At 38.6% G+C, this 64,880-nt stretch overlaps 2 protein-coding genes across 3 annotated transcripts; both read right to left on the bottom strand.

The window, feature by feature from the left end:
* Positions 1-10,089: 10,089 nt before the first annotated feature.
* Positions 10,090-22,886, bottom strand: LOC131933257 (cytochrome c oxidase subunit 6A1, mitochondrial-like). 2 transcript variants are annotated; one of them, XM_059290039.1, is made up of 3 exons: positions 22,555-22,886; positions 10,979-11,118; positions 10,090-10,324 (listed from the first exon to the last, which is right to left on the bottom strand). In XM_059290039.1, the coding sequence occupies exons 1-3, from the start codon at positions 22,697-22,699 to the stop codon at positions 10,238-10,240; spliced, it is 372 nt and encodes a 123-aa protein (XP_059146022.1). In that variant the 5' UTR covers positions 22,700-22,886; the 3' UTR covers positions 10,090-10,237. The 2 variants fall into 2 exon arrangements, with proteins under 2 accessions (XP_059146022.1, XP_059146023.1); XM_059290040.1 differs by lacking the exon at positions 22,555-22,886 and adding an exon at positions 16,255-16,456.
* A 917-nt stretch (positions 22,887-23,803) lies between these two features.
* LOC131933259 (uncharacterized) lies at positions 23,804-34,287 on the bottom strand. Its single transcript, XM_059290042.1, has 6 exons — positions 34,101-34,287; positions 31,920-32,035; positions 30,866-30,965; positions 28,015-28,104; positions 26,683-26,833; positions 23,804-24,446 (listed from the first exon to the last, which is right to left on the bottom strand). Exons 1-6 carry the CDS (start codon positions 34,179-34,181, stop codon positions 24,073-24,075), a joined length of 912 nt encoding a protein of 303 aa, XP_059146025.1. The 5' UTR covers positions 34,182-34,287; the 3' UTR covers positions 23,804-24,072.
* Positions 34,288-64,880: the final 30,593 nt, after the last annotated feature.

Genomic DNA, 64,880 nt, shown 5'->3' with positions numbered 1-64,880 from the left:
ATCAAAGAACTATTTACTATATTTATTTTACATTTTTTATTCATATACATCTCCCTAATTTTTATCAATATATAATTCCGGTCTTCTAATTTTAGTTAACATTTTTTTCTAATCGCCAGTTTCAACATTTTAAATTTTTTTCCCTTCGTTATTACCGTAAGACTTTTTAACTCAAGAACTCCTTTAAGCTCCCTGAACAAAGGGCCACGCAACGTTAATGGAGCTAATAATGGGTAAACTGCCTTCCAGCGAAAAGTCGTAATCAACTGAAATTAGATTTGTCTGCAAGCCGAGGATCTATTTTAGGATCAAAGGGGGCCGTCCTTGAATGTTGAGTGACGTTAAGCTTTTTTTTTTTTGTTGTCGTCGATTTCGACCTGTCGTCACACGTCGTCACAAAAAAGTCAGAACTCACCCTCCTAAAAATGACGTCATATATCAGCCAAAAAGCCCCCCCTCCCCTTCGTCCCATTAACAAATTGACAATGTAGCCTTTGAAACAGTCGTGTATTTTCTACAAGGTTTGTTGAAGCTTAGGTACATTAATATGGCTTTACTTCTCTAAAGTTTACAAACTGTCTTTGAAAAAATGGGCTAACTAGTAAAAAACAAAAAAACACTGCGCAATAGTTTCTTTACTGTCCTTATACAAACTTTGTCACATATTACAAAAGACCCCCCCCCCACACACACACACATACCCATTTTTCTTTTTGTCACAAATAGTCACAACCTGCCGACCCCTCCCGCCCCCCCCCCCCCACACACTTTCTCTTGTTTCTTTACTATCCACCAATCCACTTGGTAACATATCACTTACAAAAGACCCCCCACCCCCACCCATGTTACATATTGTCACAAAAAACCGACCCCCCCCCCCCATTTTATCTTGTCACATATTGTCACAAAAAACCGACCCCCCCCCCCCCCCCATTTTATCTTGTCACATATCGTCACAAAAGGCTGACCAAAACGTCCCCTTCTCCTCATGGAGTGTGAAGACATAGATGAAGGTTCCCCATCCTAAGTTTAGACTTACCTTTCACACTGCCTATAACTATTCTCTCATTAGATAATCGCGTTGTGTATTGGAACTTACATTCAAATTTTACGGTTCGACCATTACCCCACCCCATTTTATATATAGTTACAACAGACAGCCCCCCTCCCCCCATTTTATTTTTGTCACATATAATCACAACATGCCTACCCCCTCTCCCCCCCGCCCCCCCCCCCACACACAGCACACCCCACCCATTTTCTCTTTGTCACATATCGTCACAAAAGGCTGACCACACTTCCCCTCCCTCCTCATGGAGTGTGAAGACATAGATGAAGGTTCCCCATCCTAAGTTTAGACTTACCTTTCACACTGCCTATAACTATTCTCTCATTAGATAAGTCATAATAATTGCGTTGTGTATTAAAACTTTCATTCAAATTTTACAGTTCGTTAACATCTTTCCGGGGGTCGGAAGATGAGGGGGGGCGGGGGGGGGGGGGGAGGGGACACTACGGACGAAAAAGATAAAACATTTTTTTATTAAAAAAAAATGGCATACCAGTGTTCGCCATCTCACCCCCTCCCCCCCTCCATCCACCCACCCCCATATCTAAAGTGCGTGTCCGGAAGAAAGATATCGGAATTATTTCCTGTTCGTTAGTTCGTAGGTAGGCTTAAAAAATCAATTCAGCCAAACTAACGTTTTCATTTTTTTTCCCCTTTCTTATCAATCCATTACCTGAAGAGTAGAGCAGTATCGTAATGAGATGGATTTTTTCTTTTCTCCGGGCAGGTATTATTGTTACGATGTGGGTTATCATAAAGGAACCGGTCAGGGTCAGGTGTGTAGCTCGGAATTAAGGTCAAGGTCGTTTGCTACTGTTGGATTAAGTTTCAGGGGACATGGATAATTTTTGGGGGTAACTATATTATCAAGAAAAGACCCTCAAATACACCGTGTCTAATATAGTTATGAATTGATTTTTATTTTTTTTTTTTGCAGACGCGTGAAAAAAAATTGTTGCCCTAATTCTGAAAACAACAATCCAATTAACCGCTTGGGTGGTTGTTTTTGTTATGGCTGGGCAGTAGAGCGGGTGATTGCTAACGCGACCGCCCTGTGTCGGATTTCCGACATGAGGGAGTCTGGAAGGCGCAACATGGAGTTGAACTCGCTGGTGACACAATCACGTGATACTGGTACTGGTGACACAGTCACGTGATGTAGTACTGGTGACACAGTCAAGTAATGTAGTACTGGTGACACAGTCACTTGATGTAGTACTGGTGACACAATCACGTGACAACGGTACTGGTGACACAGTCACGTGCCGAAGTAATGGTGACACAATCAAGTGATGTAGTACTGGTGACACAATCATGTGATGTAGTACTGGTGACACAGTCACGTGATGTAGTACTGGTGACACATTCACGTGATGTAGTACTGGTGACACAGTCACGTGATGTAGTACTGGTGACACAGTCACGTGATGTAGTACTGGTGACACAGTCACGTGATGTAGTACTGGTGACACAGTCACGTGATGTAGTACTGGTGACACATTCACGTGATGTAGTACTGGTGACACAGTCACGTGATGTAGTAGTGGTGACACAATCTCGTAATGTAGTACTGGTGATGTAAGTAGTGATGTAGTAGTGGTGACACAATCAACTGATAAAATCTATCAGGACAAATTATCTCATAGACAAGTTATCATGGATAAATGATCTCAGGGATTATCCATAAATGACGTCACGCTTTTTTAGACGAGTTTTACCTCCCCCTACCCTCCGTCACACAGCGTCACAAGAATCAGCCCCCCCCCCCTAAAATGACGTCACACGTCAGCCTACAACCCCGCCCTCCCCCCCCCCCCCCCCGCCCCCCCTCAAAATTGCATTTAAATTTTTCTTAAAACATCGATATTTTTCCAAAATCTTGTAAACATAGAGTATTTTAATCAAATCCTATTATAATTTATTAAAACAGTTTTCTAAAACGCGAAATAACGGCTAAAAACTCGTTTTTAACATTGCTTGCTTATTTAAAAAAGTGTGACGTCACACCATCTGAATATCCCCCCCTCCCCCCCATCACACACCTTCACAAAATTACGGACCCCCATCCCCCACGACGAGTGTGACGTCATTTATGGGACGACCCCTCAGACGAAATATCTCACGGCTAAATATTTTAAATATTTAGGATTACTTTAGTCGATTTGAACTTTGCAAAATATGCCCCGTTTGCCCGTAAGTAAAACACACTACTTGATCTAGTACTAAGCCTGAAACTCTGTTCACTCTTTTTACTTTCTCGTATATACGAAGTATAGAAAAAGTATTGTGATCGTGCAAAAAAAAAAAATCGAGATTTTTACAAATCTCGACGTTTTACACCTCACTGATACGGAAAAACATAATTTTGCAATCTTGTCCGTATGTCTGTGTGTCTGTGTGTGTGTCTGTCTGTCTGTGTGTGTGGTGTGTATGTCCGTGTGTAAACACGATTACTTGAGACCCGTTACAGTTAGGTTGATGAAATTTCATAGTATAAGTATTTTATCAAAATCGTAGATTCATATCAACTTTTGAGCGATTTCCGATAACCGGAAGTGGTACTTTTCCTACTTTGAATTTTTCAAAAGCCTATAACTTGAGTTCTATTTCAGATAGATAAATGAAATTTCACATGTAAGTAAAAGATCTAATTCTCTACCTTCTGTTAAATTTTGAGTAATTTCCGTTGACCGGAAGTAGTAATTTACGCTACTTCCGATTTCTCAAAAAACTAATGTAAATTTTTAAAGTACTAATAATATTGCGCACTATTATGCACTTTTTCATTTGGCGTTCACTTGTTGTGCAATTCTTTTGTCTACGAGATTTAATTCTATTTGTAAAAACTTTAAGTATTTAAAATGGATTAAAAATCATGTCTATAGCCCGAGTTCCATCCCCTGTTATTTTATATAAGAATATTCGAGAAAATTTTGGGGAGATCACTCCCGGTTTATCTTTAATATATTTTATTTATTTTATTTTTTTCATTTCTTTAACTTTCAAGTGACTTTTACTTTTTTTAACAGGGTAGATTTATACACAATATTACGATCATTAGCTAAATTTAGCCCCGATGTCATGACGTCAATATCCGACTTAATACTGTCATGCGGAAATTGTTTCGTTTATTTAGTGTCGTTAAATACGAAGACTGTAAAATCCCATAAAAAAACAAAAGTCGATGAGGAGGGAGGGGGGGGGGGTTGAAGGGGGGAAATCAATTTTGTTTAAACTATGTTTAAATGTCGGGGGTAGAAAAATGACGGGCAACGCAACTTTGGCAGATTATGGCTTTTGAAGAAGATTTGGACTCGTTTTACCAGTACTTTTTTAATAAGAAGGACCGTTCAGACAGAAAAAGTTGGTTAAAAACCTGGACGTTAAAAAAAAATGTAGTTTAAACATTTAAATTAGTTCAGTTCTCTGATGTTAGTTTACAAAAAAAATTCATACTTTTTACTGAAAAAGTTAAAATTAGTTAGATTTTTTTTTCGTTATGAGTATTTACAAGCTACAAAGTTCTAGATCAACAGTACTAGATCTATGTACTAGTAAATGGTCAAACGTTTTTCTTTTTGTGATAGTCAATAATTTTTTAAGGTGGGTGGCTACTATGTTAGTGGCTAACATATAAAAGGCTACCATGTTAGTGCCTGCTATATGTTTGTGGCTACCATGTTAGTGGCTACTATGTTAGTGGCTATCATGTTAGAGGCTACTATGTTAGCAGCTACCATGTTAGTGGCTACCATATAAAAGGCTACCATGTTCGTGCCTATCATGTTACTATGTTAGTGGCTACCATGTTAGTGGCTACTATGTTAGTGGCTACCATGTTAGTGCCTACACTATAAGGAGCTATCATGTTAGTGGCTACCATGTTATATATATATATATATATATATATATATATATATATATATATATATATCTATATATATATATATAGATATATATATATTATATATATGTAATAAATATAGTATATATATACATATATATATACACGTATATATATATATATAATATATTATATATATACACATATATATATACACGTATATATATATACTATATTATATATATATATATATATATATATATAATATATATATATATATATATATATATATATATATATATATATATCTTTATCAGCTCCAGCCTGACTATAAATGTTTACAATGAGGTTGAGAATGACGTATGCAGCCAGGGACGAAAACAAAAACAGTCCCATCCCGCTGCAATCATCCAATTTTCTGTCGAGACTTGGTAGCCAATTATATTTTTATTAGGGTCACAACCCGGCGCTTGCAGTTTCTGAGCTGGAAATCCCCAGTGTACATATTATATATGTATATATATATATATATATATATATATATATATATATATATATATATATATATATATATATATATATATATATATATATATGTGTAAATATATATATATATATATATATATATATATATATATATATATATATATTTGTATATATATATAAATATAAATTGACGGGGGGGGGTAATATCCTGTAGCCATATTATGTATATGTGCGTGTGTGTATTTATGAATATATATATATATATATATATATATATATATATATATATATATATATATATATATATATATATATTTATATGTATATATGAATATATATGTGTGTATATATGCATACGAATACATATTATATACACATATACAAATAATACATATATATACACACAAACATACATATACATAGAGATGCATTCATTTACTTTATGTATTTTATTTATTTTTATTTAATATTATTTTTTTTTTTTTTTTACTCATTTTATTTGTATATATTAATTAACATTTATATATTCGGTTTTGTATCATTTAAAATATGTAAAACATGAGCTTCCAATTGCCATTAACGAAACGAACTTAACAAAGATGTCATTTGAGTTCAACCTTTGACGCAATTATTCAAAATATTTCTGACTTTAAAGAATTTGTACCGACACAAAAAAATCATCAAAGCTTTTACAAGCTGGTACCTGCATATTATTTGTGCTGATTACAACTAAAAAGAAATTATCGTGTCTGTTATGTTTTTTATTTTTTATTTTTTTATTTTTTTTAAATTCTTTTTTTTTTAATGGAACATTTGTGTTTTACAACTTTGAACTCAGAAAACGCTCACGGCAAAATAGATAGAGGAGATTTTCTTTTATTGTCAATGTTTCTCGTTAACGTTGAGTTGTTGTTTCGTCAACTGCGTGGGATAGTGTTTGAAAGATAGGACAAATTAACATTAAAGTTGTCTGGTCAAGATGGTATAGACATTAGTGGGTTTTTTAGTGGGTAGGTGAAATGTGGGAGTTTAGGTTGTAAGTGGTAGATGACGAAGTGGGGTTGTATTTGGGTGGTTGGTAATGTGGGTGGTGGGGTGGTATGTGGGTGGTTGGTAATGTGGGTAGTGGGGTGGTATGTGGGTGGTTTGAAGGTAGAGATGTGGGTAGTGGGTAGTTGGTAATGTGGGTAGTGGGCAGTGGGGTGGTATGTGGGTGGTAAGTGTGTGTAATGTGGGTAGTGGGGTGGTATGTGGGTGGTTGGGTAATGTGGGTAGTGGGGTGGTATGTGGGTGGTTTGAAGGTAGAGATGTGGGTGGTGGGTAGTTGGTAATGTGGGTAGTGGGCAGTGGGGTGGTATGTGGGTGGTGAGTGTATGTAATGTGGGTAGTGGTGTGAGTGAGGTGAGTGGGTAGTAAATTATTGGTGATGGTACTGTGTGTAGTGGGGATGGTATCTGCGAGCTTGGTGTAGGTTTTATATATCGGGTAGGGGGGGGGGGCTTGTATAACATGGGTGCGGGCAGGGTTGTCATGTAGTTTGTGAGTGGGGTTAATGTAAATATATTGGGTGGGTGTGGTAATGTGGATTGTGAGTGGGTGCTAATGTGAATTGTGAGTGGGTGCTAATGTGAATTGTGAGTGGGTGCTAATGTGGATTGTGAGTGGGTGCTAATGTGGATTGTTAGTGGGTGCTAATGTGGATTGTAAGTGGGTGCTAATGTGGAGGATTTAGAGTGGGTGGGTGCTAATGTGGATTGTGAGTGGGTGCTAATGTGGATTGTGATTGGGTGCTAATGTAGATTGTAAGTGGGTGCTAATGTGGATTGTTAGTGGGTGCTAATGTGGATTGTGAGTGGGTGCTAATGTGGATTGTGAGTTGGTGCTGAAGTGGATTTTGAATGGATGGTAGTGTGGATAGTGAAAGGGTGGTAGTATGGATTGTGAGTGTGGGTGTTTTGATTGTGGCAAATCAGACGGCATGTTGTTGGAAATATGTTTAATGGGTAGATGATAACATTGTTAATTATGAATATATTATTAGGTGGTTTAATGTTAGGTCTTTAACGGTTGGTTGTTGGTGGATAATCCCAGGCTATCGAACAAAAAAAGGTGGCTTGAAATTTTTTTTTGAGGCACATTGGAATAAATACCTGCTATCCAGAAGCATGATCCGAATGGATACATAAATAATGAGGAAAAAGTATCCTTCATCGTGTATTTACTTACCGTGTTAATGCTGGCATCATATCCATGGTATTTACATCCAACAGTGAAACCACACAGCACAGCACCGGCCTCTACCCCTCCATAACATGACAACAAGTTACCGTAAACAACGAATCATCGTTAATGAACGAGAGAGGAAAAATAGTAACACTAGATGACGTCCCCTTGAACTGCGCTGACTGATTAGTCGCCCCTCATACAGGGGAGGCAAACTCACTGGGAGAGCTGACTTTGTGACGAGTTCTGTCCCTTGGTGACGATCCACTGTTCCAGCGTTTATTCCCCTTGTTGTTTCAGTGGCGCGCAGGTGAGAAAAGGGGTGGGGCGCGGCTTGTGGGGGGGGGGGGGGGGGGGGGCGGCGGAATGACCAGAATCGATCCTCTTAGCTGAGTCCATTATTTTTTTCTTTTTTTTAAACACAAAAAAAATTCCTTTTTTTTCCCCAGAAAATATGAAAGTTGATGCATAAGAAGACAAATCCGATCAAATTTTTATAAACCCCGTTGTAAATGTAAAAAAATGTGTATGTGTTGACGGTCGCCAATCGTGAAATCAGGTCATCGTTGCATGCAGTAGGAAAAGGATTAGAAGTTGTGAAGATTTTTCAGCGCTAACGGGATGCAAATATTTGTCTGGAATCATTAAACAGACGTGTTCATTCAGTCATAATCATCGAGAAGTGTCGAGTCGGGTATAATCATTGAAATGTGTTCCTTTTTTACAAGCTTTTATTTAGTTCGTAACGTCTGTTTGTTTGTTTGTATGTTGGTGGATTTGTGGCACATCTTGTAACTCAATTTTGACCGATTTTATGCAAGCTTTACTGATACATTCATCTTAGATGGCAATTATTGAATGTATTTTTTAATGTCACATGTCTTGACTATCAATTAGCCAACACAAACCCTTATACCATCACCAACACCAGTTCTACCACTTATACCATCACCATTCTGGACTATAAACCAACCAACACTACCAATTATAACATCACCAGTCTAGACTATAAACCAACCAACACTACCAATTATACCATCACCATTCTGCACCTTAAACTAACCAACACAAACCCTTATACCATCACCAGTTCTTACAATCAATTAACCAACACTAACTATTCTACCATCATCAACACTAGTCTTGACTACCAACCAGCAACCAACACTACCAATTATACCATCACCAGTAGACTATCAACCAACCAACACTACCACTTATACCATCACCAGTAGACTATCAACCAACCAACACTACCACTTATACCATCACCAGTAGACTATCAACCAACCAACACTACCAATTATACCTTCAGCATTCTAGACCATAAACCAACCAACAGTACCAATTAAACCATCACCATTCTGGACTATAAACCAACCATCACTACCATTTATACCATCACCAGTAGACTATCAATCAACCATCACTACCATTTATACCATCACCAGTAGACTATCAACCAACCAACACTAACCATTATACCATCAGCATTGTAGACCATAAACCAACCAACAGTACCAATTATACCATCACCATTCTGGACTATAAACCAACCAACACTACCATTTATACCATCACCAGTAGACTATCAACCAACACTACCAATTATACCATCAACAGTAGACTATCAACCAACACTACCAATTATACCATCACCAGTAGACTATCAACCAACACTACCAATTATACCATCACCAGTAGACTATCAACCAACACTACCAATTATACCATCTTCAACACCAGTAAACACAACAAAACGTAAAACAATATCACAGCCCTCTGACTCAGCCAACTATCACTCAAAAAACTAAGTCAACTTTAAACTCTATGCCATTTCCCCAAACCATTTCAGACAAAACTCTCGATTGTGACAACCTTTATTTGAAAGGATATTGAGACCAGTTAGTGAAACCCTACTTAACCTGCCCCCTCCCCACCCAATGTCGCCATTATAATAAAAACTAAAGCAATCGTCATCTCTATTTATAGGTTCTAGAATACGAGGATTAAAATAATAGTTTCGGATTAAACCTTGGAATACGATACAGTTCAGTTAAAAATGAGATAATCTTTTCAGGGGCTATAATTTCTGTCTAGCAATAAAGTTCATATTTCGGGAATAGATTTTTTTCTTAGAAATAAAAAGTATGTAATAAATTAGTTATATTAAAATAGATATTTGAAGTTATGAATACGTCAAGTCATAGTTTAACTACAATTTTAGTTAGTATAAAAGTAGAAGTAAAGTTCCCAATTTCGAACCTGACGGTCCATGAGGTATAGAATCCATGGAAAAAAAATAACTTGGGGAAAGTTTCCTTCAAATTCTGGGCGTGTTGCTGCCCTTTACCAAGTTAGGTAACCGAACACAACTAAAACAAAATTTATTTTTTTAAATAAATTTTAAAATATTTTTTTTATTAATTAATAAAAAAAAATTCTTTTTTTTTAAATAAATTATAAAAACGTCACACGAATATTAATGAAGCGTTCTTAAAAAAAAATTAAAAAATTCAATTTTCAAAAATCAACCGCATCAGCATCTCTGGAGGGAAACAAGACCACGTGACTTAAAGGTAAACACGGTCACATGACAAGGTCACATGACTCGCTCACTCGTCCTCCTCATACCCATCGGGCAGGGCGTTGTAGTATTTGTTGTGGAACAGGGTGTGGTTGCCGTCGCCCCACGGGAATGGCTGTAGAACAGACAAGATTTACAGTTGTCGTGGTAAATCTAAGACTAAGTCCCGTAAGTTACTTTATAGGATTTAGCGGTACAATGGGCAGAAGATGTAGAGTTCTCTAGTGTATGTTACCTCGATGTGGAAAGGGATTGTGTGGTCAGTTTTAATCTATACCCAGCCGGTTTTACTTTCTTTTACATGTCAGGTACCCTTTAGAGCTGGGTGGACTCGGAGATTTTCTTCGAACTCGAGCCGGGGAGGAAGTTATGTTTTAAACAGTTTATAAAATATAGAAAATCTTTATGGTGATACTGTGGTGTATTATAGACGTGTAAGTGTAAGTGCGTAGGCTCGTAAGTTAGTGCATAGGCATGTAAGTTGGTGCGTAGGCATAGATGTAAGCGTAAGGGTAGTGAACTACAGTATCGTGTATTGCAATGCAGTGCGGCGTAGCGTGTGTAGTGTAGTGTGGTGTAGTGTAGTATAGTGGGGTGTAGTGTGGTGTGGTGTAGTGTGGTGTGGTGGAGTGGGGTGTAGTGTGGTGTGGTGAAGTGTAGTGTAGTATAGTTGTGTAGCATAACGTAGCTTAGAGTAACGTAGCCTTAGTATGAGGGTAGAACAGTTTAGTCTAGCATAACGAAGCTCAGCACAGTGCCGTTTCCCTACCTTATTCCTGATACGAAGGTGAGGATAAGGTATGAACTCGGGTCTCTCCTCGTGTTTTTTAGTGAACTGTAGATAGACAGCCAAGGTCCCTACCATAGCAATTGCCCAAAAGGTCGCGGCCTTCCATTTCTGAGATTCAGCTGTAAGGGAAAAAAATTTCCTACCATTAAGCCTTACTCTTACACAGTGGCGTAGCGAGGTCGTGTGGTGTCACCCCCCAGAGGCGTAGCGACCCTTCCTGGGGACAAACTTTCAATTTTCGATTTGCACCCACACCCCCCCCCTCAAGCTTTCGATTTGCATTTCTTAAAATACTATTTAACACTCGAATTAATCACTTAATTAAGTGGGATTATCATTTTTCTCTAAATATTTTGCTATTTTTAGCCTTGGTGTCACCCCCCCCAAATGGTGTCACCCGGTGCGATCCGCACCCCCCCCCCCCCCTCGCTCCGCCACTACTCTTACATGTTAATTTAGCACCTTGATATTTGAGAGCTTTCTGGCTAGCAGACGATAAGGATTAAGATAAGAGTTGTATTTAAGTTAAGGGTCAAGTGGACTGGGCTTCTAAATAGGTGATAACTTTTACTGGTGATAACTAATTAGGCATCATAATTAATCCGTGACATGGATGTCAAATCATAAATGCCATTCAAGAAATCAGCATGACTGTAAAATGACTGGTCTATATTTTGTATGTCAAACTAATTCGATTTTTAAAATGTGCTTAATAGAGTTTAAAAGTTGTTTGTAGTGTAGTGTTATTACAATATACCAGATACAAATGATTTAGGGAATTAGATGCGTATGATTTAAAACACTGAGAACAATTCGAAAACTAATCAACTTTAACGTCACCACCCTAATTAGTATTATAAAATTCTGCTAATTAAGTTTAAGAATCATTTGCAGTCTTTTAAAAAATCTGTAACATTACAATTAGATTACATTATACGATATTGATACTGCTGAAAAGGTAAATTATAAATTATTCATGATTTATTAATTATTTATGATATCAACAGTAACGAAAGCATTAATATAAGACATGTTGACATGTGTATGAGCTTGAGGGAAAACCTAATCGATTACTAAAGTTTGTACTTTTATCAATGTGCCAAACAAAACAAAAACAACCAATGCGTGTATTACCAATTCTTGCCAATGTCATGACTAAAATAACACTTTGTGTCTACAGTCTAGAACAGTCTGCTTCTTCTTTCGTTCTTAATTTAAGTGTCGGAAGGGATTCCCTCCAACACAATTAAGTATACGCGTCAACTGGTTATGCGCCATTGACTCCCGATTTCAGTCTGTTTTTCTTTTTGGATTTGCTTCCATAGCCTTTGTCCAACCAAGAACAAACTACAAGGCAGCAGTTGTTTGATTTTTGGAGTTGTCTCTCCTAGAAGAGTGGCATTGACTCCCGATTTCAGTCTGTTTTTCTTTTTGGATTTGCTTCCATAGCCTTTGTCCAACCAAGAACAAACTACAAGGCAGCAGTTGTTTGATTTTTGGAGTTGTCTCTCCTAGAAGAGTGGCTTTACCGACTTGACCAGCCGACCCCTAGAGCAGTGGTTCTAAACCTTTTTGGAGGTACCGAACTCCACAGGTTTTATAAGCGCATTCATCGAACCATTCTTAAATAGTTGTATCGTCAGATGATTAATCAAATTAGTCGGGTGTGTGTGTGTCTTCTGAGACTGACTCAACAAAACCCTGGGGTTCGATCGAACCCAAGTTAGGAAACAATTATCTTGAGGAAGAGCATAACGCCATACTTAATGGTGGTACATAATAAATAGCCCATAATCATCAAATATGTAACTGATATTTCAGAACACTCTCCTCAAAACATCAGCTCAGTGCTGGACCAACATCAAGTTTGTTAATCAATTTCTATTTACAGGTTACAAAAAAACATCCTTTTAAAAAAAATTCTGTTTTCTAACAATTTTTTTTTAAATAGCAAACGTTTATCATTGCGCTTTCAAGAATCCCCCCTCAGAGTTTCTTCCAGGCATCTCTCCGGTGGGGGGCTTTTACCAGTGTCCGCCCCCCCCCCCCCCCGGAAATTTCAAGATCCCCCTCCCCCACCCCCGGAGAAAAAAGACTGGAAGAAACACTCCCCACCCCTCCACCATCCCCTTCGTCACATATCGTAACGAAATTCCACGAGCCCTTCTCCCCCACCGTAGGAGTAGGAGTGTGAAGCCGATAAGACGACCCCTGTGTAGATCTACTGGATACATCTTACAATGCATTCTTTCTTAAAATATAAGATGGCTCATTTTTGGAGCTTTAATTTTACACTTCTTGTGTAAATTGTCGGTACTAGTAGGTATCAGTAGGAAAATATTGAAGAAACCTGTCCAGAATCGTTGCTACGTAGGCTATTAAGGGTAGCCTTTTTGGGCAATTATGGGTAGCCTGGTGGGCATTTATGGGTAGCCTGGTGGGCACTTATGGGTGGCCTGGTGGGTACTTATGGGTAGCCTGGTGGGCATTTATGGGTAGCCTGGTGGGAAACTATGGGTAGCCTGGTGGGAAACTATGGGTAGCCTGGTGGGCACTTATGGGTAGCCTGGTGGGCATTCATGGGTAGCCTGGTGGGCACTTATGGGTAGCCTGGTGGGCATTTATGGGTAGCCTGGTGGGAAACTATGAGTAGCCTGGTGGGAAACTATGGGCAGCCTGGTGGGAAACTATGGGTAGCCTGGTGGGAAACTATGGGTAGCCTGGTGGGAAACTATGGGTAGCCTGGTGGGCAACTATGGGTAGCCTGGTGGGAAACTATGGGTAGCCTGGTGGGCAACTATGGGTAGCCTGGTGGGAAACTATGGGTAGCCTGGTGGGAAATTATGGGTAGCCTGGTGGGAAATTATGGGTAGCCTGGTGGGCATTTATGGGTAGCCTGGTGGGCAACTATGGGTAGCCTGGTGGGAAACTATGGGTAGCCTGTTCGGCAATTATGGGTAGCCTGGTGGGCATTTATGGGTAGCCTGGTGGGCAACTATGGGTAGCCTGGTGGGCAACTATGGGTAGCCTGGTGGGAAACTATGGGTAGCTTGGTGGGAAATTATGGGTAGCCTGGTGGGCATTTATGGGTAGCCTGGTGGGCAACTATGGGTAGCCTGGTGGGCAACTATGGGTAGCCTGGTGGGAAACTATGGGTAGCCTGGTGGGAAACTATGGGTAGCCTGGTGGGCAACTATGGGTAGCCTGGTGGGAAACTATGGGTAGCCTGGTGGGCAACTATGGGTAGCCTGGTGGGAAACTATGGGTAGCCTGGTGGGAAATTATGGGTAGCCTGGTGGGAAACTATGGGCAGCCTGGTGGTCAACTATGGGTAGCCTGGTGGGAAACTATGGGTAGCCTGGTGGGCAACTATGGGTAGCCTGGTGGGAAACTATGGGTAGCCTGTTCTGCAATTATGGGTAGCCTGGTGGGCATTTATGGGTAGCCTGGTGGGAAACTATGGGTAGCCTGGTGGGAAACTATGGGTAGCCTGTTCGGCAATTATGGGTAGCCTGGTGGGCAATTATGGGTAGCCTGGTGGGAAACTATGGGTAGCCTGGTGGGCAACTATGGGTAGCCTGGTGGGCAACTATGGGTAGCCTGGTGGGCAACTATGGGTAGCCTGGTGGGAAACTATGGGTAGCCTGGTGGGAAATTATGGGTAGCCTGGTGGGAAATTATGGGTAGCCTGGTGGGCATTTATGGGTAGCCTGGTGGGCAACTATGGGTAGCCTGGTGGGCAACTATGGGTAGCCTGGTGGGAAACTATGGGTAGCCTGGTGGGAAATTATGGGTAGCCTGGTGGGAAATTATGGGTAGCCTGGTGGGCAACTATGGGTAGCCTGGTGGGCAACTATGGGTAGCCTGGTGGGAAACTATGGGTAGCCTGGTGGGAAACTATGGGTAGCCTGGTGGGAAACTATGGGTAGCCTGGTGTGAAACTATGGGTAGCCTGGTGGGAAACTATGGGTAGCCTGGTGGTCAATTATGGGTAGCCTGTTGGGAAACTATGGGTAGCCTGGTGGTCAATTATGGGTAGCCTGGTGGGAAACTATGGGCAGCCTGGTGGTCAACTATGGGTAGCCTGGTGGGAAACTATGGGTAGCCTGTTCGGCAATTATGGGTAGCCTGGTGGGCATTTATGGGTAGCCTGGTGGGCAACTATGGGTAGCCTGGTGGGCAACTATGGGTAGCCTGGTGGGAAACTATGGGTAGCCTGGTGGGAAATTATGGGTAGCCTGGTGGGAAATTATGGGTAGCCTGGTGGGCATTTATGGGTAGCCTGGTGGGAAATTATGGGTAGCCTGTTAGGAAACTATGGGTAGCCTGGTGGGAAACTATGGGTAGCCTGGTGGGAAACTATGGGTAGCCTTGTGGGCACTTACAGGCAGCATATTGGGCAATTATGGGTAGCCTGTGATCACATTTGAACAAATTCTATTACCTGGATTAGTCCAAGAGTACCATGAGACAGGTGAAAATGGACAAAACACACACATTTGTCTCCATGCCATTGTCAACATTAGACAAACCTAACACATAAAACTGTCCTCTGTGTCTGCAATTTTTACGGGAAGGAACACTTGAACCCACTGTTTCTTTCAGGCATCTCTTTGCACGTCTACCCGCGAACGAAATAAAATGTATATAGTAATATGTAATTTTGCCAGTGTACGCCCCCCCCCCCAACACCCCCAGAAATATTTAGTTCGCCATCCCGAAAGTTTTAAGTGCTCCCCCCGACCCCCCCTCCAAGGAAAGAAATGTCTGAAAGAAACTGCATGAAATTCTTTCCCCGTCCCTCGCCCATGTCCGAAGATATGCCTGAAAGAAACTGTTTCTGACCATAACTCATAACAATAAATCACCACTATACTTTAACGTAGGATCGACCTATTTTCAAAAGATTCTAGACTACACTCTACTTCCACGCCAACTAGCCTAGAACTATCTAGATTCTAGATCTAGATCATAGATGCAGAGTTTCTTCCAGACATCTCTTCCCACTCCCCCCTCACACCAAATAAAGTCTACTCCCCCCCCCCCCTCAAGGAATGGAATTTATATAGAAAATATATATTTTAACAGTGTCCACCCCTACCCCCACCCCCGGAGAAAAAAGTCTGGAAGAAACACAGCATACTGAGCATAGGTGTATCGAGCTAAGCTAAACAAAACTAGATCTAAGTCTAGATCTAATGACTGAGAAGTGGAACCACTTGCTAGACCAAAGCTCCCACAAACCACGGACTCACAAAATTTGCCTTCATCCTCCGGCCCGTAGGGGGACGGAGGAAAGACGAAGTTGCCACAGTCTCGACCCCTGGTCAGCTGACTGACGTGGTACCGTCTCACGTGCAGGCCAAGAGCGACAAGTCTGGAACTAAACATCGTGCTGGTCTTGTGACTGTAGTTGTAATGTAAACACACCCCAGCCCACCTCGACGTCACTTCCGTTCAAAATGTGCGCCGGTCGCTTTCAGAAACAGTGTGTAGTTGTGGGCATAGCGGGAAGGGTGTATTGGAGTATTGGTATAACCTATGTTCGATAATAGACTCTTCCGAAATAGATGTGTTTGGTTGTTAGAAGTAGTCTTATAGGGGGGGGGGGGGGTCAATGACGTCAAACTCGTAGGGGGGATAGGGGAGGGGGGGGGTCCGTAATTTTGAGACGGTGAGTGAGGGGGTGGGTTCAGATGGTGTGATGTCACACTTTTGCATTATAAAAAAGCAATGTTAGAAAACGAACTTTAGCCGTTATTTCGCGTTTTAGAAAGCTGCTTTAATAAATTGTAATAGGAATTGATTAAAATACTCTATGTTGACTGAGTTCAGACAGGATTTTAAGAAAAATTAAACTGCATAAATGAGGGGGGAGGGGGTTGTAGGCTGAGGTGTGACGTCATTATAGGGGAGGGGTCTGGCTTTGTGTGACTATTTTTGACGGAGCGGAGTGTGTAGTGGTGGGCACAGCGGGAAGGGTGTATTGGAGTTTGGTATAACCTACGTTCGACAATAGACTCTTCCGAAAATAGGTGTATTTGGTTGTTAGTAGTAGTCTTATAGTAAAAAAGTGTTAAGTCCATAAATGGCGTCAAACTCGTAGGGGGGGAGGGGGTTCCTAAAATGTGTGACCGTGTGTGATGAGGGGAAGGGGGTGGGGGTTCAGATGGTGTGACGTCACACCTTTGCATTATAAAAAAAGCAATGTCAGAAACCGCTGAGATAACATTACAGTGAATTACAACCAACAACCTTTCGCGCCTATTTTGAGAAGTCTGTTGATGGATATCGGTCATACGGGCCGTGTCCGGTTAAGCCCCGCCACTAATGCAAAAAGTGCACGGGCGAAAAGTTAAGCCCCGCCACTTGTGACCTATTTCTGATGTCGAGACATTTGAATATTTAAACGCACCCCATAAAAACAACCTCCTCCGCCTCTAGAACTTGTGTGAGGGTTAAAGCTGGTCTGTATTGTCGTACCTTTAAGTTAAAGGTACCACAATACAGACCTTTTCATGGAAATTATTAATGACTAAGTCCCAATTTCACCCTCTTCAATAAAATCTATAGTACAAGTTTTATCTCCTCTTTTTTTTATATACTTTACTCAATGGCGGGGGTTAACTTTTTTGGCTGGGCTTATCTGGACAAGGTCCACTAATATCTATAATCCCCCCCCCCTTTTTTTTTTCACTTTATCGACAAGGATTATTGTAGCGATATTAGCAAGGAAACATAATCGAATACTTCTTGTGGGCGTTCTAAAAATAAATTTGTGGAGTGCGACACGTGACATCTATGTGGAATCAACTTCAAAAGTTGCATTACATCATCTCTATATTCTATTTATAGTAACGGTGAAGACATAATATGATGTCATAAGCCACGGGTTCCCAACCTGGGGGTCGCGACCCCCCTGGGGGTCGCGAAGGTCTTTCTGGGGGGTCGCCAACTGGTATACTAAACCTTAGTAATTTAAAACAAAACATAAATATTTAGAAGAATTTTTGAAATTCGGCTTCATTAACATCACTGGAAATGTAATAGAGAAGAAACAAAGCGCACTGTACAAAGTTGATCTGAGGCACGAATCTATGAAATCTTCAAAACTAAAACGCCATTTGAGACGAGTCATTCGGAACACACCAAAAAATATATGGAGTTCTTTCGTCGGTAAGAAGCTAGTTGCAAACGCCAGAGACTTGATCGAATAGGAAGTTTTCACCAGCATTAGTGTAAACATCAAATGAAGTCACGATAGAAAATGCCAAGCAAAAAAAAAAAAAAAAAAAAAAATAGGACAAAATCTCATCAAACACTGCATGTACGTAAATGTTAAATAACACATTTTTATTGAAATTAAGCTTCCACCATTGTTTGCTTTTCAAGTTGATAAATCAACAGACGTGAGTTCGTGTTCGAAGTTGCTGGTCTGTGTCTATATTCATGCGGATGATAGCACAGAAGAGTTGCTCTTTTGTGAAGATAGCATGGAGAAAATACATACCTTTTTTAAAACTGGATTATTAAAATGGGCTAGAACGGCTGTGGGGGTTTGTACGGATGGTGCGCCATCTATGTTTAGCTCAATATCGGGCTTTCAGAAAACAGAAAAGATTTAGCTCCCTAACCACTGCCCTAACCGATCGACATCAAGAGTCCATTGCTAGTATAAGTCGTAAATTATATAAAATTTGGAGCCTTCAAAGAACTGAGTAAAAAAATTAATAGAGATCACGAGGTTCTTCTCTTCTACACTACAGTACGCTTGCTGTCAAACGAAATGTTGTAAATTGTGTTTTTGAATTGAAATCTGAAATCAAATTGTTCTTGGAAGTGCAAAGGAAACAAGACTTTTTGGTATACTTAAAACGACATAGAGTGGTTGGAGAGAGTATCATACCTAGCAGATGTGTTTGAACATCAAGATAAGCTTAACCTGCAGCTTCAGGGAAAATGAACGAATATTATGTTTCCATGATAATCTCGGGGCATTTTTATCAAAGCTGCAAAATCTGTAAAGAAAATAAATCTTGGAAATATTTTAAATTTGAGAAACTCTGCAGTGTGGTAGATGAATCTGATTGTGAGATAATTAAAATTTTGAAAGAAGCGATTTCTGGGCATCTTGAATCTCTTGAAAACGAACTGCATCGCTATTTCTCTGAGCTGAAAAAAGAAGAATCTACATTTACGCATTACCAATTCTCTTCTTCCCTTGATGTTGCCAGCATTCCCGATGAATTACAAGATGAATTCTTTGATTTGCAGAAAGATTCCGAGTAAGATGAAAAACTGAAGACACAATTTTGGTGTAGTATTCACCATTCATACCCAAACGTAAAATTGATTGACTTTTCGAGAATATATTTTCAACACTACTCTTGGATTAAAAACAAAATTAAGATAATTATAATGACATAGGTGGCGTTAACAAAAAATTTTAAAATTAAAAACTTAACAACGAACGTTTAGTGAATAGTATGCAATTTTGCTCATGCTATTAAAATAGTTACCAAGAGTAGTTCATATTGTAAGTCTACTAGAAAATCTTATTTTAGTGCTTATTAATTTCCATACTAATTTCGGCTTTTTAATTCTATGGGGGTCGCGGGTCACTTACTTTTTATAAAAGGGGGTCGCCAAACGAAAAAGGTTGGGAACCACTGTCATAAGCGAACTGACGGGGGCAAAGCTCTCGTGTAGATATTATTTTTTAAAACTAAACAATGCTTTCTTTAACTCTGATTTATCGTTTGAAACACCTCAGAGCTTAGGTAATGAAGCTACAAAGAAATGCAACAGCAGCGTTAATAATTTAGAAAGCTAATCTGCGTCTTAAGGAAATCGTTTTCTTAGAGGTGATTTCTACAAGAAGGATAAACATTGTAGTGGGGTGGGGTGGGGGAGGCGTGGTGGGGTAGGCGGGGGGGGGGGGGAGAAATGAGAGAGTGAAAATGAATTCATAAAAATATATTAATTTTTATAAACCAATTTATTTTCTAGGCGGACGAACTAGCCATACAATCTTTGTCGGGTATTAGTTTTTATTTCAATGATAATAACATACCCCCCCTTCTTCTCTCCCCCCCCCCCCCCCACACACTCATCCTGTCGATAAACATAAATAAATGAAGAACGTCGTTTTCTTAACGTCAGCGAATCAATCGGACGATTTAAATAAACGCTAACTCATAACTCACGTCTCGTTTACAGTGTATGGGAATAGTGCATAGATCATGTGACACATACACATAGACACACACACACACACACACACATTCATATATATATATATTATATATATATATATATATATATATATATATATATATATATATATATATATATATATATATATATATATATATATATATATATATATAACATACACACAACTAAACTCTTGCTACATTTTCTTTTTATTTATAGTTCAATACATATTATTGGGACGGCGTTGATTGTGTGCTAGAGCGTTCGACTGCTAACCCGAAAGTCTCGTTTCGGATCCGCAAAACGACACTGAGCCAACCCAGCTCTGATGGGTACCTGACTCGCATTAGGGAAACAAAGGCGGCTTGGCGTAATGTTGACCACACTGTCAATTCACATGCCGAGATCACTTGTGTGTGTGTGTATGTGTGTGGTTGCGTGTGTGTGTGTGTGTGTGACTTCCATCACCTCCCACCCAGCCCTTGACGTTCTTGTGGCTTCATCTGACTCGCTAATGGACGTGTGTGAACGCTAAACTCCTTCCCTGGCTAAAGTAAGCGGTAGTATAAACATAATGTAAAGTAAGCATACCAATAGGGGTGGTAAGTAGGTCACCAACCAGTTCTATGACTCATGCAGGTTTTATTGAGCCGTAGAACTGTTTGGTGACCTACTTACCAGCCCTATTGGGACCTAAAGGTCAATAGGGCAGGAGTAGCAGAGCTCACCTGTCCCCATGACCTTGGCATATTATAAATTAGTCTAGTCAGTCCTATGCCCAACCGCCCTATAAGTTTCCTTAACTTGAGACAGGTACCTATTACAGCTGAGTGGACTCAGGGACGTCCTACAGACTCAACCCCGGGATTCTAGTTCGAGACTTTACATTTTTCTTTAAAAAAAACAGCAAGTGTCGTATAGCTAATATCCATACTAGTAATTGTAAAAATAAATACACCATTGCATATCGAAGCCGTAGTTTTAGCAAGTATTATAAGCCTCGTACATACGAACCTGAAACGGACACCGGTTTCAGTAAGGAAAAATAACGATACGATACTGTATTGTGCTGCGGGTGTACATACAGAGGAAATATCGATACTCCGACCTTGGCCTGAATAAATTATTAACGATACCGGCGTGGTGAATTCAATACAACGGCAATGTTCTAGTTACTTTCTGTCAATGTTAATGTAATGCCATGTTGGTGTTATGCTGATGACATGCCGATGTCATGTTGATGACAATTATCATGCTTTAGTTATCATGATGTCATATGGATGTCAAGGTATATTGATGACATATATATATATATATATATATATATATATATATATATATATATATATATATATATATATATATATATATCATGTTTATGCATGGCTGATGTCATGTTGACATAATGATGTCATGTTAAGGTCATGTTGATGTCATGTTAATGATAAGTTGTCATGCTTGATATTGTGATGTCATGGTGTAGTTTTGCAGATGTCATATTGCAGTCAAGATGTCATGTTAATGCCAAAGTGATGACTTGGTGATGTCATATGGATGTCATGTTATACTTATGACATATATATGTCAGGTTTATGCATGGCTGATGTCATGTTGACATAATGATGTCATATTAATGATAAGTTGTTATGCTGACATGTTGATGTTGTGATGTCATGCTGTAGTTATGTCATGTTGATGTCATGTTAATGCCAAATTGATGTCATGTTGATGTCATATTAATGCCATGTTATTATATTGCTAATGTCATCTTAATGTACTTTATATCAAGTTTAATGCCAAACTGATGTCATATTGATGACATCCTATCGATATGTTGACCTCACGTTGATATCATGACTTCATGTATAGTTCATATTCACGTTATATTAACATCATGTTATATAATGCCTTGATGATGTCATGTTGACAACTCGATGATGCCATATTAATGTCAAGCTGATGCCATGTTGACATTGTGATGCCATGCCAATGATGTCATGTCTGTGACCAGTGGCGTAGCGAGGTCGGGTGTCATCCGATGCGGCACTTAATGGTGTCACCCCCCAGAGTCGTAGCGACCCTTCCCGCGGACAATCTTTCAATTTTCGATTTGCACCCCCTCCCCCCTCATCAAACTTTCAATTTGCACCTCTTAAAAGACTATTTAACACTCGAATTAATCACTTACTTAAGTGGAATTATCATTTTTCTTTATATATTTTGCTATTTTTTGCCTTGGTGTCACCCCCCCCCCCCCCTAAATGGTGTCCGCACCTCCCGCCCCTCCTCGCTACGCCACTATCTGTGACATACACAGCCCCTAACAAAACAAGACTTACGAGACATATTGTCTTCAGACGGGTACGGGTAGTCCTTGAACCTCTTTCTGATGCACGGAGCGGCACGGTCGACGACTATTTTGTCATCTGCGGCCGCTGAGAAACGCCGGAGTGACCGGACCAGCGAAGAAACGACAAGCTTCATGACAAAGTTGTAGAACTCCTGAATGCGTAGCGTAGGCTTTGTTTAGTCGTGGAGGTTCTAGAATGGTGCAAGGTGATGTGCAGGTTTTTTTTTAATATAAAGATGAAAATTTGAAAATTTGGTGCGCAAACTGTTACAGAAATAACACACGAAGAAAAACTTGTCTGCAAGAAAAAAACGTCTACAATAAACGCGTGTATTACAGAAAGCTGTCAGCTGCCATTTTAAAACACGTGATGTTTTTGTTTTGTTTTGTTTTTAACTTGCCAGACTGCATTTATTTAAACCAATTTTAAATATTTTTCTGGCACGATCGTCAGATTTTTGTATTCACTACCAGCTTATAATTTTATCTATGTGCAAGACAGCAGTCTTTAAAATAATATTGCACGTTTTTGTGCTGAATTCTAACCCCTACACCATCATTAAACTAAAAAGTCAAATAGATGCCCCTTTTAAGTTAAACTTTTACGTCATCCCCTTACCAAAAAAAAATATTTTTTTGTCAAGGGATGTAACTTTTAGCGTTCTATTTTATTCGTATTTATCATTGTTACGTCCCTTTGCTTTTTTTAAAACTAACTCTTTTGATAAAAAATAAACCGCCGTCTTTTTAATGACCAACAACCGGATATTCGGGGGGTATGGGGGAGGGGGAATCTTCAGGTATTCAGATAAATGCTTGCGAGTATAAATTATTAAAAAGCATCCAGCATTTTTAAATTGTAGTCATTGTACAGTTTATAATCCCTGTAATTTTCTTTTCATGAAAGAAACGTTACCCTTTACGTCAATATGGCAGATGAAGTAGAGTTACCCGTGTATGTGGTCAGTTCAAACCTAACTGCCGTTGGTTGCATTAGCTTGAGTCAGGTACCCATTAGAGCTGGGTGAACTCAGGGACGCACTACGGACTCCCTATATACAAACTCGAAGCTTTCGGGCTAGTAGTCTTTTGTTCTATCACCTGGCCACGCCTTTCCTAATTTATTACAGGGTTTATTTTTATAGTTAAGTGTTTATTCTGTATTTTGGTGATTATGTGTTGTGTGTGATATATGAAGTACAGTGTGTTTTATAAAAAAAAAAACTAGAAAACGTGTATTGATTAAAATTTATACTGTTTATTTGAACCTTCAAAGAAGTAAATAAAAACAAAACAGCAATATCATTCTACATTATGTATTTATTTATTCTTTGTAAATATTTAGATGCAATATTAATTGTTACGTTACTGAACATCACTGAAGACATCTAGTCGGGTGCAGGTTTTTTATAGAAAGTTGGCAGTAGAAGTGGTAATGCTGATTCTAGTGAATTCGTTGGTTTTGTTGCTGTCGAGGGTGGGGTTGATCCTAGGGGTGTTGCCGTCTTTAAACGGGTACCACAGGGGTCGTGGGGGCAGTTGTGGAATCAGTAGAGGCTTCTGGGGTGCTGGGGTTAACTTGACCGGCGGGGAAAGGTGCGAGGCTCTGTCCGGGGAATCTGGGGTTCTGTCCGGGAAAAGGGGGTGGGTTTTGTCCACGGAAAGGGGGAAGGCTTTGACCGGGAAAGGGAGATGGGTTTTGACCGGGGAAGGGGGGTGGGTTTTGACCGGGGAATCGTTGGTTGGGGAAGGCGGGGCGACCGAAGCCTTGCCCGGGGAAGAAGTTCCTACGGGGTCGTTGTTGGATGGTGATGCTGATGGCGGCGTCAAGGACGGAGACGACGACGTTTTCGGTCTCGCCAGTGAAGGGGGTTGGGTTGGCTGGGGAGTAAAATATGTAACAATTAGATCAAGTCATAGGCGGTACCAGCCTGTTCTTCACACACACACACACACACACCCGCAGAGACATATATATATATATATATATATCTATATATATATCTATATATATATATATATATATATATATATATATATATATATATATATATATATATCGAGGGTATAGAGGACAAATGCAGTATGTCCACTTTTTAGGTCAAATCGATGTACATTTAAAATGATACTGTAAATAATACAGTATCATAAACACTTATGTACAATGCCAGAAAAGCAGAATGCAAATATTTTATGAATGTTTAAACATAATATTTTGCACTATTTTAATATTGGAATGAGATTTATAAACTCATTTTTCTCGAAATTATGTTTTTTGGACATACTGCATTTGTCTTCTATACCCTCGATATATACTTTTAGAAACATACACACTACTTATAAACCAAAAGAGGCGGTAAGTAGAAAGTTAGTTTCAATTACAGTTATAGACTTTGAATTGTGTTTACATTTTGTTACGTAACAGCTGATGTTTTTTTTTTTTTTTTTTTTTTTTTTTTTTTTGAGTTGTCAAACCTCAGAATTTGTTTTTAATTTATAAATTCCGCTTAGAATCCTAAAATTTTTAAGGGTTTTTTCTAGCCCACCCTCCCCATTAGCCTATATTGTTTTACGTTCACAGTAGGCAAATTGTTGGAGCACTGGTCATTACAATACAAAGCAAACACAAACATGGAATGCTCATTGTTTATTTAGTTCGCTGTTTACCCGCATGTAGCGTGCGAGACGTCATTAGCACTGAGTAAAGTTCATTGAACAATGAAACATTTTAGAGAGTATTTGTGAAAACAAATTATCTCAACACTGTGTGGCTCGGTTCTTATGTCAACACTGATGGTGTAATTACCGAAAGCTGGTGAGAACATACGAGTAACGTCTCCAGTGTGTGATTGTTTAGAGGGTCTGGGTAAACAAGGGGTGGGGTGGTGGGTGTCATTGGGGGTGGGGTGGTGGGTTCTGTTAGGGGTGGGGTGGTGTGTTCTGTTAGGGGTGGGGTGGTGTGTTCTGTTAGGGGTGGGGTATTGTGTGTCATTTGGGGTGGGTGGTGTATTCTATTAGGGGTTGTGTAGTATGCGTTAATGTGGGTAGGTAGTGTGTTTTATTGTTGGTAGTAATGTAGTGTGTGTTTTTTCTGTTTGGGGTAGTGTGTTATTAGGGGTGGGGTAGTGTGTTACTAGGGCAGGGGTGGAGTGTGTTATTAGAGGTGGGATTGTGTTTGTTATTCGCACATATTTACATATTTACTTAGAAACTCACATAAAGAAATAGATGCACCTACAAATATTAGCACATTTATTTACAAGCTCAGCTAAAACAAACCTATGCGCACGAGAAAAACTTATTAATATGACGGTGTGCTGTTTAATGCAGGTGTAAATAGATTCAGTTAAGGTAAGTAAAAAGAAATGACACAAAGGTAAAGGAAAGTTTTCAGCGAAAATAATAGGGGGTGGGGCTTGGAGTGTGTTGTGATACCCCCTGTGCAGGTACCATCGAAAGGTAATGTGATAGAGTCGTGTGCACACAACACTAAAAAGTACTGTTATGTAATGTGTACTATGCACTTAACATCTTAACCGACTGCGACGAAATGAGTAGGCCTACTGTGTACTTAACCCTAAAAGTGATATGACGTAATAGAGTACTGTGCACATAACACATGCAGGTACTGTGATAAAGTATTGAGTACTTACCCCCTAGATGTACTGTGATATAGTACTGTGTACTTACCCCCTAGAGATACTGCGGTACTGTGTACTTACCCCCTAGAGGTACTGTGACAGAGTACTGTGTACTTACCCCCTAGAGCTAATATGATAGAGTACTGTGTACTTACCCCCAGAGGTACTGTGGCACTGTGTACTTACCCCTAGAGGCACTAGAGTACTGTGTACTTACCCTCTAGAGCTAATATGATAGAGTACTGTGTACTTACCCCCTAGAGGTACTGTGATATAGTACTGCGTACTTACCCCCTAGAGGTACTGTGATATAGTACTGCGTACTTACCCCCTAAAGGTACTATGATATAGTACTGTGTACTTACCCCCTAGAGGTACTGTGATAGAGTACTGTGCACTTATCCCCTAGAGGTACTGTGATAGAGTACTGTGCACTTATCCCCTAGAGGTACTGTGATAGAGTACTGTGCACTTACCCCCTAGCGGTACTGTGATGACCACCCGACCGTCCCTACACGCCCGACGGACGGCGGGGTTGGTGGTAAAGAGGGCCTCAGTCTCTGGCAGAGAGAGGGGCGCCATGGTGCCATCCAGATACACCAGCTCGGTGGCGTTGACGCTGGAACCCTGGTGGATTAGATCAGTGGCTGAGTTAATACTAGGTCACATTGGCTTCATAAAGCTACGACTGTAAAGCTACTACTGTATGTTATACAGGGGCGTAGCGAGGGGGGGGGGGGGCGGGGGTGCGGACCGCACCGGGTGACACCATTTAGGGGGGTGACACCAAGGCAAAAAATAGCAAAATATAAAGAGAAAAAGTTGAGGGGGTGCAAATCGAAAGTTTGAGGGGGAGGGGGGTGCAAATCGAAAATTTGAAAGTTTGTCCCCGGGAAGGGTCGCTACGCCTCTGGGGGGGTGACACCATTAAGTGCCGCACCGGGTGACACCCGACCTCGCTACGCCACTGATGTTATACAATGTATCCTTGTATCATAAAGCAAGGCACTTGTGATGTATATTGTGAATGCTTCTAATCTCGTTAAGATCATAAGAACTGATTAATTTTCACAGCTAGAAAAGTCTTTTTTTCTCTCTCTCTCCTTAGCTATTAAATTTCTTGCTTTAACTAGTAGTAATCAATATTTTATACAAAATTAAACTTGTCCGTAGCCTCACTAACTATTACTGTTATACTTTAACCAGTGGTCAACTGTAAAAGTATTAGGTATGTCTTCTTCACTGTTTTTTTCTACATCGTCTTCGTTCTTTAAGTATATTTAACTATCCATAAGTTTATAACATTGGCGTTGTTTCAACTTTTGCTAGTATTATATAATAAAGCATCAATAGTTTACTATTATGACAAATTTAAATTTCGAATTTTTTTACTAAAACCTCATCGGGCAGATGAGGTTAGTTAGCTGGGAACAGCCACTCTTCTAGGAGAGACAACTCCAAAATCAAACAACTGCTGCCTTGTAGTTTGTTCTTGGTTGGACAAAGGCTATGGAAGCAAATCCAAAAAGAAAAGCAGGCTGAAATCGGAGTCAATGGCCTCAATGGCGCATAACCAGTTGACACGTAATCCTTAATTGTGATGGAAGCATGATCGAGTCGGCAAAAGCTCATGGTTGATAAATTCGAAAAAAGTCTCGAGTTCAAACCCTCTGGCAGATAAGGCTCGATCCCTCCCAATACTTAAAAATTAGAAAGGAAGAAGAAGAAGACTAAAACCATCTCAATGGCTATTAAAGAAGATCAAGAGGGTACAGGATGTACTGAGCTAAAACAGGATTCGAACTCACATTCCTAGCGGCCAGCTCGTCCACCACGGCTTGGAAGGTCAAGTTGGTGTTGGTCACAAAACAGGGGCCAAAGATGCCGATGACCACAAGCTGAAATGAAAAGGTCAAATGTCAAAAATTGGGTAAACCTTTGCCCTTTAAGAGGACGGCGTGGTCAAAAGGTAGAGCGCACGACTCCTAATATGAAAGTCTAACGTTCAGTTCCCGAGCTGGAGATGGGTACCTAGCCTATGTTAGGAAAAGTAAAGGCAGCTGGGAATTGTGTGACCACACTATCTCTTCATATACCGAGGTCACAGAAACAGGTGAACTCTGTTTCACCTTCCGCGAGCACCGTCAATTTCGAAATGGTACTTTACTACTAGTATGTGATGCCACGATAAGTCACGTATCAATAGTGCTGGTAAGTAGGTCACCAACCAGTTCTATGGCTCATGCAGGTTTTATTGAGCCGTAGAACTGGTTGGTGACCTACTTACCAGCCCTATTTAACAAATAGATGCTGCTTAGATGTATATTTTAATAGGGCTATAAGTTCATTGTTTGCTAGAGATCTAACACTTTTCAAAAGGGCTATTTTAAAAACTTCAAAGCTCTAAATCTTAAATAATCTTTACATGACCAGGTGCTAAAAATAAAGTATATTATATAGATCTATGTCTATGCTTGATTTTTCTATCTGCTTTAAGATTTTGTGTTAAGGTTTAGAAGTGCGTGTTAAAATGATGGATGAAAGTGTGTACTGATAATCTTGTTAGGATCAAAATGTGTACTAGTAATTGTGTAAAATCAAAATGTGTACTAGTAATCGTGTAAAATAAACCGGGAGTGATTTCCCCTAAACTTTCTCGAATATTCTTATATAAAATAACAGGGGATGGGAACTCGGGCTATAGACATGATTTTTAATCCATTTTAAATACTTAAAGTTTTAAAAATAGAATAAAATCTCGTAGACAAAAGAATTGCACATCAAGTGAACGCCAAATAAAAAAGTGCATAATAGTGCGCAATATTATTAGTACTTTACAAATTTACATTAGTTTTTTGAGAAATCGGAAGTAGCGTAAATTACTACTTCCGGTCAACGGAAATTACTCAAAATTTGACAGGAGGTAGAGAATTAGATCTTATACTTACATATGAAATTTCATTTATCTATCTAAAATAGTACTCAAGTTATAGGCTTTTGAAAAATTCAAAGTAGAAAAAGTACCACTTCCGGTTATCGGAAATCGCTCAAAAGTTGATACGGATCTACGATTTTGATAAAATACTTATATATGAAATTTCATCAACCTAGCTATAACGGTGCTCAAGTTATCGTGTTTACACACGGACAGACAGAAACACAGACATACGGACAGAATTGCAAAGCCCAGTTTTTCAGACTGGATTACGCATAAAACCTCTTAATTTTGATAGATCTGGATTGATAATTTTTGCCCGATTAAAATAAGTCCTCTATACTCCGGATGTGATGAAGGACTGAGGAGTAAAACGGTGAAAACTGTCAAAATTTCATGTTATTCTTGTGCACGATTACAATACTTTCTCTCTATACTTCGTATATACGAGAAAGTAATAAAAATGTGTACCAGTAATCGTGTAAATCAAAATGTGTACTAGTAATCTTGTCAACATTAAAGTTTGTACTACTAACTAATCTTCTTAACATCAAAGTGTGTACTACTAATTTATCTTGTTAACTTTACATTAATTATAGCATGACTAGGATGTTGACACTGAAGACTTAATTGATGAGGATTGATTACTCTCCCTTGTCAGGTTAATTCTCAGTAATCTCCCCCTGGCATGTACGTTTATGTTTTTTTGCTAGGTTTAGAAGATTTGACGTAGAATGATGGACGCCTAAGGGCATTTTTTTTTCTTTAATTGACAGGTGATGATATAGACTTTTAATGATATTGAATTTACTAGTCACTAATTAAAATTATTAATAATAGTCAATAATTAAAATTATCAGCATTTTGTTGTATTTTGTTTTCCTTTTTTTAAGTTGGTCAACTCAGCATAAATACATACCTTGCCTCCATTATGTATAGTAGCTTTTTTTTTTCAGTTGAAACAATTCAAGGCTATAGTTTACTTCATATACAAAACTTTAAAACTGTTGTTTTAACGTATGCAAAAAAAAAGACATATATTTTAATAACTAATGTAATTTCGGCATTATGCTTTCTCCAATAAATAATTTAATTTTTTTAACATAAGCTGCATTTTTTAAGAAATAGTTTTAAATCTAATTAGGGCTTTAATAGAATCTTTATTTATCAAGATTTTTAAATAACCTAAATTATGTTTGACTCGACAAACAAGCACAAAATAAAAGATATTTCATTATACTTGGGATTAAGGCAGAGGCGTAGCGACCCTTCCCGGCGCCCGGGGACAAACTTTCGATTTGCATCCCCCCCTCGAACTTTTCATTTGCATCCCCCCCCCCCTCGAACTTTTCATTTGCACCCCCCTCAAACTTTCAATTTGGCGCCCCTCTAAGGTCGGCGCCCGGGGACATATGTCCCGTCCCCCCCCCCCACCCTCCCCCCCCCCCCTCGCTACGCCTCTGGATTAAGGTTTAGATTAGCTATAGGATGAAGCTATATTTATAACTCAAAGCTGCAGCTAAAATGAGCTTTTTGTTTTGGCGCCGGGGGACAAATTAACCACCCCCCCCCCCCTGTCGCTACGCCTCTGGTTCCTTATCGTGTCTAAATCAGACACAGGATATTAATGTAAAATTTAAAATTCTCTACTGTTGTGTTTTTTTAACTGAAGTAGACCAAATGTAGACAAGAGTAGGTAATTCAAAAAAATAACTACGACTTACGGCATCTGGTGTGGTGAAGTCGTAGAGTGTGCTCCCTTTGCTGTAGTTACGGGCCCTGAGGTTGTCGTCGAATGAACGGAGTAACACAATGTTGGTATCGCTGTAAGGGTCGATAAGAATTATTTTTTTAAAATGAATAAACATAACTGCAAAACATATTGTGGTGAGGGAGGGGGGGGGGGGGGGGGGTAAGTGTGTGTGTCGAGGGGGGAAGGGGGTAAATGTCATGATGGTAAAATATAATGGTAAAGTTGTCACTGAAGGACCGCAGATAAATAATTGACGTGTCACTGGAGAGGGGAAGTGAGAATTTTTTTTTTTAAGTTTCAGCACAATAAAATTGTAAAATTATTAGTAGGCTATAAATAAACGTGACATGCCCTATGAATATTGCGAGAGGAGGAAGTTAGAATTTACTTGTTGAACAAAGTAACTTAGAACTTACTTGTTGAACAAAGTAACTTAGAACTTACTTGTTGAACAAAGTAACTTAGAACTTACTTGTTGAACAAAGTAACTTAGAACTTACTTGTTGAACAAAGTAACTTAGAACTTACTTGTTGAACAAAGTAACTTAGAACTTACTTGTTGAACAAAGTAACTTAGAACTTACTTGTTGAACAAAGTAACTTAGAACTTACTTGTTGAACAAAGTAACTTAGAACTTACTTGTTGAACAAAGTAACTTAGAACTTACTTGTTGAACAAAGTAACTTAGAACTTACTTGGTAAAAGAGTAACTTAGAACTTACTGGGGCATAAAGTAACTTAGAACTTACTTGGGCATAAAGTAACTTAGAACTTACTTTGGCACAAAGTAACTTAGAACTTACTTAACTTTGGCACAAAGTAACTTAGAACTTACTTTGGCACAAAGTAACTTAGAACTTACTTGGGCATAAAGTAACTTAGAACTTACTTGAAACCAAAGTAACTTAGAACTTACTTGAAACCAAAGTAACTTAGAACTTACTTGAAACCAAAGTAACTTAGAACTTACTTGAAACCAAAGTAACTTAGAACTTACTTGAAACCAAAGTAACTAAGAACTTACTTTGGCACAAAGGCGGCCTCTTCCACTGAGACGCCATCACCAAGGTCACGTGACCACGTGTACCTGTCGCCCTCTGGTGGAGTTATGGGACGTCTTTGTCTGTTGCCTCCCCGAACCTACACTCAGATATAGCATAGACATTTTATATATACATACGTACAACACACACACATACACATACATATATATATATATATATATATATATATATATATATATATATATATATATATATATATATATATACATATACATATACATATACATATACATATACATATACATATACATATACATATACATATACATATACATATACATATACATATACATATACATATACATATACATATACATATACATATACATATACATATACATATACATATACATATACATATACATATACATATACATATACATATACATATATATTTATATAGTCGCAACTATAAGAAATTGTCTATTTAAGATGAAAATCATAGTGCTCCTCACGTTCATGAGGAGGAAAAGAAAAGGTGAAAAACGTTGACAAAAAAAACAAACTATCGTCAGAGTCTGTTTTGAGTAGTGTCAAGAAGGACTTAGGAATACTAGCAGCTAACTCGTGAGTCTTCCATACCCAGGGCGTGTACTGCACGTGTTGGTTTTTTTTTTTTTCGTGTTCAGCCAATATTCGCCAGGTATCCTTTAAAACTCAGTAGAGCTCAAACGACCGATGAAGTCGGTCAGTAGAACGTAGTTAACTGATCATTGGTATAATCACTTTCAATACAGCAGCAAGTGTGTTGTTGCTTTAGTGTTTATTTTTATGCCACCACTAAACAATATATAAAAATGTTTAGGTTCTTGACCTGGGTTCGATCGAACCACAGGGGTTCGGTGAGTCAATCTCAGGGGTTCGGCTGAGGACAAGAAACACACAGACTCATATGATTCACGATTCGATCTTGTTTGTGCGAACGATAGAACTATTAAGAAGGGTTGTGTGAATGCTCATTTGAAACTATTGCGGTTCTGTACCTCAAAATGTTGAGAATCATTGGCTTGGAGCCTAGGCGAACTTTGATGATGGGAAAAAACCTTTTGAGAAACTATGAAGGTATTTGAAAAGTAAGCAGGTTTATTGCTAAAGTTAGTTTTTAAGGCTTTAGTTTTAATTAGTGTTTAGGGTTAACTAGACATTCAAAGAGTGCAACTTATTCGCTTAGTTAGATGTCAAAGGCTAACTGATCAATTACTCATAGTGAGACTAATTAATTTTTTTTAAAATGGTCTAAGTAACCCTAAACCGTGGTGGTGTAATGTAGCCCTGTGTTTCTAACTGCTAGCTATAAACATTTTATAACATGAACATTGAATGTCTCAGGCTAAAGATGGAATAATTACCCTACCCATGTCAACCATTTAAAATTTATCTGCAACTGTTCGTTAACTTAACTTTGGCTCAAATAGGGTTATTTATATTAATCTTCGAAATGGTGTTGAATGCGTAATTCAAATGTGTTTCGCGGTAAGTTATCCACAGTCGCCGATGAAGCTTTAATACGCGGATTAAGTACCTATTAGCGGGTTTAGTTTTCAGGGGCAGAAAATTAAACAAGGCCATTGTATCTGCTGTGGAGTAAATATTTTTCCTTAAAGTTTCCGAACCAATTAGACTGGCCACTGAGCTAACAGCCTTATCATTCTTCACATTTATAAGGCACCGTTGTAAATTATTTTTCGATTAATATGACAAATATTGATAATTTCTTCGCTATGATTTCAAATTATCTTTTTCTAATGTTCTTAGATAAATGTGTGAGTTTCTAAATGTGGAAGTTACATTTGCAGGAAATAGTTATAAATATAAACTTGTTATTTTTATTTTCAAGAAATGCAATAATAATAGTAATAAATATTAATAATAATAACAATAATGATAATAATAATTATAATAATAACAACAAAAGTAGTAGTAGAAGTAGCAGTAGTAGTTGTAGTTAGTAGTAGTAGTAGTAGTAGTAGTAGTAGTAGTAGTAGTAGTAGTAGTAGTAGTAGTAGTAGTAGCATAGTACCAGTAAAAATAGTATTAACAATTAAAAATAACATAATTATAGGGCCCTACATAGTAACAATATTAATTTAAAATAATAATAACAACACAAATAAAATAAGCACACAGAAAATGTAACTCACCCTTCCTGACCCTCGTTGAGCATGCACGTAACACGACAAGACCAGTACCACACACACGGTGAGTAATAATTTTCCATCCATGTTAATTAATTAATTAATTACTTTTTTTTTACAATTTTGTACAAGTTTTTAAAAAAATTACAGCTAGCCTATATTATGGTCTGGTCGCTTCGGCTCACTATTTATACCTTTCTTTACCTACGCTTAGCCTTTTGCATTGGACGAAGGGGTGGACAACTTCGCCCCTCTCTGACCTTTACCCTGACCTAGTTTGTACGCTAATGCAGCGATCACGTGCTGCTTACGTCATGAATTGGCGCTAAAGGGCGAATAAGTTATTTTAATGGGAAACAAGACGAATGTCGTTTTACAGGATGTTTGAAAAGTTTATTTGTTTTTAATGAAGGTGTAATGAAGGTTGATTTTTTTATCCGTACAGTTATTTACTTTGTGACTTTTTTGTGGTGGAGTTGTGTCAGAAAGAAGGAGCTTTTGGGCGTAGAGTTAGGCTCTGTGTTCTGATTGGTGAGACGTCACACAAACGCCCTCTAGCGATATCCGATGATTCATAAATTATTTTCTTTAATGTAATTAAAAACAATTCTCGTCATTATATTAGATAGAGAGAAGTGACACAAACACCCTCTTGCATTGTCTAATTAATTATTTGCAAATTATATTTCTTTAATTTAATTAAACACAAATACTTGTAATTTTGTAATATAAGGAAGAACTCAACGGTGCGCGGACCTTTAACCACACGTGCTTTGACCATATTAGGGTTTGACCATAGGGGCTTTGACCATAGCGGGGCTTTGAATATAACGGGGCTTTGACCATAGGTGCTTTGTCCTTAGGGGATTTGACCACCAGCGTTTTCGCAGAAGAGGGTCTTTGATCACAGGCGGTTTGTCCAATGCGAGCGTTTGATAACAAGCGCTTTGTCCATAAATGGTACGGATTAATTTTAAAACTTGAAATCAAATACACACGATTGGCGATGGTGTAGCACGAACAAATAACATTTGTTAAGGATGGCATTACAGTCTTCAGTCTCTCCTCCAATGTAGCCACCCAACAATGTGGCGTTTCCTTGAATGTCTACATATGGACTGCACACAGCAAAAGACAACTTTTAAGCTAGATATCGCAGGAGCTAGCTACCCAGCTGAGACGAATACAGAATGCTGCACGAAAAAGTACAACGTGCTGTTCAGACATATGGTCAAACAGATGTACTGACATATGGTCAAACAGATGTACTGACATATGGTCAAACAGATGTACTGACATACTTGCGTTCTATAGCACATTAGTTAACCATACAAATATTACTTCTTTGACTATACTGTTGGCATGCTTTTTTTTATCCTTAATAAATGCTATGTATTTTCAGGTACATCTACATTATTTATTTGTGAAACTTTTTATGTCTCATTATTTGCATTCCATTTATATTTAAAATAAAACTATGAGGTCTAGCACCAGCCTTTATGTGGAGACTAAAATATCGTTATTGACTTTTTTCAGTACATGTTAATTTTAGTGAATGGACTCTCAGGAAATATGTATAAAATCATATGAATTGTATCATAAATTTGAATCAAATAACAGTTTCTAATTTTTATTTTAAAATCTATGGTTAACCCCCCTCTGCGGTCAAAGCCCCGCTATGGTCAAAGACCCTATGGTCAAAGCACCTAAGACCAACTCAACAAACGTCATATAAAGTTATACAATTAATTCTAATTTATCTTTCTTAAATCTAATGAAAACAAAAAGATCTAGTCCTACTGGTAGTTTAAGGTCAATGAGAGACATCAATCAAGAGAATGATTGCGTAATAGACTCAGTGCTCCATGGCTTGTTTTGTTTTAGTTTGAAACAATAACTTGGTTTAAAACAATAACTTGTGGTTTAATGAGTTGAAAAGTTGCCATACAAATGTACATAAACATTGTCGAATCAATGGTTCATACATAGTGGTAATTTTTTTAGTTTATTTTTTTTTTTTTTTGTTGTTGCTTTTTTTTAGTTTTTTTTGTTTGTTTTTTTTTTGTTTGTTATTTTGGAACAACGCACAAACTATAACAAAACTAGTTTAAAGTAGGCCTGTCGTTGTTTCGTTTTTTTAAAAGAGAAGTCAACAGTTACAGTTTTAAAAAGTTCAAAGAGTTATCTCCCTGTTTAGCTGAGTATAGTACAGCTCATCGCTTTGTTGTTGTTACCCAATAGATGTGGACAGTAACTACCTCCGGTCAGTTTACCTAAAACAGGTCTAATCACTTAAACAGTGTACACTGCATCCTGCTTAGGCTCGTCATTGTAAATGTAACACAGATGACCTTTGACACGACAAATCACGTGACCGGTCATTAAATAAACAAAAACAAAAACAATGATGAGGAAGAGATAAAATGGAATGAAATACAAAAGAAATGCAACAAAAAGACGGGCAGTTAAAAAAAACTGCTGTCTCTCTCTCTCTCTCACACACACACACACTCACACACACACACACACGCGCGCACACACACACACACACAGAAACACACACATACAAACGACCCACAAAGAATAGATTGCGTTGTTTTTTAAGTAGTCTGCATCTTCCTGTTTGATACATCATATAATGGTTATCTTATTTCTTGATCTATTGTGGTATATGGTGTATTTCTTTTCTTCATCTTACTGTTTTATTTATCATGAGCCGACTGGCGTATCATACGACGCTAATGATACGCCGCTATTTAGTTGTTTTATTTTCTACTTTTCAGTAATTCATAATTTGTGAATTCGACAGTACCAATGCTGCCACTGAAAATATTTGCTTTAAAACACTATCAGATGGTCGTTAAGGACGATACCCCCCTCTTTTACTGTTTTTATTCTGTCTGTTATGGTTTAAAAATTGTAAACATAATTTCATCAGCATTTACCAAACAGATTTTTAAAAACTTTCCATGCAATATAACAAGAATTTTAACATAGTTCGTCGTTTAAAATTTTTAAATTTAAAAATTAATTAATGATTGCTATAAAAAAAATTACGAATACGCTGTTATTTTCTTAGACCAATGGTTCTTAACCAGGGTTCAATGGAACCCCAGGGTTTTTATTTTTACTGCGAGGGAGGTCAAGACATAAACCCGACTCCTATGATTCACGATTGAATTGTGTCAATGCGGACGTTAAAAATGTGATGAAGGGTTCGGTAAATACGCACAGGAGACTGGTTGGGTTCGGTAACTCTAGAAAGGTTAGAACCACTGCGCTAGTCCATAAAACTAACATCTTATTTTTTTTTTAAGTCCGCAACTATCACCTTCTGCCTACTGCTTGTGTTTACTAGTTTGTTTTGTAAACAAAAAGATTTTGCAAGCGAAAAGACTAAGGAGCATAGGTATTGTTTTCTATGTAAATCTTTTTTTTTCGTTTCCTTGTTTGCATTTGAGAGGGCTTACGGTAAGCTTAACGTAGCCAAGGATGAGCGAGGTAGGTAGCTTAACAAAGGAAAGGGAAATAATTCGTTACAAAAGAAACAACTCGGGGTTAAAACAATGCTGGGGGAAAAAAAAGATCTATTATGTACGTCTCGAACTGTGTTTGTTTTTAAAAGAGGTTACAATTGAAACAATGTTGACGGAAAGTGTGTGTTTGTTTAAGTGTTGAAGAGATGGGGATGCGGGGGGTGGGTGGGAAAGGTGGGATGGGTGGGGGGGGGGGGGGGTTGACACAGTAAACGTTGACTTTACCGTTCGTGTCTTTCAGCTTCATCAAAATAACGTTAGAGGTTAGGGTGACTTTGGTCTAGTTTCTAGACAAATGAAGTCTGTCTTTTGTATTATATAGATAATCTGTGAAAGTTTAGTCGTAAAAGTTGTCCGTGTTGTTAATTTAGTTAACAAATTGAGAATTTTAAATTTAAAGCCAACATTTAAAAACGCACTTTTTAATGTGCTTGTCCTGGCGTGGCTAGGTGGTGTGTAACGCTAGTTGGGGGGTTGCAAGCCCAGGTATTTTGTAAATAAAGTTTCTTGATACAACGCATCCGGACACAGTGGGGTGGAATTGTGTAGTTCAACTCTAGGTGTGTGTGTGTGTGTCAGGGATTATCCAATTTAAAAAAAATAAAGACTCATTTTAATATCTAGCAACTCACTAGGCAAATACCTTCGAGTTCATGTGTAAGGGATGGTGTGATCAGCACTGTGCCTAACTTTACTTTCCCCAAATAAAGTCAGGTACCCATTGAGTTTGGGTGGACTCAATGAGGTACTACAGTCACAAGGCCGAACCGGACTAGCAGTCGAGCGCTCTACCATTCGACCACACCGTTCTACCTTGGGTGGGGGTGAGGGTGGGAGTGGGAGTCATCCAACAGATGAGGTTATGCTGTATAGGAGGGGTAACTCAAGTCAAAAACATGTTCATTTTCGTTAAATTGTTTTACAGGAAAGGGTTGGGGGTAATATCCTATTTTATTACAAAATCGCAAAATCTATTTGTTAAAATCGTGTAATGGTGATAAAAACAATTGGTCTAAAGTATGTGACGGTCCTTTGTGAAATAGTTTTTTTTTAAATATTTTTTTTTTATTTGATAAAACCTGCCGGGATATGTTCACACAATACCATGCCCCACTATTGTCTGTGTCGACAGTACCAACCCCACCATTGTCTGTGTCGACAGTACCAACCCTACCATTGTCTGTGTAGACAGTACCAACCCTACCAATGTCTGTGTAGACAGTACCAACCCTACCAATGTCTTGCTTAGTATCCTTGGTTACAATGTCTGTGTAGACCGTACCAACCCCCACCATTGTCTTGCATAGTATCCTAGGTTACAATGTCTGTGTAGACAGTACCAACCCCCACCATTGTCTTGCTTAGTATCCTTGGTTACAATGTCTGTTTAGACAGTCCCATACCCCACCATTGTCTTGCGCTCATTTCTTATGTGCACAATTTTCTGTGTGCGCATCTTTCTGTTTGCGCATTTTTCTCTTTACGCATTTGCCTGTTAGCGCAATTTCTGTTTGCGCATTTTTCTCTATTTTTCTTTGCGCGTATTTCTGTGTGCACAATTTTCTCTTCGCGTATTTTTCTGTGTGCGCTTTTTTCTGTTTGCGCTTTATCCGTTGCGCATTTTTTGCGCTTTTTTCTTTTTAGCTTTTTCCGTTGCACTTCTTTCTGGGAACCGACGTGTGGTAATCGTGTCTCGTATCATGTTTATTTCTGTGATATTTTTTTTAAAATGTATATTAGTTATTTTAAATAATATATTGTTTTCTATCTATTATATTACTTTAGAATAGTTGTTTAAATAATAATACAGAAAAGTAACTACTTTTAATTTGCTTAGTACAAAATAATAATAAGAAGCTTCATGCGCACCATAAATATTTACGGGGTGTGTCGGCATGCTGTACATGCAAATGAAATGATTAAGTACACGATAAAATGACTTAATTAATACTAAGAAACAAGACCGTCAGTTGAAACAAAAAAATATGCATTATAATAATTAATTCATAAAAAATTAATTAGGCATCAAATTACGTCAAATTTAATGTCACGATGCATTGCTTTGACCCACGTTCCAACAACCGGATCTGTCAGTTAGAAGTTTCCGAAATTTTGCTCGGGCGTTTCTATCTAGACGTACGACAGAATGACGAGGAAGTGATTTAAATAAAAGCTTGTAAAAAACAATAATAAGACAGTGATAACGGGATCGCCTTTTAATTGTCTCCTTTTAGGTTCGCGATTGTTTTAGAAATATGAGAAAAATACAGTTTCTTTCCGGCACATCTTGGTTGGGGGCCCAGCTCTTCCCGCCCCCTCGCCCGGAAAATCGACTGCCGCTCCCTACCCCTTCTGTATCCCCAGAATGAAATTTATGTATATAGAAAAAATATATTCGAACCCGTTAAAATCTAGTCATGTCCCCAGGAAAATTAATGTGCACCCAGAAAGAAACACTTAACTATAGTTTGGGATAAATTCTACACGGTGCTGTGTTGTGAAACCTCTCACGATCACAGAGGTATAATTATTACGGAGTCAATTGTCGCACCGATGTCTCGAGCCCTTGGATGTATGGGGTTTTCCCAAGAACTGTTCGCTCAGTCTGTGCATCGCACCATCTGGTTTGGTCACGACGGGCAGTTCCGCAAAGGGGCGTCCTGCAATCTCGTTCCGCAAAGGGGCGACCCGCAATCTCGTTCCGCAAAGGGGCGACCTGCAATCTCGTTCCGCAAAGGGGCGACCCGCAATCTCGTTCCGCAAAGGGGCGACCCGCAATCCCGCTGTGCACGATTAGACTATGAAATACTTGAAGTAAGTAGTTTATTGGTCCTTCGAGTGTTTGAAATATCTACTAACCAGCCTTTCGATTTCTTTATGTAAGCACTTATCAGCTTTCTTCGACCACTTTTTGTAGACTATATCTACATCAATTAGAAGTTTAGGGCTTGTTTGTGCCACTTCAAAAGACGCCGTTAAAGGCTTGTGCGTATTCTCTGTCTCAACTCGTCGTCAAGGGCCCGTTTCTACCTCTGCTTCAACTTGCCGTTCAGAGCAAGCTTTTCAACAAAGGTAGCGACGACGACCGTCTAAATAGGGAAGCTGGATTCGCTAAAGTTTAAGACATTTATATATGTCAATTTTAAACGAGTTAATCCAATAGTTTAACTATTTTAATATAATTTATACTGCTGTGTAGAATTTTTTGGCTAGTTTGTACTAGTGGCATTTTTCAGAAAATAACCACTGGATAAAACTAGCCGACATCTTTTTTATTTGTTTTTTTTTCTGCTGGTAACAATCGGCTACATTAACTTCCACTGTTATGTCCTACTGGACAGGGGGGCAATTGGTCCGGGGGGGGGGGGGGGGGGGTGGTAAATACGGGGGGGGGGGGGGGGGGAAATGTCCCGGGGGGGGGGGTATGTCCGGGTGGGCAATGAAAGCATGGTGACTCAAATATCGGAATGCAAGCAAGTATCGCCATTTTTAATTGAAATGGATGAATCGCTGGACAGCTGTTCCACCTCTCAACTGCTTGTGTTCATTAGAGCTATGGAAAAAGACATAAACATGACACAAGAACTGGCTTCCCTACACAACATGTTAGGCGTTGTTACCTGAGAGGATATGTTACTGAGTTTTTAAAAATTGCTGATTATAACTTGGACCGGGTGCCTAAAAGAAATTCTGGCCCCCGAACTGATATTTGATACTAAATGCAGCCCTCTGGCTGAAAAGTTTGGAGACCCGTGATCTATATAATTCTCTACCTGGGGCCCATGCGGGAAACCCCGCACGCACGCCGGCTCACCCCTTCTCTCGCTTTCCGGGCACGCAAAACGCCCGAAAGAAATTTCAGGCACTTCTAGTTATCTAGATTCTAGATCTAGAAATCTTCGAGTTGAGTAGTTGATTGAAAATGAAAATGAGTGAGTTGAGTGAGAGTCGATAACAAAAAAAAAATGTGAATGAATGATAAAAATTAATCAATGAAGTGAATAAGTGAAATAAATTACTTAACTTGTACATCCGAGTTAATTGGCTATTTGAGACCTTTAATTTTCTCTCTTGAATAAGTAAAAATCAGCTTCTCTGTGTCAAATACTACAACTTTCTGTTCAAACTGAAGTCCACCATTTTATTTTTTGTTTATCCCTGCCAGATAAATTTTCATCAGAATGTGTTTTCCGTCAGAACAGAAACAAAATTTTAAGTTCATCATCAGGCGACTGACGTGGTCTGACGACTCGGACGATGAGATCTGCTCTAGTGTAACCAATAGAACTGGGTTATACTTTTTGTTTGCTTTCCAGTTGTTCGGCCGTGTTGTCAGAAACAGAAATTCGGACTGCCGACGTATAGTGTAACCACAGCCTAACTGAAAGACTCAGTTCAAAGTTGGCACGCAGGTCAAGACATGAAGACAATGCAATATGACATTTAATCTGACTTAATTTGATGCCTAAATAGTTTTTTTTAATTAATTAATATTTTTATTAAATTAGTAGGCTGTCTCGTCCAACTATTCCGCACTATTATACGAGCGTTATCACGTTTATTTGGATGTGAATGGTTTTTATTCATGCAACTCTATTGTAAATAGAAAATTTAATTTACTGGAAAAAAAACCTCATAAACTTTTTAATAACAGGTTTTGATGAAATAATGCATTAACAATTAGAAATTTGTACACAACTATTTAAATATTTTGATGTTGACAGACAGACAACAGATAGAGGAAGCAAGTTAAATAAAAGCTTGAAATAAACTGAAGTTAAAATAGATGCTTGTGTATGACAGTAAAATTGAGAATGTCAATAAATATATATAAATATGTTTTAAAATATAAAAAAATAGCTGGTAAATAGCAGTGGCAAAAACAAACAAGTAATTAAAAAAAGTCTAGTGACAATTTTAGCGCAATTTCCTTGTGTTATCTAAAAATAGCTCTGTCGTAGCGTAAATCAAGAGCAGGGTTAGTAAAACCATTGGTTAGTTATTAAAACGTTTTTTATTAAAAAAAATTTCAGTATTTTACATGTTTTATTTACAATAGAGTAACATGACTAAAAACAATTGTGCGCCCAGCTACCGAACGTGACGTCGCAGCCATTGAACGTGATGGCGCAGCTATTGAACGTGATGACGCGTGTGGTGTGGTTGCATAAAATGCCTACTAATTCGGTCCAAATTTTAATTAATTCAAAAAAAATTTTGTGACCAAACGAAAGGATATTTTTGAAAACTTTCTTCGGCAATATTGTTCTAAATTATGACAGGAATCGATTGGTACATGTTTCAAGTCGCTAAGTGGTCTGGTTGCCGAGTTATGGGCCAAAAACTACATTTTTTCGAGGTTTTTTGGCTTTCCGGGAAATCCATGAAAGAAACCCGGAATTTTAATGGCCTATGTTCATCCTCGTAACTTGCTTAACATAATTGCTTTGGAACTAGTCCTCGATATTGCTTCGTTGAGGAGGAGATACGACTTAAAGCTGCGGACACACATCCATCCATCCATTCATCCATTCATTCCCAGAAAAGACGAGTTAATAAACGCAATTCTCCAGAATGGAAATTGCGCTAACAAAATATAAAACTTTGAACTTGTTGGTCATGTATTAGTCTTGAACGTTCTTCGTGTTAAAATGATATTTAATACGGCGTCCCACTTATGTTCCAGTTTTCACCATTTGACCAGAATCTGATGTAAATAAACCGGGAGTGATCTCCCCTAAACTTTCTCGAATATTCTTATATAAAACAACAGGGGATGGGAACTCGGGCTATAGACATTATTTTTAATCCATTTTAAATACTTAAAGTTTTAAAAATGGAATAAAATCTCGTAGACAAAAGAATTGCACACCAAGTGAACGCTAAATAAAAAAGTGCATAATAGTGCGCAATATTATTAGTACTTTAAAAATTTACATTCGTTTTTTTTGAGAAATCGGAAGTAGCGTAAATTACTACTTCCGGTCAACGGAAATTACTCAAAATTTAACAGAAGTTAGAGAATCAGATCTTTTACTTACGTGTGAAATTTAATGTATCTATCTAAAATAGTACGCAAGTTATAGGCTTTTGAAAAATTCAAAGAAGAAAAAGTACCACTTCCGGTTATCGGAAATCGCTCAAAAATTGATCAGGATCTACGATTTTGATAAAATACTTATATGTGACATTTCATCAACCTAGCTGTAACGGTACTCAAGTTATCGTGTTTACACACGGACACACAGACAACGGACAGAATTAAAAAGTCCAGTTTTTACGACTCGATAACGCATACAACGCCAAAATGTTTATATATTTGTTTTTATAATTTTTGCCTGATTAAAATAAGTCCTCTATACTCCAGATGTGATGAAGGTCTGAGGAGTAAAACGGTGAAAAAGTGATTTGGATTATAATTTGACGTGTGAAGATTTCGTACGTCGTTTTAATCATGCGTCAGTGAATGTCTTAATATTTGTGTTAACTTTTCCTGTAAACAATTACATCGGCGTGTTCACATTGACCTCATGTTCATTAATCTCCTGTCGACAACTTAGGCGTATCTGTTTTGTTTAACCTAAATCACGTGTTTGTTTGTAATTGAAGAAAATAAATGTTAATTTGTTTTTTACTGTGCGTCATAGAAAGCTTGGTTTCTCAAGGCGATTAGCCTAGTTTAAGTGTTGATATATATTACTGAAGGAAGTAAGTCAATTACACGTTTATAAAGCTAGATGTAGATCTAGAAGTTTCTTTACAACTCGCATTAGAGGAAGTAAGTCAATCGCGCGTTTATAAAGCTAGATGTAGCAGCTTCGCTACAATGTGCCTTAGAGGAAGTAAGTCAATAACTCATTAATCAAGCAAATGAAATTTTAATTGTTTTTTATTGTCAAAATCAGAGGATAAAAATAATATGGGAATTACAATACATTGTGATCAAGAAAACCACCTCTATATTTATTTTCGATGCTTGATCCAACTTGCATACTACAGCGCGGCATAATGTTAAATTGAATGTTTTGTTCGAAGATGGCGTGTAGGCCCTACTGTATACTCACAAAACCTGGGAAGTTTGAAAGAGTTTCATACCCGTGTGTCTTCAACCCGATGTGTGTCAATCATCGCAGAGAAAATTTAAAACGGTTTTACCTTTTCCTGTGTGCACTATTCCTTGGCCACAGAAACAGACTAGCTCTACTTGGGGGTTTGTGTTACCAAATTACATGTAAATATCAATATCTCTATAAATTGTGTTTGGAGTTACTTGATGTGGAAAGCTCGAGAAACACTAGTATATTCTCAATATTTTTACAGAACTTACTCTTCCTGACACTAGAAAACTAGTTCTGGGAGCTGAATATCTATATGTTGTTGTTTATTTTTAAGTTTGATGGGTCGCTAGATCAACACATAAACCTTACAACCCAAAGGCTATAAAAATGGAAAAGAAGGATGGACCATACGTTGATTAAACTGGCAAGGCGCATCACCGTAAAAGGCATATCTAGCTGACCAGAATATTCTAAAAGGAGAGGTAAAACGAGTTAACACCTGGTTTAGCGTAATTGAAAAGATAGGAGTCTTATTGAAAAGAATTGGAAAGAAATGGTAAAAGTTATCTAAAGATAGAAAAGCATGGAAGAACGTTGTAAATGTCATTTGTTATACTGGGTGTTGAAAAAGTTGAAAAAAAAAGACACGAAAGAAATCGTTGAACCATTGATGAACTATTAATTTGTAGGCTAGTTGATAGAAATGAAGTAACTTTGCAGTTTTGCTTCGATTACCTTGTTTGTTATTTTGGGTTTCTATTTTAAAATCTATATTTTTAATCAGTTATATTCTCGGCTTGATCGGTCATTATTTAAGTTGCAGGTTTTTAAAGGTTAGGGTTTAGTGTACTGCTATATTGCGCCATGTCTTCTCCCGTTTGTATAGCTTCAAGGAGCACTGTAGTTAAGGTGCAAAGAAACGTTTTAGTTAAACATTTACCCAACACAAACAATGCTTTTTTTCGGTTTCTCGACCACTTTCTACTTCTACCTTGAGTCGTCTGTGTAATTAAGGTAATCAAACTTTGAAACAATGAAGGTAGTAAGCACTTTTAGAAGCTTTTTTTAGTAGTACTGTTAGGAACACTTTTAGTTCCCCCCCCCCCCCCCTCCCTCTTTCTCAAAGCTAGATGTGTATGCAACTGGTCATTGCGTAAAAGTCCAATTAAATACATGGTTTATCTAGACTCATTACATGTATTTGGTTTCTTTTGTTCAAAGTAAGTATAGACTCTAAATTCTTCCCATTCCAAAAATGATATGAGAATTGTTTCGATCTTTCACAGTTCAGCTTTACCTAAATAGAAAGTTCACGACGAACTAAAAATCAATCAATCAATCACCCTTAACATTTGCTGCATCAAAGATAATTTTCTCATCAGTTTCCGCCAACTCAACTGTCTCGGTCATCTCCTGTTGTGAGTAGTTCTGCACCGAGCAGACCAGTCCAATCTTAGATGTCATCCCTCCAGTTATGGCTGTTTTTTTGCTTTGGGGTCGTCCTTAAACGACGTCACACTAGTAGGGGGGAGGGGGGTCCGTAATTTTGTGACGGTGTGTGATGAGGGGGAAGGGGGTGGGGGTTCTGATGGTGTGACGTCACTTTTTTGCATTAAAAAAGCAATGCTAGAAAACGAGTTTTAAACGTTATTTCGCGTTTTAGAAAACGGTTTTAATAAATTGTAATAGGAATTGATCAAAATACTCCATGTTGGCAGAGTTCTGACAAGATTTTGGAAAAATATCGATGTTTTAAGAAAAATTCAACAGCAATTTTGAGGGGGGGGGGGTTGTAGGTTGAGGTGTGACGTCATTTTAGGGGGGGTCTGGCTTGTTGTGACGACCTGTGACGGAGGGGGGGGGGGGGAGGTAAAAATCGTCAAAAAAGCGTGACCTCATTTATAGATGACCCCTTTCCTTATATTTTCCCTCCTAGCACTGTGACTTGTATTATTGTTTTTGATAGGCTGTTTGTTCGTGTGACATATCAATGTTCTTCTTTGAACTGTGCTAAGTAGACTCTCAAAGTAACCATTCACATTAGTGATCCTCTCCTGGACTTCTTCATTAGTTATGAGATCCCTAAGAATCTGTACAATGTAGACATATCATTTTCAGGGCCTGGATTCTTCTTTGGAGGTCTACCTCTCATCCATACAAGAAGACAGACATGACCAGTGACCGCATGTGCTTAACTTCTGTGTTTTTGAACATTAAAGTGGGGTCGGCGTGGTCGAGTCGGTAAAGCTCATGGTCGCTAAACCGAAAAGTCTTCTGTTCGAACCCTCGTGCAGATGAGGCTCGTTAGCTGGGGACAGCCACTCCTCTAGGAGAGACAACTCCAAAATTAAACAACTGCTGCCCTGTAGTTTGTTCTTGGTTGGACAAAGGCTATGAAAGCAAATCCAAAAAGAAAAGCAGGCTGAAATCGGAGTCAATGGCCTCAATGGCGCATAACCAGTTGTGATGGGAGCATGGTCGAGTCGGCAAAGCTCATGGTTGATAAATTCGAAGAAAAAAAAAGAATCTCAAGTTCAAACCCTCTGGCAGATAAGGCTCGATCCCTCCCAACACTAAATATTAAGAAAGAAGAAGAAAATTAAACGTTGAGGTAAATAATTGCTTCGCTAATTTTTCCGCCCACCGTTCGTTCATTCAACATTTCCGGGTTCGGTGTTACAGAAACTTCACCATTTGATAGATTATTTTGATTTGTAAATTTAAAAAAAAAAACTCATATCTAAAATTTAACTTCTTACAACTAGCTCATTAACATGTTTACTTAAAAGAAAAACTTTGAACTTTATTTGTTTTTAATTTTTGTGAAGGTTGTATGTGTCATTAAAGGTGAGAATTTATTTTTTTCCTTGGGGCGTTTTGAACTTGACGACTAATTAAGTGACTCATTGGTTACAAGCGTGGGCTGGATGACGGACTTTAACTAATTAGTCACTATGTCCTTCTGGATGTAAGAAACTTGCCGGTAGGCAAAGCTAGTGTCCACTTAGGTGTTAGTTGGGCTGTTCTGATGTCCAAGTACAAATGTCCACACAGATGTCCATATACCCATGCAGATGTCAAATATCCACGCAGATGTCAAATATCCACACAGATGTCTATATGCCCACACAGATGTCTATATACCCACACATATGTCTATATGCCCACACAGATGTCAAATATCCACACAGATGTCTATATACCCACACAGATGTCCATATACCCACACAGAAGTCTATATGCCCACATAGATGTCTATATACCCACACATGTGTCTATATACCCACACAGATGTCAAATATCCACGCAGATGTCCATATACGCACACAGATGTCCATATACCCACACAGAAGTCTATATGCCCACATAGATGTCTATATACCCACACATATGTCCATATACCCACACATATGTCCATATGTCCACACAGATGTCCATATGCCCACACAGATGTCCAAGTGTACACACCAATGTCATGTGCCCAAACAGATGTCCACTCAAATGTCTTATGCCCACACAAATGTCTACGTCTCCACTCAGAAGTCCATATTACCACTCGAATACCATAACTGACAAGTCACGAGTTCGTTACTGGGGCCCGACTCTACAAAACTGTGTTGAGTCCACTCAGCTTTTACGGGTACTCAACTTGAGTCGGGTAAAGTCGTCAAAGCATACTGATAAGATAAAAATCCCTTTATATGCGAGCTCCACTTCATATAATCTATAGACCGTCAAGTAGTTTAGATGGACCTTGGTCAATACATCAGCCTGTATATGTGGTCACTACACCGGTGTCCATTAGTAAGCAAAACCATTCTCTTTAAAAAAAAAACCCATTCTACCGTCAACATCTTTTACCTTACGTGCCCAAGGCACAAGGAACTTTGAAGCAGAGTTTATCTGTTTCACTTATCTCAGAATACGAAAGGATAGCGTGGACAGCACTACGCCCAGCCGACTTTGTTTACCTCACGTGAGTCAGGTACCCATCAGAGCTGAGTGGACTCAGGGACGTTCTCCAGACTTGAGCACAGGATCCGAACTCGAAACTTTCAGGTTAAGCTCTACTATTCTACCAAACTAATTTTTATAAAAAAAAACCGGTAGTGATCTCCCCTAAACGTTCTCGAATATTCTTATATAAAACAACAGGGGATGGTAACTGGGGATATAGTTATGATTTTTAATCCATTTTAAATACTGAAACTTTTAAAAATAGAATAGAATCTCAGTAAAAAACAATTGCGCACCAAGCGAACGCCTAATAAAGGTGTGTATAATAGTGCGCAATAGTATTAGTACTTAATAAATTTACATTAGTTTTTTGAGAAATCGGAAGTAGCGTAAATTACTACTTCCGGTCAACGGAAATTACTCAAAATTTAACAGAAGGTAGAGAATTAGATCTTTTACTTACATGTGAAATTTCATTTATCTATCTGAAATAGTACTCAAGTTATAGGCTTTTGAAAAATTCATAGTAGAAAAAGTACCACTTCCGGTTGTCGGAAATCGCTCAAAAGTTGATACGGATCTACGATTTTGATATAATACTTATATATGAAATTTGATCAACCTAGCTGTAACGGTACTCAAGTTATCGTGTTTACACACGGACACACACACAGACACACACACACACAGACATACGGACAAGATTGCAAAATTATGTTTTTCCGTATCAGTGAGGTGTAAAACGTCGAGATTTGTAAAAATCTCGATTTTTTTTTTTGCACGATTACAATACTTTCTCTATACTACGTATATACGAGAAAGTAAAAAGTAATGTTAGAAAATAAGTTTTAGCCGTTATTTCGCGTTTTAGAAAACTGTTTTGATAAATTGTAATGGGAATTGATCGAAATACTCTATGTTGACAGAGTCCTGACAAGATTTTGGAAAAAAATATCGATGTTTGAAGAAAAATTCAACAGCAATTTTGAGGGGGTTGTAGACTGAGGTGTGAGGTCATTTTAGGGGGGGGGGAGAGTCTGGCTTTTTGTGACGACGTGTGACGAAGAGGAGGGACGGGGAGGTAAAAATCGTCAAAAAAAGCGTGACGTCATTTATGGATGACCCCAAAATTGTTTTCAAGCAGGCTATAATCTCTCCACTAACAATGAGTTCTCCCCTATCCCGACTTTCCTATCACCCCCCCCCCCCTCCTCCTCCCCCCCCCCCACACACACACTCCTCCCCCACACATCTGAAGACTATGACTCAGTTCAATCTCATTACCTGCCGACCCCACGTCAGTCTGTCATCTAGCCGGGAAACACGTGGGTCATGTGACAGCATCCCCTCCCCCCCCCCCCACTCTCCTCAAGATGGACAGCTAAGTGACATAACATGTCATATGTAGTTAATGTGACGTTGATTAATGACTGATCGCGGCTTTAATCATTGACCATCAGAGTAATTAGTTGACATGATGGGGTCGCGGTGTCATTTTGATGGGGTCACTGTGATGTGTGATGGAGGGGGTCAAGTTTTGGTGTGATGGGTGGGGGGGTCAAGTTTTGGTGTGATGGGTGGGGGGGTCAAGTTTTGGTGTGATGGTCGGAGGGGGGGTGTCAAGTTATGGTGTGATGTGTGATGGAGGTAAGTTTTGGTGTGATGTGTGATGGAGGTAAGTTTTGGTGTGATGGTCGGAGGGGGGGTGTCAAGTTATGGTGTGATGTGTGATGGAGGTAAGTTTTGGTGTGATGTGTGATGGAGGTAAGTTGTGTGATGTGTGATGGGTCGAGGGGGGGGGGTCAAGTTATGGTGTGATTGGTGAGGGGGTCAATTTTATGGTGTGATGGGTAGAGGGAGGTCAAGCTATGGTGTGATGAAGATGGGGATTGATATGTGATTTCATGGGGAAGGGGCGAGATATACTTTAATAGGGGAGGGCTCAAGTTATGGTTTGATTAAAGAAGGGGTCAGATTATGGTTTTATGAGGGTAGGGGTCAAATTTTGCTTTGATGGGGAAGGGATTGATATATGGTTTGATGGGGAAATGGATCAAGATTTTTTTTGTTGAGGCTGGGGGATGGTTAAACAATAGTTTTAAGATGGATGGGGTCAAGTTATGGTATGATTAAGGAAGGGGTCAAATTATAATTGGATGGGAATGAGGGTCGATATATGGTTTAATAAGGGTAGGGTTCAATAATGGTTTTATGGAGGAAGGGGTCAATCTATTGTTAAATCGGGAAGGGGGTCAAGTTGGATGGGGGAAGGGGTCAAATTATTGTTTTAAGGAGAGGGGGTCAAGTAAAGGTTGGATGTTTCATGGGGAGAGGGGTCTAGATATAATTTAATGTGGTTTGGTGTTATGGTTTGATGAGGGAAGGGTGATGGTCAAATTATGGTTTACGGTTAAAAGTCATGCGAGCAAGTTCGTTTTTGTTAATATAGTCAAACGACCTTACTCCCTAGTCTCTACGTCCCACCTTCACTAACATACCGAGTTGCTTGTCCTTTAGACGCCAAGAGGTATTCAACACATACATGGCTGAGGCAACTGAGGTGACATTCACAGGTCGGGCGCCAAATGACACATTCGGACGCCAAATGACATCCGAAAATAGCTAGAATGATGCAGCGTCCGTTATGACGACCCACACTTGAAGGAAAGTTCACTGTTACCCTGCGGGTATCCGGACATCGGAAATCTTGTTCCTACAAATTTCCGGCTTAGATTTAGCAAGCTTTCGTTTAGTTCGTAACTTCTGTTTGTTTGTTTGTTTGTTTGTGGGTTTGTGGCAAATCAGGTATCTAAATGTTGACCCACTTTTAATGCAGCGATTTATTTAGTCACTAAGAAAAATTAATTAAGCGGTTCTGAAACTTTGGGGAGATAACAAGATTAAATAACAGTTCTAGCGATCGCTCGATTTGAGTGTAAACTGTCACTGGTCTGCCACGAACGAAAGAGGGGCGGATAACTGTGTTTTAGAGATCACAAGGTACTGGTTTGCAGATAGTTTAAGTCGTTGCTTATGTAGTGGCAACATCACTTTTTTTAAATTACTAAATGTGGATATTATTAAAAATATATTAAAACATTTATAATAACAAGCTGTTAAATGCACAAAAATATAAAACTGTTACCTTTCATAAAAGCTTTTTTTATCTTCAGAACATCATATTTCATTTGTTTCATTCAGTATTATGTGTTGAAATGTGTAAAATCAACAATTTATGATAAACGTAGGCCTCTATATCAAATAGCATCATTACATTTCAGGAATTAAAAAACAAATTACGTTACGGCACTTTCCGAATGTTTCTGAATTTATGAGAATGCACTTTTCAGCCCTCGTCAGTAATGTAAAACATAAGATTTCAAACTTCGTGACTAAAACCTGAAACATTATTGAGCGAAATCTCTTAACATACTAAAATGAAAAATTTACGTGCCAATAAAAAATAGTTTGTCCATTATATTACGTCAATTGAAAGTACATAATGCTAATTTTTCCATGACAGAAAACTTGTTTCGATTTAAATTATTTTCTATCCGAAATATAAACTAAGACTGCAAAGCATACAATTTTAAATTCTGAGTAGAATCTTAAGTTAACTATTATAATAGCAAATACATTTTACTTTCTTTTCTAAAATTGTAGCAAATTACAAATTTCTTACACATTTTGAACATTAAAAAAAAGTCTCTTCGGGAATTTCCGTAGCACCTGTTACGTAGTTATGCTTCCGCACCTTGCGGGCAAGACAAAATGGCTGGCAAATTTGGGTTCGCCTTCAAGTATAATATCAGCATGCCACATCAATCACAGATTGTGTGAATCCATAAGGTAGTTTTTGCATTGTTTCTTGAATAATCAGCTATTTAAAATATTACCGTTCATTCGGGATTGACAAAAGGTTTCTTCCAATCAGTGGGCAAGCTACAAAATAAAAATATGCAAGAATTAAAAACACAAACCACGAAACCCACAGGAAAAAAACAATAACCAGTTTTAAAAAGTAAATTTAAAATAAGCATTTTAAAAAAAAAACGTTTTAATAATAAGCTTTTATATAACTATGCACTAAAAAGGAGAAAATAAATAATTTTCTTTAAAAATATAACTATGCACCACTATATTTAAATAACTAAAAAGAAAAGCGTGGGTCATTATATTAATTATTTATTATCTATTGAATACCATTTACTAAAAAATTTAGTTAGAGACCCACGCTTTTAGATTTTATGGAGTTGTCATAGGGTGTATAAAAATGGCTTTAGAATATTTACGACTCCTAAATGCTCAAAATTAGAAGATAAATTATTTAAAAATCGTTGAATAACCCATTTGCAATTACACTAAAAGTGAAGATAAATCAAACTGAAAGTTGTAGTGTATCACTTTATAAGTCCGTGGTTCTACATGATATCGAACTCATGACTTTAGGATTGGCGAGCGAATGCTCTGCCGATTGACCACACGGTACCTTGTATGCTATCAGTGTTTCTTCCAGACTTTGTTCTCAGGGGGGGGGGGCACTTGAAATTTTCGGGGGGGGGGGGCGGTAGACTTTCTTAGGGGGGGGGGCGGACACTGTTAAAAGTATATATTTTATATATAAATTATATAAATTTCATTTCGTTCGGGGGGGGGGGGGGGGCGGTAAAAAAATTTCGGGGGGAAGAGATGCCTGGAAGAAACTCTGTATGCTATATGAAGTATGAGCTGTTCAATTGTGTTTGTGCAGTATGTGTGCCGAGGCGTGTTTCTTTTAGACATTATCCGGAGAGAGAGAGGGGGGGGGGCAATTGAAACTTTCAGATAGGGGAGGGGGGGCAGACTTGAACTTCCAGGGGGTAGGGAGTGGGCACGGATTACAGTTTATATTTTCTAAATAGAATATATTTTTTTCTATTTTGGTTCCTGGGGGGGGGGGGAGGTGAGTTTGCCCGAAAAAACACTTGCCCGAATGCCGAATGGACGTTAGCCCGAATGTAACTAAGGCCCAATTTGGCGTTTGTCCTATTACGACTTATGCCCCTATGGACATTTGCGCGAATGGGACAACTGCCTGAAAGCCACATCTACGGGCAGGGCATCTGTCGCATTCAGGAAAAAGTCCATGTACTCTTTGAGTTGAAAATCGCACTTTAAAAATAAACCGGAAGTAATCTCCCCTAAACTTTCTCGAATATTCTTATATAACTTGGAATACAGACATGATTTTTAATCTACGATTTTGATAAAATACTTATATATAAAATTTCATCAACCTAGCTGTAACGGTACTCGAGTTATCGTGTTTACACACAGACAGACAGACACACAGACACACAGACATACGGACAAGATTGCAAAATTATGTTTTTCCCTATCAGTGATTACAAGACTTTCTCTATACTTCGTATATACGAGAAAGTAAAAAAGTCGTCTAGAAAAGGGAAATAAGTAGGAATACTGTTCACATTCTTATCAATATTGCGTTGCTTCCCTTACTTGTCGACTCCAGAGCTGTGTATGCAGTATTTAAATGATTATTTGCTTTGGGGGGGGGGGGGGGGGGATGGGGGGTGTCAGACAATGATGAGGGAGTGAATAAATTAATAAATGCACCATCCTTTGAAAGCCCACATAAACCTGTTATCTGTCTTCTAAATTGTTAATTACAGGGCAAGCTCGTTTTTAAAAAAAACGTAAAACTTTAGAGTTGTCTTACATGTAGCCTTAGTAATAACCCAATCGTCTGCGTTTCACACAATCTGCCCCCCTCCTACACATACACACTCAAAACAATACACACTCACACACACACTCGAAAACACACGCTTGATTTATCCGGGTATTTATATTTCTTAGTTTGTATTAATTATTCATTAAAGAGTTTCCTAAACCTCTACTATAGCCTCTCTACGACGTTATTTAATTGTCTTGAATACAGTGAAAATTCTAAAATCTGCTGTCTTAATGCACAGTTTCTCAATCTGCCGTTAACATGAGTATGAGTCTTTTAGAAAAGGGTGTAAGAGTGTGTGTGTGGGGGGGGGGTAATTACAATGGGATAATTGACCGGGGAAATCGGTAGCATCTTTGATCCCCCCCCCGACCCCACCCCCAACATCTCCATTATGTCAGGTATGCCATTATGCTGTACCGCTAGTAGAATATAAATAAGTAACAATCATTCCCATGCTGTAAAGTAACCGGTGCTTCTTTCAGACTTTTGTATCGGGGGGACGGGACATTATTTTATTATTTTTCTATTTAGTCGAGGGGGGGGGGACAGGATATGCTCCCTTCCCCCCCCCCCCTTTTTTTATTATTAAGAAGAGATGCATGAAAGAAACTCTGTAAGTATCATCCAGGACCTTGAAGCATGAAACTGATAAGGCAAAACGAGGTCACTGAACAGCTGAGAGACTGTCATAACCCCGTTTGATGTAGCTTACATGTAATGCCAGCTGAAACGGTCGGTTCTGCAATGGTCCCAGCTAAGTTGGTCAAACTAGGGCTGGGTTTTTTTTTTCGTCTTTTTAAAAGGTCGAAGTCGAGCTTAGATGTTTTTATCACCTGTCAAAAATAGATTGTTTTTTTTTAGTCGTAGAATAAACGCACATCGGCCTTTCATGATAGGTTTTAGTGTTGTGTGTTTGGAACCTCCTGGATCTGATAGGTTTAGTTGTGTGTGTTTGAACCTCCTGGATCTAATAGGTTTATTGTTTGATCCTGCTGGGTCTAATAGGTTTAGTGTTGGAACCTCCTGGGTCTTATAGGTTTAGTGTTGGTCTAATAGGTTTAGTGTTGGTCTAATAGGTTTAGTGTTGTGTGTATGAACCTCCTGGGTCTTATAGGTTTAGTGTTGGAACCTCCTGGGTCTTATAGGTTTAGTGTTTGAACCTCATTGGTCTAATAGGTTTAGTGTTTGAACCTCATTGGTCTAATAGGTTTAGTGTTGGTCTAATAGGTTTAGTGTTGTGTGTATGAACCTCCTGGGTCTTATAGGTTTAGTGTTGGAACCTCCTGGGTCTTATAGGTTTAGTGTTTGAACCTCATTGGTCTAATAGGTTTAGTGTTTGAACCTCATTGGTCTAATAGGTTTAGTGTTGGTCTAATAGGTTTAGTGTTGGTCTAATAGGTTTAGTGTTGTGTGTATGAACCTCCTGGGTCTTATAGGTTTAGTGTTGGAACCTCCTGGGTCTTATAGGTTTAGTGTTTGAACCTCATTGGTCTAATAGGTTTAGTGTTTGAACCTCATTGGTCTAATAGGTTTAGTGTTGATCTAATTGGTTTAGTGTTGTGTGTATGAACCTCCTGGGTCTTATAGGTTTAGTGTTGGAACCTCCTGGGTCTTATAGGTTTAGTGTTTGAACCTCATTGGTCTAATAGGTTTAGTGTTTGAACCTCATTGGTCTAATAGGTTTAGTGTTGATCTAATTGGTTTAGTGTTTGAACCTCCTGGGTCTTATAAGTTTAGTGTTGGAACCTCATGGGTCTTATAGTTTAGTGTTGGTCTAATAGGTTTTGTGTTGGAACCTCATGGGTCTAATAGGTTTAGTGTTGGTAAACCTCCTGGGTCTAATAGGTTTAGTATGGGAACCTCCTGGGTCTTATAGGTTTAGTGTTTGAACCTCCTGGGTCTAATAGGTTTAGTGTTGATCTAATAGGTTTAGTGTTTGAACCTCATGGGTCTAATAGGTTTAGTGTTGGTAAACCTCCTGGGTCTAATAGGTTTAGTGTTGTGTGTATGAACCTCCTATGTCTAACAGGCTCAGTGCTGTGGATAGAGCCACAGTAGCAAAACGTGATCATATTGGAACACCAGCACTTAAACCACTGGATCTAGATTTAATCTGATTAAAATAAATGCACAGTCTTGTTTTTATTGTTTTAGATCGCGTGCCATAAAAAGTAGATACGGATTGAAAATATTGTCAATATTTTTTTAATGTGGTGTCTTTTAGAAATTTACCTCAATACTTGAAGCATTTTTTTTGTTAAACATTTTTAAAAATCTGTAAGTTATTAGATTAAGAAAATACATACACCCATTCCAAACGGCGAAAATGTAGCAAAAATGTTAATAATGTTTAAGAATTGAAGCCAGCGTTGCATAACATTGCTCAGTAACCCTATCCCACTTAACAAAATAAAACAAAATGATAAACCACCATCCTAAGTTTTTTTGTTTTTTTTGTTTTTGTTTTTTTTTCTTTGGTACTATACCGAATGTACACGATCGCTAACCCTAATTCCAACCACGATTATAAGCGACAATGGGGAAAAAAGTGGGGGGGGGGAGGGGGGGGAGGGGGGGGGGGGGTAATAACCTCTTTACAAAACTGCTCTAAATACTGGAAGTTTGAATAAGGACCAAGCACTTTGTGTACCTGCTATCTATTACGCGATGTTAAGTTACAATCAATGGGCTTCAAGGCTACAAAAGTCGGTTAACGACCTCAATAGCTAGGTCAACCTGGTCTGAACCTCAGTTAAAAGGACTAGAATTATGGGATACGTTACTTATAATAATGATTATAATTATCAAGGTGCTATCGCGGCGAGCGTTGGTACCGTTGTTGCAATTTCAAGTAATGTTGCCCTTAGGGATATGACAGACAATGGGCAGAGGTGTAGCGATCCTTTCCGGCGCCCGGGGCGGGCTATTAATTTTGCGCCCCCTCCCTCCCATTTCTAAACATAGTTATTTCTAAATATAGTTATTCCTTTGATTGTGTATAATTCAATACATCATCTTAAAATGAGCTTTTTAAATTAATTTTTCTACCCCTTTTGGCGCCCCCTTAGGGTCGGCGCCTCGTGCGGCCGCCCTCCCCTATCTACGTCACTCTCAATGGGTCAGGTGAAGTAGAGTAAATCTGTTTCTGCTACTTATAAGCTTACACGGTACCTTCTATGTCAGGGACCTTTTACTTTCCCTAAAGTGATTCAGATACCAACAGAGACGTAGCGACCCTTCCCGGCGCCCGGGGACAAACTTTCGATTTGCACCCCCCCCCCCTCTCAAACTTTCAATTTGTTTTTCAACCCAATTTGGCGCCCCCTCAGGTCGGCGCCCGGGGACATATGTCACCCCCGTCCCCCCCCTCTCGCTACGCCTCTGGGTACCCACCAGAACTGGGTAAGCTCAAGGACGATCCACGGACTTGTGTCTGGGATCCGAACCGGAGACTTTCAGGTGAACATTCGTGCGCTCTATCTCCCGGTCACACCGACCCATTTCTCTTCAATAGCTTGAGTAATATTTTTAACATGGTCTTACATACTACAAACTCGTGTCTTGTGTAACGCTATCTAAAGCCATAGTATCTCGCTGGCCCATATTCGTTTTTATTACCCAGACCATGGGCTTTATAAAAAAAAAACCGCTGAGTAGCTAGTTTTGCACATTTTACTACTGTGCTAGCCCTCACCCCCCCCCCCCCCCTACTTACACAGGACTCTTAACAAATTTGCGTCACACATCTTCTAACCCCCCCCCCCCCTACCAAAAAAAATGTATCAACATAATTCAAATGAAAACCTACTATACAGCGTCTAAAGCTCATTCCACACACCACCACCACCACAACAACACACATAATTTATAACTTATTTCTAATAAAAACTTAATTTTTAAGATTTTTTAAAGAAAAATACAAAATTTATTTGACCTCGTATTTCTCAACCCAACCCCCTCCCCAATCCTCTCATCCTGCACCCCCCCCCACCTCACACACACATGGAGCCTATACTAGTCTTTAGTCTCAGAAATCTGAAACTTTATTTATGGACGACCCCCTTCTGGCATTTAGATGATACTTCAAACATGAACGTACATAACGTCCTCTTTTATAACTGTCTACTTTATATTATTTATACTGTCTACATTGTATTTTTTGCGTACTTAACATAGAGTGTGCCTAAACTACTCTTAAACCTCCCTTTCCACCATTGAAGATCCATAACTTCGCTGGCAAGTCATTGTGATAGACAAGTGTGTAGTGTAATCTCCGAAATTCGGTCACAAGATTACAGTGCACAGTCTTGTTGTTTGATACAACAATGTCCCGTCGAGTTCACTGTCTAAATTTTTAAATATGTAATCTTAGGTTATAATTTTAACGTGTTATTGTTTTTTTTTTCTTACAATCTATTTTTATTTGTCAAAAAAATTTCTTTTGTCAAAAATGGAGATGTGCTCATGTCTGAAATAGAGATTTGTTCATGTCTAAAATAGAGATGTGTTCAAGCCTAAAAACAGAGAGTTGTTCGTGTCCGAAAATAGTAGTAATGTATTCATGTCTGAAATAGAGATTTGTTCATGTCTAAATTATAGATGTGATCACATAAAAAATAGAGATTTGTTCAACTCTAAAATAGAGATGTGTTCAAGCCCAAAATAGAGATTTGTTCATGTACAAAATGGAAATGTATTCATGTCTGAAATATAGATTTGTTCATGTCTAAAATATAAATTTGTTCATGTCTAAATTAGAGATGTGATCAAATCTAAAATAGAGATTTGTTCATGTCTAAAATAGAGATGTGTTTAAGCCTAAAACAGAGATTTTTTAATATCCGAAAATAGATGTAGTCATGTTTAAAATAGAGATTTGTTCAAGTCGAAAACAGATATTAGTTTAAGTTAGGCCAAGAACATGCCTATCGTGCCTGTGTAAGACTAAACAGGTTATGGTTCTAAAATTCTAATCCTCCCTCACAGTGCCGTCGCTTCACATGTTTGTATCTGATATGACCTTGTGTGCATTCATCCATGAAGGGTATTTTCATCTTCATTCATATATATAGGAATATATAAATACATGAATAAATAAATAAATAAATAACTAATTAAATCTATGTGGAATATGTATTAAACCAATGTATCTGGCGAGAGCTTGTGTGTCTTGTTTAAAGCAACAAACCAAAGACATTACTATAAGATCAATGGTTCAATCAGTTGATGAAGTGGTGTAGGTCGGGAGTTAGACGTGAACTATTTCGACAATAGACAAACGGGTTCGATCACTTCACTGACGAAAATATCACCTGCTGTTGGTCTATCCAAATAGGGCTGGTAAGTAGGTCACCAACCAGTTCTACGGCTCAATAAAACCCGCATGAGCCATAGAGCTGGTTGGTGACCTACTTACCAGCCCTATTGTGCTCTAACCGAATGTGAACGTATTGCTTTATTCGTCATCGTATTAAACGAGGGGTCTTTGTTTATAAACGGGGCGGCGTGGCTGAGAAGTAGAGCGCTTGACTGCTAACTCGACATTTCGGATCCTGGACTCGAGTTCGTGGACATTCCTGAGTGCGCTCATTTCTGATGAGCACTGACTACGTCATGGAAAGTAAAGGCGGTTTGGCGTAGTAGTAATCACACTTATCCCTTTAAGCTTCGCGTGTTGTGGTCACAAAAGAAGATGAACTCTACTCCATCAAAGCAAATAATACTCTAGTTCATCTGAACCTTCTGATCGAAAGTGGTCATTTATTCATAAACGAGCTGACCCGCGACGTAGTATAGGCCTACGCCGCCATCTAGTTGTTTTATTTTCTACTTTTCAGTAATTCATAATTTGTGAATTCGACAGTACCAATGCTGCCACTGAAAATATTAGCTTTAAAACACTATCAGATGGTCGTTAAGGACGATACCCCCTCCTTTCCCCCAACCCCTACCCCACCCTCCCCCACCACTTTGAAAGCAAACTCCTCTTAGTTACCTCCCCTAAGTTTAAAATCGTTTCAAACTACATCATCTGCCCCTAATAGCCGTCACTAAACCCGGCTCTACGATTGTAAACATTTAGCGTGAACCACAGTTCACCAGACCATGTAGGGGTGGGGGTTGTAGGGAGCGCGCTTACAGCTTGGTGTTTTCTATCGTCTCCAAGAAGAGAATTATATATATAGATAGAAGATATGTACAAACAAAATTATTTTTCTCTATATATGTCCCATTTTTCACCAAAGGTAGTTTTTGGCACATTTTTAAAAAAATCGTTGTAATTAGCACAAAACATAAAACAATGATTCAGTCAAATCATAAAATGAATAAAGAATTGGACCTAACAACAGGATACTAATGTTCAAAGAAATGTTGATGTTGTCTAAAGGATTGTAAAAATACAAAATAATGTTTTGGCACTTCTCTGTACAGCTTAAACTAACGAATAGCTGGCACGGGAAAGAAGTTATTAATAAACTTTCGCCTAGTATAGGGGTCGGGAACCTGCGGCTCGCGAGCCGCATGCGGCTCTTTTGATGTCAGGGTGCGGCTCTCCAGTTCCTTGCCCAAATATTAATAAATATATCATTTCATTTTCAAAAATCATAAAAAAAATGTTATTCTGTAAAGAAAAACAACTTAAACTTAAACATGTTAAAACACTCATCAGAGCAGTGGCGTAGCCAGGATCGTCTCAAGGGGGGGGGGGACAAACTTTCGATTTGTACCCCCCCCCCTCAAACTTTCGATTTGCACCCCCCTCAAACTTTCGATTTCCACCCCCCTCATACTTTATATATATACCGAGGGGTCTATGGGGGGGGGGGGGGGTTATGACCCCCCCCCCCTGCCTACGCCACTGCATCAGAGAACAGATAGAATAGGTGAGGTAGAGAGTACACGTATAGCTGGCAGCCGCTTGGTCCAGCCCTACAGCCGTGCGAAGTACTAATCTTGCCACTGGCGGACTGCCGAGTTTTTCGAATATCGTTGCATTGGGAATGTTATTTTATTCAGAATGCATTCCTCTACCTGTCATTATGCATTAATTTGACCTGAGTGACGTAGTGTCTTAATTATTAGCTTCTTACGGTTCAGCTGGGTACTGGACTGTGGGGTGCGAGTTTACCCTCCGTTCAGTGGGATGGAAGATAAGCCTGGTGAGAACCAAAGGTCAGAAGCGACCGATACATGATAATCAAACCGATACCCAAGCCCGTTTGTCGGAGTTTGCCGTGTTGATGCCCGCCTGGCTAATGGCAAACACCTCCTGAGCCGGTGATGTCAGTAAAGATAGAAAAAAAAAGTTATTAGCTTTTAAAGCCCGATCACAGTCCTATAGTTATATTATTTGATTACTAACTGTATGAAAGCAGAGCTAGTTAAAACACTTTTTGTGCGAAACATTTGTATGTTTTTTTATGAATCAATATTAGTTCATATTTAACGCTATTTATTTAAAATAAAAAATTAAAAATCACATTTATTTACATAATCATTATTAAATAGCAAAACAAAAACATTGAAATAAATAATGTTAGTGGCTCTTTAAAAACTGAGAGATTTTGTAAATTGTAACTTTTGGCTCATTCGTCTCAAAAGGTTGCCGACACCTGGCCTAGTATCATATTCCATGCTGACACATTGAAATGTTGGTCCATAATTACCGAAATAATCAGTGTTTCTTCCAGACTTTTTTTCTCCGGGAAGGGCACTTGATATTCTCGGGGGGGGGGGGGGGGTCAACATTTTTTTTTGTGGGGGGGGGGGGGGGGCGGACACTAGTAAAAGTGTATGTTTACTATATAAAATCCATCTCGTTCCGAAGGGGGGGTAGATTTTCTTCGCCCCCCCCCCCCCCCGAAGTGATGCCTGGAAGAAACTCTGGAAATAATGCGCTGTCCCTTCTCCCTTGTCCCACTTCTTACCACTCTGTAATCTATAATATAAGCGGCTAGGTAGTGTGTCAGTCCTTCCTTCCTTCCTTCCGTCATCGCTATAGCTTTTGGAACCATAAAAGTAAGCAACGCACCATGCAGTGCTTTTCAGTGCACTGCAGTGTCTTATTATAAGTAATAGAGTAGGGTTTGTTTATATAACGACATAGAGCTATTTTATAATTGCCACTGTGTTTACTCTTTTGCATAACTTAAAGAAAATATTAAATACACATTGCTAAAACATATTAAAAGGATCAATGTCAAATATCATTTTCGTTTATATTCCTAGAAAAAGTGGATACATTTTAATAACATAATAACAGTACGGTAGAAAAATCAAATTAATTTAAATCTTTTCTAATTTTGACAAAGGAGGTAATTTAAAAATACATTAAACTCACGCTAATAAAAAATGTGAATGCAAATATACGTTCGTCATAGAAGGAATTAGTGTTGCAATAATATAATTAGCAAAATGTGAATGCAAATTATTCGGATGTGTAAGAGGAAATTATTGTTAGAAAATTATAAATAGCATGGATTGATAAAAGGCAAACTTTTATTTATTTTATTCACTAAATGTAAGCCCTACTGTTTATTACTTATAATTTTTAATCAACTATTCAGCACTATTATAGACGCGTCATCATGTTCATTAGGTGCGCAATGGGTTTAGTTATGAAACTTTATTGTAAATTTTTAAAATTTAAAGTGCTGGAAAAAAAAATGCGTGAATGGATAAAGTGAAATATTGTAGGTAAAACACGGATATTTTAAATGCTGCCTATTATTTATACTGTTTACTAATTATTATTCTATCTTTCGGTTTGCGGACAAGCTAGGGGTTTTACAGGAGAGGCGTAGCGAGGGGGGGGGGGGGCATATGTCCCCGGGTGCCGACCTTAGGGGGCGCAAAAGTTGGTTGGAAAAAAATATGCGAGAGGGGGGGGGGGGGGGGGTTGTGGAAATCGAAAGTTTTAGGGCGAGGGACAGGGGTGCAAATCGAAAGTTTGAGGGGGATGCAAATCACCGGAAAGGGCGCGATTTGGCGCTACGGGCTAGACTGTGAGCAATATGCCTTTATGATTGTATTTAAATTGTGTTTATGTTATGAGTGTTGTGTTTGTTTTTTCGTTTCTGTTTTTTTTTTGCGTTCGTTTGTGTTGTGTTTAGTTTTGTTCTGTTCCCAAGTTGGTACATTTAAAAAAAAATTTACCGTGGCGGAGCACGGGATGCAGCTAGTCTATAATATAAGCGGGCTGAGCGTGTGTCAGTCCTTCCTTCCTTCCTTCCTTCCTTCTGTCATCGCTATAGCTTTTGGAACCATAAAAGTAAACATTCGCACCATGCTGTGCTTTTCAGTGCACCGCAGTGTCTTATTATAAGTTATGGAGTAGGGTTTGTTTATATAGCGGCATAGAGCTATTTTATAATTGCCACTATTTGTACAATTTTGCATAACGTAAAGAGAATATTAAATACACGCACATTGCTAAAACATATTAAAAGGATCAATGTCAAATATAGTTTTCGTTAATATTCCTAGAAAAAGTGGATACATTTTAATAACATAATAACAGTACGGTAGAAAAATCAAATTAATTTAACTCTTTTCTAATTTTGACAAAGGAGGTAATTTAAAAATACATTAAACTCACGCTAATAAAAAATGTGAATGCAAATATACGTTCGTCATAGAAGGAATTAGTGTTGCAATAATATAATTAGCAAAATGTGAATGCAAATTATTCGGATGTGTAAGAGGAAATTATTGTTAGAAAATTATAATTAGCATGGATTGATAAAAGGCAATCTTTTATTTATTTTATTCACTGAATGTAGGCCCTACTGTTTATTACTTATAATTTTTAATTAACTATTCAGCACTATTATAGACGCGTCATCACGTTCATTAGGTGCGCAATGGTTTTAGTTATGAAACTCTTTTGTAAATTTTAAAGTACTGGAAAAAAATGCGTGAATGGATAAAGTGAAATATTGTAGGTAAAACACAGATATTTTAAATACTGCCTATTATTTATACTGTTTTCTAATTATTATTCTATCTTTCACGTTTTATAGGAGAGGCGTAGCGAGGGGGGGGGGGCATATGTCCCCGGGTGCCGACCTTATGGGGCGCCAAAGTGGGTTGGAAAAAATTTGCGAGGGGGGGGGGGTGGTGGAAATCGAAAGTTTTAGGGGGGGGAAGGGGTGCAAATCAAAAGTTTAAGGGGGGTGCAAATCACCGAAAAGGGCGCGATTTGGCGCTACGGGCTAGACTGTGAGCAATATGTCTTTATGATTGCATTTAAATTGTGTTTATGTTATGAGTGTTGTGTTTGTTTTTTCGTTTTTTTTTGCGTTCGTTTGTGTTGTGTTTAGTTTTGTTCTGTTCCCAAGTTGGTACATTTAAAACAGATTTACCGTGGCGGAGCACGGGATGCAGCTAGTCTGTGTATAATAATACTGCAGTCTCTATTGTCAGATGCCATCCCTGTGCTGCTGTTTTGATAATTCATCGTCAATCGACAAAGGGATTCCTTACAAGAACTCCTTCT

Source organism: Physella acuta, unplaced genomic scaffold (assembly GCF_028476545.2).
Source record: "Physella acuta isolate Inbredline_101_S28 unplaced genomic scaffold, ASM2847654v3 ptg002422l, whole genome shotgun sequence".
Taxonomy (NCBI): Eukaryota; Metazoa; Mollusca; class Gastropoda; family Physidae; genus Physella; species Physella acuta.
Note: the sequence above shows the minus strand (reverse complement) of the source record. Positions and strands in the feature narration are given on the sequence as shown.

Bases quoted from the DNA above. Each gene is read 5' to 3' on its own strand.
- LOC131933257 (XM_059290039.1), bottom strand. From the start codon at position 22,699: ATGAAGCTTGTCGTTTCTTCGCTGGTCCGGTCACTCCGGCGTTTCTCA. The intron at 11,119-22,554 runs GTAAGTCTTGTT...TTTCCCTTACAG, and splicing joins GTCTGAAGACAATATGTCTC to CTGAATCTCAGAAATGGAAG. The intron at 10,325-10,978 runs GTAGGGAAACGG...TCTGTTCTACAG, and splicing joins ACCTTCGTATCAGGAATAAG to CCATTCCCGTGGGGCGACGG.
- LOC131933259 (XM_059290042.1), bottom strand. From the start codon at position 34,181: ATGGATGGAAAATTATTACTCACCGTGTGTGTGGTACTGGTCTTGTCG. The intron at 30,966-31,919 runs GTAAGTTCTTAG...CGACCCTTACAG, and splicing joins GAGGCCGCCTTTGTGCCAAA to CGATACCAACATTGTGTTAC. The intron at 28,105-30,865 runs GTAAGTCGTAGT...TTTTCATTTCAG, and splicing joins ACTTCACCACACCAGATGCC to CTTGTGGTCATCGGCATCTT.